The sequence below is a fragment of the Medicago sativa genome, chromosome 1, assembly GCF_051527215.1.
Source record: "Medicago sativa cultivar Bolivia chromosome 1, Bolivia_mono, whole genome shotgun sequence".
NCBI lineage: Eukaryota > Viridiplantae > Streptophyta > Magnoliopsida > Fabales > Fabaceae > Medicago > Medicago sativa.
Genome location: NC_140749.1, coordinates 47,930,420 through 48,002,508, shown reverse-complemented (window position 1 = coordinate 48,002,508; position 72,089 = coordinate 47,930,420).

Here is a 72,089-nt window from a genome sequence, read left to right as displayed (position 1 = left end):
TTTAAGTCACTAAAAAGGTCATAAAGTGGCCTAGCCTTATCGAATCGAAGCATGTAATAGTTCCTATGAAATCTAACAAGCATATCTACGACATCCATGGTTTATTTTAGAATTTTTAAAAACGGACAAAATGGAGGTTAAGTGAATTTCCTTGTTAATTTACGGATTTTACTCGTTTTTGACCCTTTTTCTTTCACTAAAAAGGTCATAAAGTGGCCTAGCCTTATCGAATCGAAGCATGTAATAGTTCCTATGAAATCTAATAAGCATATCTATGACATCCATGGTTTATTTTAGAATTTTTTAAAAAGGCCAAAATGGGGGTTAAGTGAATTTCCTTGTAAAGTTACGGATTTTACTCGTTTTTGACCTTTTTTCTTTCACTAAAAAGGGCTTAAAGTGGTCGAGGCTTGTCGAATCGAAGCATGTAATAGTTCCTATGAAATCTAACAAGCATATATTCGACTTCCAAGGTTGATTTTATCATTTTCAAACACGGACAAAATGAGGGTTAAGTGAATTTCCTTGTTAATTTACGGATTTTACTCGTTTTTGACCCTTTTTAAGTCACTAAAAAGGTCATAAAGTGGCCTAGCCTTATCGAATCGAAGCATGTAATAGTTCCTATAAAATATAACAAGCATATATTCGAATTCCATGGTTGATTTTATCATTTTCAAAAATGGACAAAATGAGGGTTAAGTGAATTTCCTTGTTAATTTACGGATTTTACTCGTTTTTGACCCTTTTTAATTCACTAAAAAGGTCATAAAGTGGCCTAGCCTTATAGAATCGAAGCATGTAATAGTTCCTATGAAATCTAACAAGCATATCTACGACATCCATGGTTTATTTTAGAATTTTTAAAAAGGTCAAAATGGGGGTTAAGTAAATTTCCTTGTTAATTTACGGATTTTACTCGTTTTTGACCCTTTTTCTTTCACTAAAAAGGTCATAAAGTGCCCATAGTTCCTAGGAAATCTAACAAGCATATCTACGACATCCACATGGTTTATTTTAGAATTTTTTAAAATGGCCAAAATGGGGGTTAAGTGAATTGCCTTGTTAATTTACGGATTTTACTCGTTTTTGACCTTTTTTCTTTCACTAAAAAGGGCTTAAAGTGGTCGTGGCTTGTCGAATCGAAGCATGTAATAGTTCCTATGAAATCTAACAAGCATATATTCGACTTCGAAGGTTGATTTTATCATTTTCAAACATGGACAAAATGAGGGTTAAGTGAATTTCCTTGTTAATTTACGGATTTTACTCGTTTTTGACCCTTTTTAATTCACTAAAAAGGTCATAAAGTGGCCTAGCCTTATCGAATCGAAGCATGTAATAGTTCCTATGAAATCTAACAAGCATGTCTACGACATCCATGGTTTATTTTAGAATTTTTAAAAAGGTCAAAATGGGGGTTAAGTAAATTTCCTTGTTAATTTACGGATTTTACTCGTTTTTGACCCTTTTTCTTTCACTAAAAAGGGCTTAAAGTGGTCGAGGCTTGTCGAATCAAAGCATGTAATAGTTCCTATGAAATCTAACAAGCATATATTCGACTTCCAAGGTTGATTTTATCATTTTCAAACACGGACAAAATGAGGGTTAAGTGAATTTCCTTGTTTATTTACGGATTTTACTCGTTTTTGACCCTTTTTAAGTCACTAAAAAGGTCATAAAGTGGCCTAGCCTTATCGAATCGAAGCATGTAATAGTTCCTATGAAATCTAACAAGCATATATTCGAATTCCAAGGTTGATTTTATCATTTTCAAAAATGGACAAAATGAGGGTTAAGTGTATTTCCTTGTTAATTTACGGACTTTACTCGTTTTTGACCCTTTTTCTTTCACTAAAAAGGTCATAAAGTGGCCTAGCCTTATCGAATCGAATCATGTAATAGTTCCTAAGAAATCTAACAAGCATATCTACGACATCCACGGTTTAGTTTAGAATTTTTTAAAAAGGCCAAAATAGGGGTTAAGTGAATTTCCTTGTTAATTTACGGATTTTACTCGTTTTTAACCTTTTTTCTTTCACTAAAAAGGGCTTAAAGTGGTCGAGGCTTGTCGAATCGAAGCATGTAATAGTTCCTATGAAATCTATCAAGCATATATTCGACTTCCAAGGTTGATTTTATCATTTTCAAACACGGACAAAATGAGGGTTAAGTGAATTTCCTTGTTAATTTACGGATTTTACTCATTTTTGACCCTTTTAAATTCACTAAAAAGGTCATAAAGTGGCCTACCCTTATCGAATCGAAGCATATTATAGTTCCTATGAAATCCAACAAGCATATCTACGACATCCATGGTTTATTTTAAAATTTTTAAAAACGGACAAAATGGAGGTTAAGTGAATTTCCTTGTTAATTTACGGATTCTACACGTTTTTGACCCTTTTTCTTTCACTAAAAAGGTCATAAAGTGCCCTAGCCTTATCGAATCGAAGCATGTAATAGTTCCTAGGAAATCTAACAAGCATATCTACGACATCCACGGTTTAGTTTAGAATTTTTTAAAAAGGTCAAAATGGGGGTTAAGTAAATTTCCTTGTTAATTTACATATTTTACTCGTTTTTGACCCTTTTTCTTTCACTAAAAAGGGCTTAAAGTGGTCGTGGCTTGTCGAATCGAAGCATGTAATAGTTCCTATGAAATCTAACAAGCATATATTCGACTTCGAAGGTTGATTTTATCATTTTCAAACATGGACAAAATGAGGGTTAAGTGAATTTCCTTGTTAATTTACGGATTTTACTCGTTTTTGACCCTTTTTAATTCACTAAAAAGGTCATAAAGTGGCCTAGCCTTATCGAATCGAAGCATGTAATAGTTCCTATGAAATCTAACAAGCATGTCTACGACATCCATGGTTTATTTTAGAATTTTTAAAAAGGTCAAAATGGGGGTTAAGTAAATTTCCTTGTTAATTTACGGATTTTACTCGTTTTTGACCCTTTTTCTTTCACTAAAAAGGGCTTAAAGTGGTCGAGGCTTGTCGAATCAAAGCATGTAATAGTTCCTATGAAATCTAACAAGCATATATTCGACTTCCAAGGTTGATTTTATCATTTTCAAACACGGACAAAATGAGGGTTAAGTGAATTTCCTTGTTAATTTACGGATTTTACTCGTTTTTGACCCTTTTTAAGTCACTAAAAAGGTCATAAAGTGGCCTAGCCTTATCGAATCGAAGCATGTAATAGTTCCTATGAAATCTAACAAGCATATATTCGAATTCCAAGGTTGATTTTATCATTTTCAAAAATGGACAAAATGAGGGTTAAGTGTATTTCCTTGTTAATTTACGGACTTTACTCGTTTTTGACCCTTTTTCTTTCACTAAAAAGGTCATAAAGTGGCCTAGCCTTATCGAATCGAATCATGTAATAGTTCCTAAGAAATCTAACAAGCATATCTACGACATCCACGGTTTAGTTTAGAATTTTTTAAAAAGGCCAAAATAGGGGTTAAGTGAATTTCCTTGTTAATTTACGGATTTTACTCGTTTTTAACCTTTTTTCTTTCACTAAAAAGGGCTTAAAGTGGTCGAGGCTTGTCGAATCGAAGCATGTAATAGTTCCTATGAAATCTATCAAGCATATATTCGACTTCCAAGGTTGATTTTATCATTTTCAAACACGGACAAAACGAGGGTTAAGTGAATTTCCTTGTTAATTTACGGATTTTACTCATTTTTGACCCTTTTAAATTCACTAAAAAGGTCATAAAGTGGCCTACCCTTATCGAATCGAAGCATATTATAGTTCCTATGAAATCCAACAAGCATATCTACGACATCCATGGTTTATTTTAAAATTTTTAAAAACGGACAAAATGGAGGTTAAGTGAATTTCCTTGTTAATTTACGGATTCTACACGTTTTTGACCCTTTTTCTTTCACTAAAAAGGTCATAAAGTGCCCTAGCCTTATCGAATCGAAGCATGTAATAGTTCCTAGGAAATCTAACAAGCATATCTACGACATCCACGGTTTAGTTTAGAATTTTTTAAAAAGGTCAAAATGGGGGTTAAGTAAATTTCCTTGTTAATTTACATATTTTACTCGTTTTTGACCCTTTTTCTTTCACTAAAAAGGGCTTAAAGTGGTCGAGGCTTGTCGAATCAAAGCATGTAATAGTTCCTATGAAATCTAACAAGCATATATTCGACTTCCAAGGTTGATTTTATCATTTTCAAACACGGACAAAATGAGGGTTAAGTGAATTTCCTTGTTAATTTACGGATTTTACTCGTTTTTGACCCTTTTTAAGTCACTAAAAAGGTCATAAAGTGGCCTAGCCTTATCGAATCGAAGCATGTAATAGTTCCTATGAAATCTAACAAGCATATATTCGAATTCCAAGGTTGATTTTATCATTTTCAAAAATGGACAAAATGAGGGTTAAGTGTATTTCCTTGTTAATTTACGGACTTTACTCGTTTTTGACCCTTTTTCTTTCACTAAAAAGGTCATAAAGTGGCCTAGCCTTATCGAATCGAATCATGTAATAGTTCCTAAGAAATCTAACAAGCATATCTACGACATCCACGGTTTAGTTTAGAATTTTTTAAAAAGGCCAAAATAGGGGTTAAGTGAATTTCCTTGTTAATTTACGGATTTTACTCGTTTTTAACCTTTTTTCTTTCACTAAAAAGGGCTTAAAGTGGTCGAGGCTTGTCGAATCGAAGCATGTAATAGTTCCTATGAAATCTATCAAGCATATATTCGACTTCCAAGGTTGATTTTATCATTTTCAAACACGGACAAAATGAGGGTTAAGTGAATTTCCTTGTTAATTTACGGATTTTACTCATTTTTGACCCTTTTAAATTCACTAAAAAGGTCATAAAGTGGCCTACCCTTATCGAATCGAAGCATATTATAGTTCCTATGAAATCCAACAAGCATATCTACGACATCCATGGTTTATTTTAAAATTTTTAAAAACGGACAAAATGGAGGTTAAGTGAATTTCCTTGTTAATTTACGGATTCTACACGTTTTTGACCCTTTTTCTTTCACTAAAAAGGTCATAAAGTGCCCTAGCCTTATCGAATCGAAGCATGTAATAGTTCCTAGGAAATCTAACAAGCATATCTACGACATCCACGGTTTAGTTTAGAATTTTTTAAAAAGGTCAAAATGGGGGTTAAGTAAATTTCCTTGTTAATTTACATATTTTACTCGTTTTTTACCCTTTTTCTTTCACTAAAAAGGGCTTAAAGTGGTCGTGGCTTGTCGAATCGAAGCATGTAATAGTTCCTATGAAATCTAACAAGCATATATTCGACTTCGAAGGTTGATTTTATCATTTTCAAACATGGACAAAATGAGGGTTAAGTGAATTTCCTTGTTAATTTACGGATTTTACTCGTTTTTGACCCTTTTTAATTCACTAAAAAGGTCATAAAGTGGCCTAGCCTTATCGAATCGAAGCATGTAATAGTTCCTATGAAATCTAACAAGCATGTCTACGACATCCATGGTTTATTTTAGAATTTTTAAAAAGGTCAAAATGGGGGTTAAGTAAATTTCCTTGTTAATTTACGGATTTTACTCGTTTTTGACCCTTTTTCTTTCACTAAAAAGGGCTTAAAGTGGTCGAGGCTTGTCGAATCAAAGCATGTAATAGTTCCTATGAAATCTAACAAGCATATATTCGACTTCCAAGGTTGATTTTATCATTTTCAAACACGGACAAAATGAGGGTTAAGTGAATTTCCTTGTTAATTTACGGATTTTACTCGTTTTTGACCCTTTTTAAGTCACTAAAAAGGTCATAAAGTGGCCTAGCCTTATCGAATCGAAGCATGTAATAGTTCCTATGAAATCTAACAAGCATATATTCGAATTCCAAGGTTGATTTTATCATTTTCAAAAATGGACAAAATGAGGGTTAAGTGTATTTCCTTGTTAATTTACGGACTTTACTCGTTTTTGACCCTTTTTCTTTCACTAAAAAGGTCATAAAGTGGCCTAGCCTTATCGAATCGAATCATGTAATAGTTCCTAAGAAATCTAACAAGCATATCTACGACATCCACGGTTTAGTTTAGAATTTTTTAAAAAGGCCAAAATAGGGGTTAAGTGAATTTCCTTGTTAATTTACGGATTTTACTCGTTTTTAACCTTTTTTCTTTCACTAAAAAGGGCTTAAAGTGGTCGAGGCTTGTCGAATCGAAGCATGTAATAGTTCCTATGAAATCTATCAAGCATATATTCGACTTCCAAGGTTGATTTTATCATTTTCAAACACGGACAAAACGAGGGTTAAGTGAATTTCCTTGTTAATTTACGGATTTTACTCATTTTTGACCCTTTTAAATTCACTAAAAAGGTCATAAAGTGGCCTACCCTTATCGAATCGAAGCATATTATAGTTCCTATGAAATCCAACAAGCATATCTACGACATCCATGGTTTATTTTAAAATTTTTAAAAACGGACAAAATGGAGGTTAAGTGAATTTCCTTGTTAATTTACGGATTCTACACGTTTTTGACCCTTTTTCTTTCACTAAAAAGGTCATAAAGTGCCCTAGCCTTATCGAATCGAAGCATGTAATAGTTCCTAGGAAATCTAACAAGCATATCTACGACATCCACGGTTTAGTTTAGAATTTTTTAAAAAGGTCAAAATGGGGGTTAAGTAAATTTCCTTGTTAATTTACATATTTTACTCGTTTTTGACCCTTTTTCTTTCACTAAAAAGGGCTTAAAGTGGTCGAGGCTTGTCGAATCAAAGCATGTAATAGTTCCTATGAAATCTAACAAGCATATATTCGACTTCCAAGGTTGATTTTATCATTTTCAAACACGGACAAAATGAGGGTTAAGTGAATTTCCTTGTTAATTTACGGATTTTACTCGTTTTTGACCCTTTTTAAGTCACTAAAAAGGTCATAAAGTGGCCTAGCCTTATCGAATCGAAGCATGTAATAGTTCCTATGAAATCTAACAAGCATATATTCGAATTCCAAGGTTGATTTTATCATTTTCAAAAATGGACAAAATGAGGGTTAAGTGTATTTCCTTGTTAATTTACGGACTTTACTCGTTTTTGACCCTTTTTCTTTCACTAAAAAGGTCATAAAGTGGCCTAGCCTTATCGAATCGAATCATGTAATAGTTCCTAAGAAATCTAACAAGCATATCTACGACATCCACGGTTTAGTTTAGAATTTTTTAAAAAGGCCAAAATAGGGGTTAAGTGAATTTCCTTGTTAATTTACGGATTTTACTCGTTTTTAACCTTTTTTCTTTCACTAAAAAGGGGTTAAAGTGGTCGAGGCTTGTCGAATCGAAGCATGTAATAGTTCCTATGAAATCTATCAAGCATATATTCGACTTCCAAGGTTGATTTTATCATTTTCAAACACGGACAAAATGAGGGTTAAGTGAATTTCCTTGTTAATTTACGGATTTTACTCATTTTTGACCCTTTTTAATTCACTAAAAAGGTCATAAAGTGGCCTACCCTTATCGAATCGAAGCATATTATAGTTCCTATGAAATCCAACAAGCATATCTACGACATCCATGGTTTATTTTAAAATTTTTAAAAACGGACAAAATGGAGGTTAAGTGAATTTCCTTGTTAATTTACGGATTTTACTCGTTTTTGACCCTTTTTCTTTCACTAAAAAGGTCATAAAGTGCCCTAGCCTTATCGAATCGAAGCATGTAATAGTTCCTAGGAAATCTAACAAGCATATCTACGACATCCATATGGTTTATTTTAGAATTTTTTTTAAAATGGCCAAAATGGGGGTTAAGTGAATTGCGTTGTTAATTTACGGATTTTACTCGTTTTTGACCTTTTTTCTTTCACTAAAAAGGGCTTAAAGTGGTCGAGGCTTGTCGAATCGAAGCATGTAATAGTTCCTATGAAATCTAACAAGCATATATTCGACTTCCAAGGTTGATTTTATCATTTTCAAACACGGACAAAATGAGGGTTAAGTGAATTTCCTTGTTAATTTACGGATTTTACTCGTTTTTGACCCTTTTTAATTCACTAAAAAGGTCATAAAGTGGCCTAGCCTTATCGAATCGAAGCATGTAATAGTTCCTAAGAAATCTAACAAGCATATCTACGACATCCATGGTTTATTTTAGAATTTTTAAAAAGGTCAAAATGGGGGTTAAGTAAATTTCCGTGTTAATTTACGGATTTTACTCGTTTTTGACCCCTTTTCTTTCACTAAAAAGGGCTTAAAGTGGTCGAGACTTGTCGAATCGAAGCATGTAATAGTTACTATGAAATCTAACAAGCATATATTCGACTTCCAAGGTTGATTTTATCATTTTCAAACACGGACAAAATGAGGGTTAAGTGAATTTCCTTGTTAATTTATGGATTTTACTCGTTTTTGACCCTTTTTAAGTCACTAAAAAGGTCATAAAGTGGCCTAGCCTTATCGAATCGAAGCATGTAATAGTTCCTATGAAATCTAACAAGCATATATTCGAATTCCATGGTTGATTTTATCATTTTTAAAAATGGACAAAATGAGGGTTAAGTGAATTTCCTTGTTAATTTACGGACTTTACTCGTTTTTGACCATTTTTCTTTCACTAAAAAGGTCATAAAGTGGCCTAGCCTTATCGAATCGAATCATGTAATAGTTCCTAAGAAATCTAACAAGCATATCTACGACATCCACGGTTTAGTTTAGAATTTTTTAAAAAGCCCAAAATGGGGGTTAAGTGAATTTCCTTGTTAATTTACGGATTTTACTCGTTTTTAACCTTTTTTCTTTCACTAAAAAGGGCTTAAAGTGGTCGAGGCTTGTCGAATCGAAGCATGTAATAGTTCCTATGAAATCTAACAAGCATATATTCGACTTCCAAGGTTGATTTTATCATTTTCAAACACGGACAAAATGAGGGTTAAGTGAATTTCCTTGTCAATTTACGGATTTTACTCGTTTTTGACCCTTTTTAAGTCACTAAAAAGGTCATAAAGTGGCCTAGCCTTATCGAATTGAAGCATGTAATAGTTCCTATGAAATCTAACAAGCATATATTCGAATTCCAAGGTTGATTTTATCATTTTCAAAAATGGACAAAATGAGGGTTAAGTGTATTTCCTTGTTAATTTACGGACTTTACTCGTTTTTGACCCTTTTTCTTTCACTAAAAAGGTCATAAAGTGGCCTAGCCTTATCGAATCGAATCATGTAATAGTTCCTAAGAAATCTAACAAGCATATCTACGACATCCACGGTTTAGTTTAGAATTTTTTAAAAAGGCCAAAATAGGGGTTAAGTGAATTTCCTTGTTAATTTACGGATTTTACTCGTTTTTGACCCTTTTTCTTTCACTAAAAAGGTCATAAAGTGCCCTAGCCTTATCGAATCGAAGCATGTAATAGTTCCTAGGAAATCTAACAAGCATATCTACGACATCCATATGGTTTATTTTAGAATTTTTTTTAAAATGGCCAAAATGGGGGTTAAGTGAATTGCGTTGTTAATTTACGGATTTTACTCGTTTTTGACCTTTTTTCTTTCACTAAAAAGGGCTTAAAGTGGTCGAGGCTTGTCGAATCGAAGCATGTAATAGTTCCTATGAAATCTAACAAGCATATATTCGACTTCCAAGGTTGATTTTATCATTTTCAAACACGGACAAAATGAGGGTTAAGTGAATTTCCTTGTTAATTTACGGATTTTACTCGTTTTTGACCCTTTTTAATTCACTAAAAAGGTCATAAAGTGGCCTAGCCTTATCGAATCGAAGCATGTAATAGTTCCTAAGAAATCTAACAAGCATATCTACGACATCCATGGTTTATTTTAGAATTTTTAAAAAGGTCAAAATGGGGGTTAAGTAAATTTCCGTGTTAATTTACGGATTTTACTCGTTTTTGACCCCTTTTCTTTCACTAAAAAGGGCTTAAAGTGGTCGAGACTTGTCGAATCGAAGCATGTAATAGTTACTATGAAATCTAACAAGCATATATTCGACTTCCAAGGTTGATTTTATCATTTTCAAACACGGACAAAATGAGGGTTAAGTGAATTTCCTTGTTAATTTATGGATTTTACTCGTTTTTGACCCTTTTTAAGTCACTAAAAAGGTCATAAAGTGGCCTAGCCTTATCGAATCGAAGCATGTAATAGTTCCTATGAAATCTAACAAGCATATATTCGAATTCCATGGTTGATTTTATCATTTTTAAAAATGGACAAAATGAGGGTTAAGTGAATTTCCTTGTTAATTTACGGACTTTACTCGTTTTTGACCATTTTTCTTTCACTAAAAAGGTCATAAAGTGGCCTAGCCTTATCGAATCGAATCATGTAATAGTTCCTAAGAAATCTAACAAGCATATCTACGACATCCACGGTTTAGTTTAGAATTTTTTAAAAAGCCCAAAATGGGGGTTAAGTGAATTTCCTTGTTAATTTACGGATTTTACTCGTTTTTAACCTTTTTTCTTTCACTAAAAAGGGCTTAAAGTGGTCGAGGCTTGTCGAATCGAAGCATGTAATAGTTCCTATGAAATCTAACAAGCATATATTCGACTTCCAAGGTTGATTTTATCATTTTCAAACATGGACAAAATGAGGGTTAAGTGAATTTCCTTGTCAATTTACGGATTTTACTCGTTTTTGACCCTTTTTAAGTCACTAAAAAGGTCATAAAGTGGCCTAGCCTTATCGAATTGAAGCATGTAATAGTTCCTATGAAATCTAACAAGCATATATTCGAATTCCAAGGTTGATTTTATCATTTTCAAAAATGGACAAAATGAGGGTTAAGTGTATTTCCTTGTTAATTTACGGACTTTACTCGTTTTTGACCCTTTTTCTTTCACTAAAAAGGTCATAAAGTGGCCTAGCCTTATCGAATCGAATCATGTAATAGTTCCTAAGAAATCTAACAAGCATATCTACGACATCCACGGTTTAGTTTAGAATTTTTTAAAAAGCCCAAAATGGGGGTTAAGTGAATTTCCTTGTTAATTTACGGATTTTACTCGTTTTTAACCTTTTTTCTTTCACTAAAAAGGGCTTAAAGTGGTCGAGGCTTGTCGAATCAAAGCATGTAATAGTTCCTATGAAATCTAACAAGCATATATTCGACTTCCAAGGTTGATTTTATCATTTTCAAACACGGACAAAATGAGGGTTAAGTGAATTTCCTTGTTAATTTACGGATTTTACTCGTTTTTGACCCTTTTTAAGTCACTAAAAAGGTCATAAAGTGGCCTAGCCTTATCGAATCGAAGCATGTAATAGTTCCTATGAAATCTAACAAGCATATATTCGAATTCCAAGGTTGATTTTATCATTTTCAAAAATGGACAAAATGAGGGTTAAGTGTATTTCCTTGTTAATTTACGGACTTTACTCGTTTTTGACCCTTTTTCTTTCACTAAAAAGGTCATAAAGTGGCCTAGCCTTATCGAATCGAATCATGTAATAGTTCCTAAGAAATCTAACAAGCATATCTACGACATCCACGGTTTAGTTTAGAATTTTTTAAAAAGGCCAAAATAGGGGTTAAGTGAATTTCCTTGTTAATTTACGGATTTTACTCGTTTTTAACCTTTTTTCTTTCACTAAAAAGGGGTTAAAGTGGTCGAGGCTTGTCGAATCGAAGCATGTAATAGTTCCTATGAAATCTATCAAGCATATATTCGACTTCCAAGGTTGATTTTATCATTTTCAAACACGGACAAAATGAGGGTTAAGTGAATTTCCTTGTTAATTTACGGATTTTACTCATTTTTGACCCTTTTTAATTCACTAAAAAGGTCATAAAGTGGCCTACCCTTATCGAATCGAAGCATATTATAGTTCCTATGAAATCCAACAAGCATATCTACGACATCCATGGTTTATTTTAAAATTTTTAAAAACGGACAAAATGGAGGTTAAGTGAATTTCCTTGTTAATTTACGGATTTTACTCGTTTTTGACCCTTTTTCTTTCACTAAAAAGGTCATAAAGTGCCCTAGCCTTATCGAATCGAAGCATGTAATAGTTCCTAGGAAATCTAACAAGCATATCTACGACATCCATATGGTTTATTTTAGAATTTTTTTTAAAATGGCCAAAATGGGGGTTAAGTGAATTGCGTTGTTAATTTACGGATTTTACTCGTTTTTGACCTTTTTTCTTTCACTAAAAAGGGCTTAAAGTGGTCGAGGCTTGTCGAATCGAAGCATGTAATAGTTCCTATGAAATCTAACAAGCATATATTCGACTTCCAAGGTTGATTTTATCATTTTCAAACACGGACAAAATGAGGGTTAAGTGAATTTCCTTGTTAATTTACGGATTTTACTCGTTTTTGACCCTTTTTAATTCACTAAAAAGGTCATAAAGTGGCCTAGCCTTATCGAATCGAAGCATGTAATAGTTCCTAAGAAATCTAACAAGCATATCTACGACATCCATGGTTTATTTTAGAATTTTTAAAAAGGTCAAAATGGGGGTTAAGTAAATTTCCGTGTTAATTTACGGATTTTACTCGTTTTTGACCCCTTTTCTTTCACTAAAAAGGGCTTAAAGTGGTCGAGACTTGTCGAATCGAAGCATGTAATAGTTACTATGAAATCTAACAAGCATATATTCGACTTCCAAGGTTGATTTTATCATTTTCAAACACGGACAAAATGAGGGTTAAGTGAATTTCCTTGTTAATTTATGGATTTTACTCGTTTTTGACCCTTTTTAAGTCACTAAAAAGGTCATAAAGTGGCCTAGCCTTATCGAATCGAAGCATGTAATAGTTCCTATGAAATCTAACAAGCATATATTCGAATTCCATGGTTGATTTTATCATTTTTAAAAATGGACAAAATGAGGGTTAAGTGAATTTCCTTGTTAATTTACGGACTTTACTCGTTTTTGACCATTTTTCTTTCACTAAAAAGGTCATAAAGTGGCCTAGCCTTATCGAATCGAATCATGTAATAGTTCCTAAGAAATCTAACAAGCATATCTACGACATCCACGGTTTAGTTTAGAATTTTTTAAAAAGCCCAAAATGGGGGTTAAGTGAATTTCCTTGTTAATTTACGGATTTTACTCGTTTTTAACCTTTTTTCTTTCACTAAAAAGGGCTTAAAGTGGTCGAGGCTTGTCGAATCGAAGCATGTAATAGTTCCTATGAAATCTAACAAGCATATATTCGACTTCCAAGGTTGATTTTATCATTTTCAAACATGGACAAAATGAGGGTTAAGTGAATTTCCTTGTCAATTTACGGATTTTACTCGTTTTTGACCCTTTTTAAGTCACTAAAAAGGTCATAAAGTGGCCTAGCCTTAACGAATTGAAGCATGTAATAGTTCCTATGAAATCTAACAAGCATATATTCGAATTCCAAGGTTGATTTTATCATTTTCAAAAATGGACAAAATGAGGGTTAAGTGTATTTCCTTGTTAATTTACGGACTTTACTCGTTTTTGACCCTTTTTCTTTCACTAAAAAGGTCATAAAGTGGCCTAGCCTTATCGAATCGAATCATGTAATAGTTCCTAAGAAATCTAACAAGCATATCTACGACATCCACGGTTTAGTTTAGAATTTTTTAAAAAGCCCAAAATGGGGGTTAAGTGAATTTCCTTGTTAATTTACGGATTTTACTCGTTTTTAACCTTTTTTCTTTCACTAAAAAGGGCTTAAAGTGGTCGAGGCTTGTCGAATCGAAGCATGTAATAGTTCCTATGAAATCTAACAAGCATATATTCGACTTCCAAGGTTGATTTTATCATTTTCAAACATGGACAAAATGAGGGTTAAGTGAATTTCCTTGTTAATTTACGGATTTTACTCGTTTTTGACCCTTTTTAAGTCACTAAAAAGGTCATAAAGTGGCCTAGCCTTATCGAATTGAAGCATGTAATAGTTCCTATGAAATCTAACAAGCATATATTCGAATTCTAAGGTTGATTTTATCATTTTCAAAAATGGACAAAATGAGGGTTAAGTGTATTTCCTTGTTAATATACGGACTTTACTCGTTTTTGACCCTTTTTCTTTCACTAAAAAGGTCATAAAGTGGCCTAGCCTTATCGAATCGAATCATGTAATAGTTCCTAAGAAATCTAACAAGCATATCTATGACATCCACGGTTTAGTTTAGAATTTTTTAAAAAGGCCAAAATGGGTGTTAAGTGAATTTCCTTGTTAATTTACGGATTTTACTCGTTTTTAACCTTTTTTCTTTCACTAAAAAGGGCTTAAAGTGGTCGAGACTTGTCGAATCGAAGCATGTAATAGTTACTATGAAATCTAACAAGCATATATTCGACTTCCAAGGTTGATTTTATCATTTTCAAACACGGACAAAATGAGGGTTAAGTGAATTTCCTTGTTAATTTATGGATTTTACTCGTTTTTGACCCTTTTTAAGTCACTAAAAAGGTCATAAAGTGGCCTAGCCTTATCGAATCGAAGCATGTAATAGTTCCTATGAAATCTAACAAGCATATATTCGAATTCCATGGTTGATTTTATCATTTTTAAAAATGGACAAAATGAGGGTTAAGTGATTTTCCTTGTTAATTTACGGACTTTACTCGTTTTTGACCATTTTTCTTTCACTAAAAAGGTCATAAAGTGGCCTAGCCTTATCGAATCGAATCATGTAATAGTTCCTAAGAAATCTAACAAGCATATCTACGACATCCACGGTTTAGTTTAGAATTTTTTAAAAAGCCCAAAATGGGGGTTAAGTGAATTTCCTTGTTAATTTACGGATTTTACTCGTTTTTAACCTTTTTTCTTTCACTAAAAAGGGCTTAAAGTGGTCGAGGCTTGTCGAATCGAAGCATGTAATAGTTCCTATGAAATCTAACAAGCATATATTCGACTTCCAAGGTTGATTTTATCATTTTCAAACATGGACAAAATGAGGGTTAAGTGAATTTCCTTGTTAATTTACGGATTTTACTCGTTTTTGACCCTTTTTAAGTCACTAAAAAGGTCATAAAGTGGCCTAGCCTTATCGAATTGAAGCATGTAATAGTTCCTATGAAATCTAACAAGCATATATTCGAATTCCAAGGTTGATTTTATCATTTTCAAAAATGGACAAAATGAGGGTTAAGTGTATTTCCTTGTTAATTTACGGACTTTACTCGTTTTTGACCCTTTTTCTTTCACTAAAAAGGTCATAAAGTGGCCTAGCCTTATCGAATCGAATCATGTAATAGTTCCTAAGAAATCTAACAAGCATATCTACGACATCCACGGTTTAGTTTAGAATTTTTTAAAAAGGCCAAAATGGGTGTTAAGTGAATTTCCTTGTTAATTTACGGATTTTACTCGTTTTTAACCTTTTTTCTTTCACTAAAAAGGGCTTAAAGTGGTCGAGGCTTGTCGAATCGAAGCATGTAATAGTTCCTATGAAATCTATCAAGCATATATTCGACTTCCAAGGTTGATTTTATCATTTTCAAACACGGACAAAATGAGGGTTAAGTGAATTTCCTTGTTAATTTACGGATTTTACTCATTTTTGACCCTTTTTAATTCACTAAAAAGGTCATAAAGTGGCCTAGCCTTATCGAATCGAAGCATATTATAGTTCCTATGAAATCCAACAAGCATATCTACGACATCCATGGTTTATTTTAAAATTTTTAAAAACGGACAAAATGGAGGTTAAGTGAATTTCCTTGTTAATTTACGGATTTTACTCGTTTTTGACCCTTTTTCTTTCACTAAAAAGGTCATAAAGTGGCCTAGCCTTATCGAATCGAAGCATGTAATAGTTCCTATGAAATCTAACAAGCATATCTACGACATCCATGGTTTATTTTAGAATTTTTTAAAAAGGCCAAAATGGGGGTTAAGTGAATTTCCTTGTTAAGTTACGGATTTTACTCGTTTTTGACCTTTTTTCTTTCACTAAAAAGGGCTTAAAGTGGTCGAGGCTTGTCGAATCGAAGCATGTAATAGTTACTATGAAATCTAACAAGCATATATTCGACTTCCAAGGTTGATTTTATCATTTTCAAACACGGACAAAATGAGGGTTAAGTGAATTTCCTGGTTAATTTACGGATTTTACTCGTTTTTGACCCTTTTTAAGTCACTAAAAAGGTCATAAAGTGGTCTAGCCTTATCGAATCGAAGCATGTAATAGTTCCTATGAAATCTAACAAGCATATATTCGAATTCCATGGTTGATTTTATCATTTTTAAAAATGGACAAAATGAGGGTTAAGTGAATTTCCTTGTTAATTTACGGACTTTACTCGTTTTTGACCCTTTTTCTTTCACTAAAAAGGTCATAAAGTGGCCTAGCCTTATCGAATCGAATCATGTAATAGTTCCTAAGAAATCTAACAAGCATATCTACGACATCCACGGTTTAGTTTAGAATTTTTTAAAAAGGCCAAAATGGGGGTTAAGTGAATTTCCTTGTTAATTTACGGATTTTACAACCTTTTTTCTTTCACTAAAAAGGGCTTAAAGTGGTCGAGGCTTGTCGAATCGAAGCATGTAATAGTTCCTATGAAATCTATCAAGCATATATTCGACTTCCAAGGTTGATTTTATCATTTTCAAACACGGACAAAATGAGGGTTAAGTGAATTTTCTTGTTAATTTACGGATTTTACTCATTTTTGACCCTTTTTAATTCACTAAAAAGGTCATAAAGTGGCCTAGCCTTATCGAATCGAAGCATATTATAGTTCCTATGAAATCCAACAAGCATATCTACGACATCCATGGTTTATTTTAAAATTTTTAAAAACGGACAAAATGGAGGTTAAGTGAATTTCCTTGTTAATTTACGGATTTTACTCGTTTTTGACCCTTTTTCTTTCACTAAAAAGGTCATAAAGTGGCCTAGCCTTATCGAATCGAAGCATGTAATAGTTCCTATGAAATCTAACAAGCATATCTACGACATCCATGGTTTATTTTAGAATTTTTTAAAAAGGCCAAAATGGGGGTTAAGTGAATTTCCTTGTTAAGTTACGGATTTTACTCGTTTTTGACCTTTTTTCTTTCACTAAAAAGGGCTTAAAGTGGTCGAGGCTTGTCGAATCGAAGCATGTAATAGTTACTATGAAATCTAGCAAGCATATATTCGACTTCCAAGGTTGATTTTATCATTTTCAAACACGGACAAAATGAGGGTTAAGTGAATTTCCTGGTTAATTTACGGATTTTACTCGTTTTTGACCCTTTTTAAGTCACTAAAAAGGTCATAAAGTGGTCTAGCCTTATCGAATCGAAGCATGTAATAGTTCCTATGAAATCTAACAAGCATATATTCGAATTCCATGGTTGATTTTATCATTTTTAAAAATGGACAAAATGAGGGTTAAGTGAATTTCCTTGTTAATTTACGGACTTTACTCGTTTTTGACCCTTTTTCTTTCACTAAAAAGGTCATAAAGTGGCCTAGCCTTATCGAATCGAAGCATGTAATAGTTCCTATGAAATCTAACAAGCATATCTACGACATCCATGGTTTATTTTAGAATTTTTTAAAAAGGCCAAAATGGGGGTTAAGTGAATTTCCTTGTTAAGTTACGGATTTTACTCGTTTTTGACCTTTTTTCTTTCACTAAAAAGGGCTTAAAGTGGTCGAGGCTTGTCGAATCGAAGCATGTAATAGTTACTATGAAATCTAACAAGCATATATTCGACTTCCAAGGTTGATTTTATCATTTTCAAACACGGACAAAATGAGGGTTAAGTGAATTTCCTGGTTAATTTACGGATTTTACTCGTTTTTGACCCTTTTTAAGTCACTAAAAAGGTCATAAAGTGGTCTAGCCTTATCGAATCGAAGCATGTAATAGTTCCTATGAAATCTAACAAGCATATATTCGAATTCCATGGTTGATTTTATCATTTTTAAAAATGGACAAAATGAGGGTTAAGTGAATTTCCTTGTTAATTTACGGACTTTACTCGTTTTTGACCCTTTTTCTTTCACTAAAAAGGTCATAAAGTGGCCTAGCCTTATCGAATCGAATCATGTAATAGTTCCTAAGAAATCTAACAAGCATATCTACGACATCCACGGTTTAGTTTAGAATTTTTTAAAAAGGCCAAAATGGGGGTTAAGTGAATTTCCTTGTTAAGTTACGGATTTTACTCGTTTTTGACCTTTTTTCTTTCACTAAAAAGGGCTTAAAGTGGTCGAGGCTTGTCGAATCGAAGCATGTAATAGTTACTATGAAATCTAACAAGCATATATTCGACTTCCAAGGTTGATTTTATCATTTTCAAACACGGACAAAATGAGGGTTAAGTGAATTTCCTGGTTAATTTACGGATTTTACTCGTTTTTGACCCTTTTTAAGTCACTAAAAAGGTCATAAAGTGGTCTAGCCTTATCGAATCGAAGCATGTAATAGTTCCTATGAAATCTAACAAGCATATATTCGAATTCCATGGTTGATTTTATCATTTTTAAAAATGGACAAAATGAGGGTTAAGTGAATTTCCTTGTTAATTTACGGACTTTACTCGTTTTTGACCCTTTTTCTTTCACTAAAAAGGTCATAAAGTGGCCTAGCCTTATCGAATCGAATCATGTAATAGTTCCTAAGAAATCTAACAAGCATATCTACGACATCCACGGTTTAGTTTAGAATTTTTTAAAAAGGCCAAAATGGGGGTTAAGTGAATTTCCTTGTTAATTTACGGATTTTACAACCTTTTTTCTTTCACTAAAAAGGGCTTAAAGTGGTCGAGGCTTGTCGAATCGAAGCATGTAATAGTTCCTATGAAATCTATCAAGCATATATTCGACTTCCAAGGTTGATTTTATCATTTTCAAACACGGACAAAATGAGGGTTAAGTGAATTTTCTTGTTAATTTACGGATTTTACTCATTTTTGACCCTTTTTAATTCACTAAAAAGGTCATAAAGTGGCCTAGCCTTATCGAATCGAAGCATATTATAGTTCCTATGAAATCCAACAAGCATATCTACGACATCCATGGTTTATTTTAAAATTTTTAAAAACGGACAAAATGGAGGTTAAGTGAATTTCCTTGTTAATTTACGGATTTTACTCGTTTTTGACCCTTTTTCTTTCACTAAAAAGGTCATAAAGTGGCCTAGCCTTATCGAATCGAAGCATGTAATAGTTCCTATGAAATCTAACAAGCATATCTACGACATCCATGGTTTATTTTAGAATTTTTTAAAAAGGCCAAAATGGGGGTTAAGTGAATTTCCTTGTTAAGTTACGGATTTTACTCGTTTTTGACCTTTTTTCTTTCACTAAAAAGGGCTTAAAGTGGTCTAGGCTTGTCGAATCGAAGCATGTAATAGTTACTATGAAATCTAGCAAGCATATATTCGACTTCCAAGGTTGATTTTATCATTTTCAAACACGGACAAAATGAGGGTTAAGTGAATTTCCTGGTTAATTTACGGATTTTACTCGTTTTTGACCCTTTTTAAGTCACTAAAAAGGTCATAAAGTGGTCTAGCCTTATCGAATCGAAGCATGTAATAGTTCCTATGAAATCTAACAAGCATATATTCGAATTCCATGGTTGATTTTATCATTTTTAAAAATGGACAAAATGAGGGTTAAGTGAATTTCCTTGTTAATTTACGGACTTTACTCGTTTTTGACCCTTTTTCTTTCACTAAAAAGGTCATAAAGTGGCCTAGCCTTATCGAATCGAAGCATGTAATAGTTCCTATGAAATCTAACAAGCATATCTACGACATCCATGGTTTATTTTAGAATTTTTTAAAAAGGCCAAAATGGGGGTTAAGTGAATTTCCTTGTTAAGTTACGGATTTTACTCGTTTTTGACCTTTTTTCTTTCACTAAAAAGGGCTTAAAGTGGTCGAGGCTTGTCGAATCGAAGCATGTAATAGTTACTATGAAATCTAACAAGCATATATTCGACTTCCAAGGTTGATTTTATCATTTTCAAACACGGACAAAATGAGGGTTAAGTGAATTTCCTGGTTAATTTACGGATTTTACTCGTTTTTGACCCTTTTTAAGTCACTAAAAAGGTCATAAAGTGGTCTAGCCTTATCGAATCGAAGCATGTAATAGTTCCTATGAAATCTAACAAGCATATATTCGAATTCCATGGTTGATTTTATCATTTTTAAAAATGGACAAAATGAGGGTTAAGTGAATTTCCTTGTTAATTTACGGACTTTACTCGTTTTTGACCCTTTTTCTTTCACTAAAAAGGTCATAAAGTGGCCTAGCCTTATCGAATCGAATCATGTAATAGTTCCTAAGAAATCTAACAAGCATATCTACGACATCCACGGTTTAGTTTAGAATTTTTTAAAAAGGCCAAAATGGGGGTTAAGTGAATTTCCTTGTTAATTTACGGATTTTACAACCTTTTTTCTTTCACTAAAAAGGGCTTAAAGTGGTCGAGGCTTGTCGAATCGAAGCATGTAATAGTTCCTATGAAATCTATCAAGCATATATTCGACTTCCAAGGTTGATTTTATCATTTTCAAACACGGACAAAATGAGGGTTAAGTGAATTTTCTTGTTAATTTACGGATTTTACTCATTTTTGACCCTTTTTAATTCACTAAAAAGGTCATAAAGTGGCCTAGCCTTATCGAATCGAAGCATATTATAGTTCCTATGAAATCCAACAAGCATATCTACGACATCCATGGTTTATTTTAAAATTTTTAAAAACGGACAAAATGGAGGTTAAGTGAATTTCCTTGTTAATTTACGGATTTTACTCGTTTTTGACCCTTTTTCTTTCACTAAAAAGGTCATAAAGTGGCCTAGCCTTATCGAATCGAAGCATGTAATAGTTCCTATGAAATCTAACAAGCATATCTACGACATCCATGGTTTATTTTAGAATTTTTTAAAAAGGCCAAAATGGGGGTTAAGTGAATTTCCTTGTTAAGTTACGGATTTTACTCGTTTTTGACCTTTTTTCTTTCACTAAAAAGGGCTTAAAGTGGTCGAGGCTTGTCGAATCGAAGCATGTAATAGTTACTATGAAATCTAGCAAGCATATATTCGACTTCCAAGGTTGATTTTATCATTTTCAAACACGGACAAAATGAGGGTTAAGTGAATTTCCTGGTTAATTTACGGATTTTACTCGTTTTTGACCCTTTTTAAGTCACTAAAAAGGTCATAAAGTGGTCTAGCCTTATCGAATCGAAGCATGTAATAGTTCCTATGAAATCTAACAAGCATATATTCGAATTCCATGGTTGATTTTATCATTTTTAAAAATGGACAAAATGAGGGTTAAGTGAATTTCCTTGTTAATTTACGGACTTTACTCGTTTTTGACCCTTTTTCTTTCACTAAAAAGGTCATAAAGTGGCCTAGCCTTATCGAATCGAAGCATGTAATAGTTCCTATGAAATCTAACAAGCATATCTACGACATCCATGGTTTATTTTAGAATTTTTTAAAAAGGCCAAAATGGGGGTTAAGTGAATTTCCTTGTTAAGTTACGGATTTTACTCGTTTTTGACCTTTTTTCTTTCACTAAAAAGGGCTTAAAGTGGTCGAGGCTTGTCGAATCGAAGCATGTAATAGTTACTATGAAATCTAACAAGCATATATTCGACTTCCAAGGTTGATTTTATCATTTTCAAACACGGACAAAATGAGGGTTAAGTGAATTTCCTGGTTAATTTACGGATTTTACTCGTTTTTGACCCTTCTTAAGTCACTAAAAAGGTCATAAAGTGGTCTAGCCTTATCGAATCGAAGCATGTAATAGTTCCTATGAAATCTAACAAGCATATATTCGAATTCCATGGTTGATTTTATCATTTTTAAAAATGGACAAAATGAGGGTTAAGTGAATTTCCTTGTTAATTTACGGACTTTACTCGTTTTTGACCCTTTTTCTTTCACTAAAAAGGTCATAAAGTGGCCTAGCCTTATCGAATCGAATCATGTAATAGTTCCTAAGAAATCTAACAAGCATATCTACGACATCCACGGTTTAGTTTAGAATTTTTTAAAAAGGCCAAAATGGGGGTTAAGTGAATTTCCTTGTTAATTTACGGATTTTACAACCTTTTTTCTTTCACTAAAAAGGGCTTAAAGTGGTCGAGGCTTGTCGAATCGAAGCATGTAATAGTTCCTATGAAATCTATCAAGCATATATTCGACTTCCAAGGTTGATTTTATCATTTTCAAACACGGACAAAATGAGGGTTAAGTGAATTTTCTTGTTAATTTACGGATTTTACTCATTTTTGACCCTTTTTAATTCACTAAAAAGGTCATAAAGTGGCCTAGCCTTATCGAATCGAAGCATATTATAGTTCCTATGAAATCCAACAAGCATATCTACGACATCCATGGTTTATTTTAAAATTTTTAAAAACGGACAAAATGGAGGTTAAGTGAATTTCCTTGTTAATTTACGGATTTTACTCGTTTTTGACCCTTTTTCTTTCACTAAAAAGGTCATAAAGTGGCCTAGCCTTATCGAATCGAAGCATGTAATAGTTCCTATGAAATCTAACAAGCATATCTACGACATCCATGGTTTATTTTAGAATTTTTTAAAAAGGCCAAAATGGGGGTTAAGTGAATTTCCTTGTTAAGTTACGGATTTTACTCGTTTTTGACCTTTTTTCTTTCACTAAAAAGGGCTTAAAGTGGTCGAGGCTTGTCGAATCGAAGCATGTAATAGTTACTATGAAATCTAGCAAGCATATATTCGACTTCCAAGGTTGATTTTATCATTTTCAAACACGGACAAAATGAGGGTTAAGTGAATTTCCTGGTTAATTTACGGATTTTACTCGTTTTTGACCCTTTTTAAGTCACTAAAAAGGTCATAAAGTGGTCTAGCCTTATCGAATCGAAGCATGTAATAGTTCCTATGAAATCTAACAAGCATATATTCGAATTCCATGGTTGATTTTATCATTTTTAAAAATGGACAAAATGAGGGTTAAGTGAATTTCCTTGTTAATTTACGGACTTTACTCGTTTTTGACCCTTTTTCTTTCACTAAAAAGGTCATAAAGTGGCCTAGCCTTATCGAATCGAATCATGTAATAGTTCCTAAGAAATCTAACAAGCATATCTACGACATCCACGGTTTAGTTTAGAATTTTTTAAAAAGGCCAAAATGGGGGTTAAGTGAATTTCCTTGTTAATTTACGGATTTTACAACCTTTTTTCTTTCACTAAAAAGGGCTTAAAGTGGTCGAGGCTTGTCGAATCGAAGCATGTAATAGTTCCTATGAAATCTATCAAGCATATATTCGACTTCCAAGGTTGATTTTATCATTTTCAAACACGGACAAAATGAGGGTTAAGTGAATTTTCTTGTTAATTTACGGATTTTACTCATTTTTGACCCTTTTTAATTCACTAAAAAGGTCATAAAGTGGCCTAGCCTTATCGAATCGAAGCATATTATAGTTCCTATGAAATCCAACAAGCATATCTACGACATCCATGGTTTATTTTAAAATTTTTAAAAACGGACAAAATGGAGGTTAAGTGAATTTCCTTGTTAATTTACGGATTTTACTCGTTTTTGACCCTTTTTCTTTCACTAAAAAGGTCATAAAGTGGCCTAGCCTTATCGAATCGAAGCATGTAATAGTTCCTATGAAATCTAACAAGCATATCTACGACATCCATGGTTTATTTTAGAATTTTTTAAAAAGGCCAAAATGGGGGTTAAGTGAATTTCCTTGTTAAGTTACGGATTTTACTCGTTTTTGACCTTTTTTCTTTCACTAAAAAGGGCTTAAAGTGGTCGAGGCTTGTCGAATCGAAGCATGTAATAGTTACTATGAAATCTAGCAAGCATATATTCGACTTCCAAGGTTGATTTTATCATTTTCAAACACGGACAAAATGAGGGTTAAGTGAATTTCCTGGTTAATTTACGGATTTTACTCGTTTTTGACCCTTTTTAAGTCACTAAAAAGGTCATAAAGTGGTCTAGCCTTATCGAATCGAAGCATGTAATAGTTCCTATGAAATCTAACAAGCATATATTCGAATTCCATGGTTGATTTTATCATTTTTAAAAATGGACAAAATGAGGGTTAAGTGAATTTCCTTGTTAATTTACGGACTTTACTCGTTTTTGACCCTTTTTCTTTCACTAAAAAGGTCATAAAGTGGCCTAGCCTTATCGAATCGAATCATGTAATAGTTCCTAAGAAATCTAACAAGCATATCTACGACATCCACGGTTTAGTTTAGAATTTTTTAAAAAGGCCAAAATGGGGGTTAAGTGAATTTCCTTGTTAATTTACGGATTTTACAACCTTTTTTCTTTCACTAAAAAGGGCTTAAAGTGGTCGAGGCTTGTCGAATCGAAGCATGTAATAGTTCCTATGAAATCTATCAAGCATATATTCGACTTCCAAGGTTGATTTTATCATTTTCAAACACGGACAAAATGAGGGTTAAGTGAATTTTCTTGTTAATTTACGGATTTTACTCATTTTTGACCCTTTTTAATTCACTAAAAAGGTCATAAAGTGGCCTAGCCTTATCGAATCGAAGCATATTATAGTTCCTATGAAATCCAACAAGCATATCTACGACATCCATGGTTTATTTTAAAATTTTTAAAAACGGACAAAATGGAGGTTAAGTGAATTTCCTTGTTAATTTACGGATTTTACTCGTTTTTGACCCTTTTTCTTTCACTAAAAAGGTCATAAAGTGGCCTAGCCTTATCAAATCGAAGCATGTAATAGTTCCTATGAAATCTAACAAGCATATCTACGACATCCATGGTTTATTTTAGAATTTTTTAAAAAGGCCAAAATGGGGGTTAAGTGAATTTCCTTGTTAAGTTACGGATTTTACTCGTTTTTGACCTTTTTTCTTTCACTACAAAGGGCTTAAAGTGGTCGAGGCTTGTCGAATCGAAGCATGTAATAGTTCCTATGAAATCTAACAAGCATATATTCGACTTCCAAGGTTGATTTTATCATTTTCAAACACGGACAAAATGAGGGTTAAGTGAATTTCCTTGTTAATTTACGGATTTTACTCGTTTTTGACCCTTTTTAAGTCACTAAAAAGGTCATAAAGTGGCCTAGCCTTATCGAATCGAAGCATGTAATAGTTCCTATGAAATCTAACAAGCATATCTACGACATCCATGGTTTATTTTAGAATTTTTAAAAAGGTCAAAATAGGGGGTTAAGTAAATTTCCTTGTTAATTTACTGATTTTACTCGTTTTTGACCCTTTTTCTTTCACTAAAAAGGTCATAAAGTGCCCTAGCCTTATCGAATCGAAGCATGTAATAGTTCCTAGGAAATCTAACAAGCATATCTACGACATCCATATGGTTTATTTTAGAATTTTTTTAAAATGGCCAAAATGGGGGTTAAGTGAATTGCGTTGTTAATTTACGGATTTTACTCGTTTTTGACCTTTTTTCTTTCACTAAAAAGGGCTTAAAGTGGTCGAGGCTTGTCGAATCGAAGCATGTAATAGTTACTATGAAATCTAACAAGCATATATTCGACTTCCAAGGTTGATTTTATCATTTTCAAACACGGACAAAATGAGGGTTAAGTGAATTTCCTTGTTAATTTACGGATTTTACTCGTTTTTGACCCTTTTTAAGTCACTAAAAAGGTCATAAAGTGGCCTAGCCTTATCGAATTGAAGCATGTAATAGTTCCTATGAAATCTAACAAGCATATATTCGAATTCCAAGGTTGATTTTATCATTTTCAAAAATGGACAAAATGAGGGTTAAGTGTATTTCCTTGTTAATTTACGGACTTTACTCGTTTTTGACCCTTTTTCTTTCACTAAAAAGGTCATAAAGTGGCCTAGCCTTATCGAATCGAATCATGTAATAGTTCCTAAGAAATCTAACAAGCATATCTACGACATCCACGGTTTAGTTTAGAATTTTTTAAAAAGGCCAAAATGGGTGTTAAGTGAATTTCCTTGTTAATTTACGGATTTTACTCGTTTTTAACCTTTTTTCTTTCACTAAAAAGGGCTTAAAGTGGTCGAGGCTTGTCGAATCGAAGCATGTAATAGTTCCTATGAAATCTATCAAGCATATATTCGACTTCCAAGGTTGAATTTATCATTTTCAAACACGGACAAAATGAGGGTTAAGTGAATTTCCTTGTTAATTACGGATTTTACTCATTTTTGACCCTTTTTAATTCACTAAAAAGGTCATAAAGTGGCCTAGCCTTATCGAATCGAATCATGTAATAGTTCCTAAGAAATCTAACAAGCATATCTACGACATCCACGGTTTAGTTTAGAATTTTTTAAAAAGCCCAAAATGGGGGTTAAGTGAATTTCCTTGTTAATTTACGGATTTTACTCGTTTTTAACCTTTTTTCTTTCACTAAAAAGGGCTTAAAGTGGTCGAGGCTTGTCGAATCGAAGCATGTAATAGTTCCTATGAAATCTAACAAGCATATATTCGACTTCCAAGGTTGATTTTATCATTTTCAAACATGGACAAAATGAGGGTTAAGTGAATTTCCTTGTTAATTTACGGATTTTACTCGTTTTTGACCCTTTTTAAGTCACTAAAAAGGTCATAAAGTGGCCTAGCCTTATCGAATTGAAGCATGTAATAGTTCCTATGAAATCTAACAAGCATATATTCGAATTCCAAGGTTGATTTTATCATTTTCAAAAATGGACAAAATGAGGGTTAAGTGTATTTCCTTGTTAATTTACGGACTTTACTCGTTTTTGACCCTTTTTCTTTCACTAAAAAGGTCATAAAGTGGCCTAGCCTTATCGAATCGAATCATGTAATAGTTCCTAAGAAATCTAACAAGCATATCTACGACATCCACGGTTTAGTTTAGAATTTTTTAAAAAGGCCAAAATGGGTGTTAAGTGAATTTCCTTGTTAATTTACGGATTTTACTCGTTTTTAACCTTTTTTCTTTCACTAAAAAGGGCTTAAAGTGGTCGAGGCTTGTCGAATCGAAGCATGTAATAGTTCCTATGAAATCTATCAAGCATATATTCGACTTCCAAGGTTGATTTTATCATTTTCAAACACGGACAAAATGAGGGTTAAGTGAATTTCCTTGTTAATTTACGGATTTTACTCATTTTTGACCCTTTTTAATTCACTAAAAAGGTCATAAAGTGGCCTAGCCTTATCGAATCGAAGCATATTATAGTTCCTATGAAATCCAACAAGCATATCTACGACATCCATGGTTTATTTTAAAATTTTTAAAAACGGACAAAATGGAGGTTAAGTGAATTTCCTTGTTAATTTACGGATTTTACTCGTTTTTGACCCTTTTTCTTTCACTAAAAAGGTCATAAAGTGGCCTAGCCTTATCGAATCGAAGCATGTAATAGTTCCTATGAAATCTAACAAGCATATCTACGACATCCATGGTTTATTTTAGAATTTTTTAAAAAGGCCAAAATGGGGGTTAAGTGAATTTCCTTGTTAAGTTACGGATTTTACTCGTTTTTGACCTTTTTTCTTTCACTAAAAAGGGCTTAAAGTGGTCGAGGCTTGTCGAATCGAAGCATGTAATAGTTACTATGAAATCTAACAAGCATATATTCGACTTCCAAGGTTGATTTTATCATTTTCAAACACGGACAAAATGAGGGTTAAGTGAATTTCCTGGTTAATTTACGGATTTTACTCGTTTTTGACCCTTTTTAAGTCACTAAAAAGGTCATAAAGTGGTCTAGCCTTATCGAATCGAAGCATGTAATAGTTCCTATGAAATCTAACAAGCATATATTCGAATTCCATGGTTGATTTTATCATTTTTAAAAATGGACAAAATGAGGGTTAAGTGAATTTCCTTGTTAATTTACGGACTTTACTCGTTTTTGACCCTTTTTCTTTCACTAAAAAGGTCATAAAGTGGCCTAGCCTTATCGAATCGAATCATGTAATAGTTCCTAAGAAATCTAACAAGCATATCTACGACATCCACGGTTTAGTTTAGAATTTTTTAAAAAGGCCAAAATGGGGGTTAAGTGAATTTCCTTGTTAATTTACGGATTTTACAACCTTTTTTCTTTCACTAAAAAGGGCTTAAAGTGGTCGAGGCTTGTCGAATCGAAGCATGTAATAGTTCCTATGAAATCTATCAAGCATATATTCGACTTCCAAGGTTGATTTTATCATTTTCAAACACGGACAAAATGAGGGTTAAGTGAATTTTCTTGTTAATTTACGGATTTTACTCATTTTTGACCCTTTTTAATTCACTAAAAAGGTCATAAAGTGGCCTAGCCTTATCGAATCGAAGCATATTATAGTTCCTATGAAATCCAACAAGCATATCTACGACATCCATGGTTTATTTTAAAATTTTTAAAAACGGACAAAATGGAGGTTAAGTGAATTTCCTTGTTAATTTACGGATTTTACTCGTTTTTGACCCTTTTTCTTTCACTAAAAAGGTCATAAAGTGGCCTAGCCTTATCGAATCGAAGCATGTAATAGTTCCTATGAAATCTAACAAGCATATCTACGACATCCATGGTTTATTTTAGAATTTTTTAAAAAGGCCAAAATGGGGGTTAAGTGAATTTCCTTGTTAAGTTACGGATTTTACTCGTTTTTGACCTTTTTTCTTTCACTAAAAAGGGCTTAAAGTGGTCGAGGCTTGTCGAATCGAAGCATGTAATAGTTACTATGAAATCTAGCAAGCATATATTCGACTTCCAAGGTTGATTTTATCATTTTCAAACACGGACAAAATGAGGGTTAAGTGAATTTCCTGGTTAATTTACGGATTTTACTCGTTTTTGACCCTTTTTAAGTCACTAAAAAGGTCATAAAGTGGTCTAGCCTTATCGAATCGAAGCATGTAATAGTTCCTATGAAATCTAACAAGCATATATTCGAATTCCATGGTTGATTTTATCATTTTTAAAAATGGACAAAATGAGGGTTAAGTGAATTTCCTTGTTAATTTACGGACTTTACTCGTTTTTGACCCTTTTTCTTTCACTAAAAAGGTCATAAAGTGGCCTAGCCTTATCGAATCGAAGCATGTAATAGTTCCTATGAAATCTAACAAGCATATCTACGACATCCATGGTTTATTTTAGAATTTTTTAAAAAGGCCAAAATGGGGGTTAAGTGAATTTCCTTGTTAAGTTACGGATTTTACTCGTTTTTGACCTTTTTTCTTTCACTAAAAAGGGCTTAAAGTGGTCGAGGCTTGTCGAATCGAAGCATGTAATAGTTACTATGAAATCTAACAAGCATATATTCGACTTCCAAGGTTGATTTTATCATTTTCAAACACGGACAAAATGAGGGTTAAGTGAATTTCCTGGTTAATTTACGGATTTTACTCGTTTTTGACCCTTTTTAAGTCACTAAAAAGGTCATAAAGTGGTCTAGCCTTATCGAATCGAAGCATGTAATAGTTCCTATGAAATCTAACAAGCATATATTCGAATTCCATGGTTGATTTTATCATTTTTAAAAATGGACAAAATGAGGGTTAAGTGAATTTCCTTGTTAATTTACGGACTTTACTCGTTTTTGACCCTTTTTCTTTCACTAAAAAGGTCATAAAGTGGCCTAGCCTTATCGAATCGAATCATGTAATAGTTCCTAAGAAATCTAACAAGCATATCTACGACATCCACGGTTTAGTTTAGAATTTTTTAAAAAGGCCAAAATGGGGGTTAAGTGAATTTCCTTGTTAATTTACGGATTTTACAACCTTTTTTCTTTCACTAAAAAGGGCTTAAAGTGGTCGAGGCTTGTCGAATCGAAGCATGTAATAGTTCCTATGAAATCTATCAAGCATATATTCGACTTCCAAGGTTGATTTTATCATTTTCAAACACGGACAAAATGAGGGTTAAGTGAATTTTCTTGTTAATTTACGGATTTTACTCATTTTTGACCCTTTTTAATTCACTAAAAAGGTCATAAAGTGGCCTAGCCTTATCGAATCGAAGCATATTATAGTTCCTATGAAATCCAACAAGCATATCTACGACATCCATGGTTTATTTTAAAATTTTTAAAAACGGACAAAATGGAGGTTAAGTGAATTTCCTTGTTAATTTACGGATTTTACTCGTTTTTGACCCTTTTTCTTTCACTAAAAAGGTCATAAAGTGGCCTAGCCTTATCGAATCGAAGCATGTAATAGTTCCTATGAAATCTAACAAGCATATCTACGACATCCATGGTTTATTTTAGAATTTTTTAAAAAGGCCAAAATGGGGGTTAAGTGAATTTCCTTGTTAAGTTACGGATTTTACTCGTTTTTGACCTTTTTTCTTTCACTAAAAAGGGCTTAAAGTGGTCGAGGCTTGTCGAATCGAAGCATGTAATAGTTACTATGAAATCTAGCAAGCATATATTCGACTTCCAAGGTTGATTTTATCATTTTCAAACACGGACAAAATGAGGGTTAAGTGAATTTCCTGGTTAATTTACGGATTTTACTCGTTTTTGACCCTTTTTAAGTCACTAAAAAGGTCATAAAGTGGTCTAGCCTTATCGAATCGAAGCATGTAATAGTTCCTATGAAATCTAACAAGCATATATTCGAATTCCATGGTTGATTTTATCATTTTTAAAAATGGACAAAATGAGGGTTAAGTGAATTTCCTTGTTAATTTACGGACTTTACTCGTTTTTGACCCTTTTTCTTTCACTAAAAAGGTCATAAAGTGGCCTAGCCTTATCGAATCGAATCATGTAATAGTTCCTAAGAAATCTAACAAGCATATCTACGACATCCACGGTTTAGTTTAGAATTTTTTAAAAAGGCCAAAATGGGGGTTAAGTGAATTTCCTTGTTAATTTACGGATTTTACAACCTTTTTTCTTTCACTAAAAAGGGCTTAAAGTGGTCGAGGCTTGTCGAATCGAAGCATGTAATAGTTCCTATGAAATCTATCAAGCATATATTCGACTTCCAAGGTTGATTTTATCATTTTCAAACACGGACAAAATGAGGGTTAAGTGAATTTTCTTGTTAATTTACGGATTTTACTCATTTTTGACCCTTTTTAATTCACTAAAAAGGTCATAAAGTGGCCTAGCCTTATCGAATCGAAGCATATTATAGTTCCTATGAAATCCAACAAGCATATCTACGACATCCATGGTTTATTTTAAAATTTTTAAAAACGGACAAAATGGAGGTTAAGTGAATTTCCTTGTTAATTTACGGATTTTACTCGTTTTTGACCCTTTTTCTTTCACTAAAAAGGTCATAAAGTGGCCTAGCCTTATCGAATCGAAGCATGTAATAGTTCCTATGAAATCTAACAAGCATATCTACGACATCCATGGTTTATTTTAGAATTTTTTAAAAAGGCCAAAATGGGGGTTAAGTGAATTTCCTTGTTAAGTTACGGATTTTACTCGTTTTTGACCTTTTTTCTTTCACTAAAAAGGGCTTAAAGTGGTCGAGGCTTGTCGAATCGAAGCATGTAATAGTTACTATGAAATCTAGCAAGCATATATTCGACTTCCAAGGTTGATTTTATCATTTTCAAACACGGACAAAATGAGGGTTAAGTGAATTTCCTGGTTAATTTACGGATTTTACTCGTTTTTGACCCTTTTTAAGTCACTAAAAAGGTCATAAAGTGGTCTAGCCTTATCGAATCGAAGCATGTAATAGTTCCTATGAAATCTAACAAGCATATATTCGAATTCCATGGTTGATTTTATCATTTTTAAAAATGGACAAAATGAGGGTTAAGTGAATTTCCTTGTTAATTTACGGACTTTACTCGTTTTTGACCCTTTTTCTTTCACTAAAAAGGTCATAAAGTGGCCTAGCCTTATCGAATCGAATCATGTAATAGTTCCTAAGAAATCTAACAAGCATATCTACGACATCCACGGTTTAGTTTAGAATTTTTTAAAAAGGCCAAAATGGGGGTTAAGTGAATTTCCTTGTTAATTTACGGATTTTACAACCTTTTTTCTTTCACTAAAAAGGGCTTAAAGTGGTCGAGGCTTGTCGAATCGAAGCATGTAATAGTTCCTATGAAATCTATCAAGCATATATTCGACTTCCAAGGTTGATTTTATCATTTTCAAACACGGACAAAATGAGGGTTAAGTGAATTTTCTTGTTAATTTACGGATTTTACTCATTTTTGACCCTTTTTAATTCACTAAAAAGGTCATAAAGTGGCCTAGCCTTATCGAATCGAAGCATATTATAGTTCCTATGAAATCCAACAAGCATATCTACGACATCCATGGTTTATTTTAAAATTTTTAAAAACGGACAAAATGGAGGTTAAGTGAATTTCCTTGTTAATTTACGGATTTTACTCGTTTTTGACCCTTTTTCTTTCACTAAAAAGGTCATAAAGTGGCCTAGCCTTATCAAATCGAAGCATGTAATAGTTCCTATGAAATCTAACAAGCATATCTACGACATCCATGGTTTATTTTAGAATTTTTTAAAAAGGCCAAAATGGGGGTTAAGTGAATTTCCTTGTTAAGTTACGGATTTTACTCGTTTTTGACCTTTTTTCTTTCACTACAAAGGGCTTAAAGTGGTCGAGGCTTGTCGAATCGAAGCATGTAATAGTTCCTATGAAATCTAACAAGCATATATTCGACTTCCAAGGTTGATTTTATCATTTTCAAACACGGACAAAATGAGGGTTAAGTGAATTTCCTTGTTAATTTACGGATTTTACTCGTTTTTGACCCTTTTTAAGTCACTAAAAAGGTCATAAAGTGGCCTAGCCTTATCGAATCGAAGCATGTAATAGTTCCTATGAAATCTAACAAGCATATCTACGACATCCATGGTTTATTTTAGAATTTTTAAAAAGGTCAAAATAGGGGGTTAAGTAAATTTCCTTGTTAATTTACTGATTTTACTCGTTTTTGACCCTTTTTCTTTCACTAAAAAGGTCATAAAGTGCCCTAGCCTTATCGAATCGAAGCATGTAATAGTTCCTAGGAAATCTAACAAGCATATCTACGACATCCATATGGTTTATTTTAGAATTTTTTTAAAATGGCCAAAATGGGGGTTAAGTGAATTGCGTTGTTAATTTACGGATTTTACTCGTTTTTGACCTTTTTTCTTTCACTAAAAAGGGCTTAAAGTGGTCGAGGCTTGTCGAATCGAAGCATGTAATAGTTACTATGAAATCTAACAAGCATATATTCGACTTCCAAGGTTGATTTTATCATTTTCAAACACGGACAAAATGAGGGTTAAGTGAATTTCCTTGTTAATTTACGGATTTTACTCGTTTTTGACCCTTTTTAAGTCACTAAAAAGGTCATAAAGTGGCCTAGCCTTATCGAATTGAAGCATGTAATAGTTCCTATGAAATCTAACAAGCATATATTCGAATTCCAAGGTTGATTTTATCATTTTCAAAAATGGACAAAATGAGGGTTAAGTGTATTTCCTTGTTAATTTACGGACTTTACTCGTTTTTGACCCTTTTTCTTTCACTAAAAAGGTCATAAAGTGGCCTAGCCTTATCGAATCGAATCATGTAATAGTTCCTAAGAAATCTAACAAGCATATCTACGACATCCACGGTTTAGTTTAGAATTTTTTAAAAAGGCCAAAATGGGTGTTAAGTGAATTTCCTTGTTAATTTATGGATTTTACTCGTTTTTAACCTTTTTTCTTTCACTAAAAAGGGCTTAAAGTGGTCGAGGCTTGTCGAATCGAAGCATGTAATAGTTCCTATGAAATCTATCAAGCATATATTCGACTTCCAAGGTTGAATTTATCATTTTCAAACACGGACAAAATGAGGGTTAAGTGAATTTCCTTGTTAATTACGGATTTTACTCATTTTTGACCCTTTTTAATTCACTAAAAAGGTCATAAAGTGGCATAGCCTTATCGAATCGAAGCATATTATAGTTCCTATGAAATCCAACAAGCATATCTACGACATCCATGGTTTATTTTAAAATTTTTAAAAACGGACAAAATGGAGGTTAAGTGAATTTCCTTGTTAATTTACGGATTTTACTCGTTTTTGACCCTTTTTCTTTCACTAAAAAGGTCATAAAGTGGCCTAGCCTTATCGAATCGAAGCATGTAATAGTTCCTATGAAATCTAACAAGCATATCTACGACATCCATGGTTTATTTTAGAATTTTTTAAAAAGGCCAAAATGGGGGTTAAGTGAATTTCCTTTTTAAGTTACGGATTTTACTCGTTTTTGACCTTTTTTCTTTCACTAAAAAGGGCTTAAAGTGGTCGAGGCTTGTCGAATCGAAGCATGTAATAGTTCCTATGAAATCTAACAAGCATATATTCGACTTCCAAGGTTGATTTTATCATTTTCAAACACGGACAAAATGAGGGTTAAGTGAATTTCCTTGTTAATTTACGGATTTTACTCGTTTTTGACCCTTTTTAAGTCACTAAAAAGGTCATAAAGTGGCCTAGCCTTATCGAATTGAAGCATGTAATAGTTCCTATGAAATCTAACAAGCATATATTCGAATTCCAAGGTTGATTTTATCATTTTCAAAAATGGACAAAATGAGGGTTAAGTGTATTTCCTTGTTAATTTACGGACTTTACTCGTTTTTGACCCTTTTTCTTTCACTAAAAAGGTCATAAAGTGGCCTAGCCTTATCGAATCGAATCATGTAATAGTTCCTAAGAAATCTAACAAGCATATCTACGACATCCACGGTTTAGTTTAGAATTTTTTAAAAAGGCCAAAATAAGTGAATTTCCTTGTTAATTTACGGATTTTACTCGTTTTTAACCTTTTTTCTTTCACTAAAAAGGGCTTAAAGTGGTCGAGGCTTGTCGAATCGAAGCATGTAATAGTTCCTATGAAATCTATCAAGCATATATTCGACTTCCAAGGTTGATTTTATCATTTTCAAACACGGACAAAATGAGGGTTAAGTGAATTTACTTGTTAATTTACGGATTTTACTCATTTTTGACCCTTTTTAATTCACTAAAAAGGTCATAAAGTGGCCTAGCCTTATCGAATCGAAGCATATTATAGTTCCTATGAAATCCAACAAGCATATCTACGACATCCATGGTTTATTTTAAAATTTTTAAAAACGGACAAAATGGAGGTTAAGTGAATTTCCTTGTTAATTTACGGATTTTACTCGTTTTTGACCCTTTTTCTTTCACTAAAAAGGTCATAAAGTGGCCTAGCCTTATCGAATCGAAGCATGTAATAGTTCCTATGAAATCTAACAAGCATATCTACGACATCCATGGTTTATTTTAGAATTTTTTAAAAAGGCCAAAATGGGGGTTAAGTGAATTTCCTTTTTAAGTTACGGATTTTACTCGTTTTTGACCTTTTTTCTTTCACTAAAAAGGGCTTAAAGTGGTCGAGGCTTGTCAAATCGAAGCATGTAATAGTTACTATGAAATCTAACAAGCATATATTCGACTTCCAAGGTTGATTTTATCATTTTCAAACACGGACAAAATGAGGGTTAAGTGAATTTCCTTGTTAATTTACGGATTTTACTCGTTTTTGACCCTTTTTTAGTCACTAAAAAGGTTATAAAGTGGCCTAGCCTTATCGAATCGAAGCATGTAATAGTTCCTATGAAATCTAACAAGCATATATTCGAATTCCATGGTTGATTTTATCATTTTTAAAAATGGACAAAATGAGGGTTAAGTGAATTTCCTTGTTAATTTACGGACTTTACTCGTTTTTGACCTTTTTTCTTTCACTAAAAAGGTCATAAAGTGGCCTAGCCTTATCGAATCGAATCATGTAATGGTTCCTAAGAAATCTAACAAGCATATCTACGACATCCGCGGTTTAGTTTAGAATTTTTTAAAAAGGCCAAAATGGGGGTTAAGTGAATTTCCTTGTTAATTTACGGATTTTACAACCTTTTTTCTTTCACTAAAAAGGGCTTAAAGTGGTCGAGGCTTGTCGAATCGAAGCATGTAATAGTTCCTATGAAATCTAACAAGCATATATTCGACTTCCAAGGTTGATTTTATCATTTTCAAACATGGACAAAATGAGGGTTAAGTGAATTTCCTTGTTAATTTACGGATTTTACTCGTTTTTGACCCTTTTTAAGTCACTAAAAAGGTCATAAAGTGGCCTAGCCTTATCGAATTGAAGCATGTAATAGTTCCTATGAAATCTAACAAGCATATATTCGAATTCCAAGGTTGATTTTATCATTTTCAAAAATGGACAAAATGAGGGTTAAGTGTATTTCCTTGTTAATTTACGGACTTTACTCGTTTTTGACCCTTTTTCTTTTACTAAAAAGGTCATAAAGTGGCCTAGCCTTATCGAATCGAATCATGTAATAGTTCCTAAGAAATCTAACAAGCATATCTACGACATCCACGGTTTAGTTTAGAATTTTTTAAAAAGGCCAAAATGGGTGTTAAGTGAATTTCCTTGTTAATTTACGGATTTTACTCGTTTTTAACCTTTTTTCTTTCACTAAAAAGGGCTTAAAGTGGTCGAGGCTTGTCGAATCGAAGCATGCAATAGTTCCTATGAAATCTATCAAGCATATATTCGACTTCCAAGGTTGATTTTATCATTTTCAAACACGGACAAAATGAGGGTTAAGTGAATTTCCTTGTTAATTTACGGATTTTACTCATTTTTGACCCTTTTTAATTCACTAAAAAGGTCATAAAGTGGCCTAGCCTTATCGAATCGAAGCATATTATAGTTCCTATGAAATCCAACAAGCATATCTACGACATCCATGGTTTATTTTAAAATTTTTAAAAACGGACAAAATGGAGGTTAAGTGAATTTCCTTGTTAATTTACGGATTTTACTCGTTTTTGACCCTTTTTCTTTCACTAAAAAGGTCATAAAGTGGCCTAGCCTTATCGAATCGAAGCATGTAATAGTTCCTATGAAATCTAACAAGCATATCTACGACATCCATGGTTTATTTTAGAATTTTTTAAAAAGGCCAAAATGGGGGTTAAGTGAATTTCCTTGTTAAGTTACGGATTTTACTCGTTTTTGACCTTTTTTCTTTCACTAAAAAGGGCTTAAAGTGGTCGAGGCTTGTCGAATCGAAGCATGTAATAGTTACTATGAAATCTAACAAGCATATATTCGACTTCCAAGGTTGATTTTATCATTTTCAAACACGGACAAAATGAGGGTTAAGTGAATTTCCTGGTTAATTTACGGATTTTACTCGTTTTTGACCCTTTTTAAGTCACTAAAAAGGTCATAAAGTGGTCTAGCCTTATCGAATCGAAGCATGTAATAGTTCCTATGAAATCTAACAAGCATATATTCGAATTCCATGGTTGATTTTATCATTTTTAAAAATGGACAAAATGAGGGTTAAGTGAATTTCCTTGTTAATTTACGGACTTTACTCGTTTTTGACCCTTTTTCTTTCACTAAAAAGGTCATAAAGTGGCCTAGCCTTATCGAATCGAATCATGTAATAGTTCCTAAGAAATCTAACAAGCATATCTACGACATCCACGGTTTAGTTTAGAATTTTTTAAAAAGGCCAAAATGGGGGTTAAGTGAATTTCCTTGTTAATTTACGGATTTTACAACCTTTTTTCTTTCACTAAAAAGGGCTTAAAGTGGTCGAGGCTTGTCGAATCGAAGCATGTAATAGTTCCTATGAAATCTATCAAGCATATATTCGACTTCCAAGGTTGATTTTATCATTTTCAAACACGGACAAAATGAGGGTTAAGTGAATTTTCTTGTTAATTTACGGATTTTACTCATTTTTGACCCTTTTTAATTCACTAAAAAGGTCATAAAGTGGCCTAGCCTTATCGAATCGAAGCATGTTATAGTTCCTATGAAATCCAACAAGCATATCTACGACATCCATGGTTTATTTTAAAATTTTTAAAAACGGACAAAATGGAGGTTAAGTGAATTTCCTTGTTAATTTACGGATTTTACTCGTTTTTGACCCTTTTTCTTTCACTAAAAAGGTCATAAAGTGGCCTAGCCTTATCGAATCGAAGCATGTAATAGTTCCTATGAAATCTAACAAGCATATCTACGACATCCATGGTTTATTTTAGAATTTTTTAAAAAGGCCAAAATGGGGGTTAAGTGAATTTCCTTGTTAAGTTACGGATTTTACTCGTTTTTGACCTTTTTTCTTTCACTAAAAAGGGCTTAAAGTGGTCGAGGCTTGTCGAATCGAAGCATGTAATAGTTACTATGAAATCTAGCAAGCATATATTCGACTTCCAAGGTTGATTTTATCATTTTCAAACACGGACAAAATGAGGGTTAAGTGAATTTCCTGGTTAATTTACGGATTTTACTCGTTTTTGACCCTTTTTAAGTCACTAAAAAGGTCATAAAGTGGTCTAGCCTTATCGAATCGAAGCATGTAATAGTTCCTATGAAATCTAACAAGCATATATTCGAATTCCATGGTTGATTTTATCATTTTTAAAAATGGACAAAATGAGGGTTAAGTGAATTTCCTTGTTAATTTACGGACTTTACTCGTTTTTGACCCTTTTTCTTTCACTAAAAAGGTCATAAAGTGGCCTAGCCTTATCGAATCGAATCATGTAATAGTTCCTAAGAAATCTAACAAGCATATCTACGACATCCACGGCTTAGTTTAGAATTTTTTAAAAAGGCCAAAATGGGGGTTAAGTGAATTTCCTTGTTAATTTACGGATTTTACAACCTTTTTTCTTTCACTAAAAAAGGCTTAAAGTGGTCGAGGCTTGTCGAATCGAAGCATGTAATAGTTCCTATGAAATCTATCAAGCATATATTCGACTTCCAAGGTTGATTTTATCATTTTCAAACACGGACAAAATGAGGGTTAAGTGAATTTTCTTGTTAATTTACGGATTTTACTCATTTTTGACCCTTTTTAATTCACTAAAAAGGTCATAAAGTGGCCTAGCCTTATCGAATCGAAGCATATTATAGTTCCTATGAAATCCAACAAGCATATCTACGACATCCATGGTTTATTTTAAAATTTTTAAAAACAGACAAAATGGAGGTTAAGTGAATTTCCTTGTTAATTTACGGATTTTACTCGTTTTTGACCCTTTTTCTTTCACTAAAAAGGTCATAAAGTGGCCTAGCCTTATCAAATCGAAGCATGTAATAGTTCCTATGAAATCTAACAAGCATATCTACGACATCCATGGTTTATTTTAGAATTTTTTAAAAAGGCCAAAATGGGGGTTAAGTGAATTTCCTTGTTAAGTTACGGATTTTACTCGTTTTTGACCTTTTTTCTTTCACTACAAAGGGCTTAAAGTGGTCGAGGCTTGTCGAATCGAAGCATGTAATAGTTCCTATGAAATCTAACAAGCATATATTCGACTTCCAAGGTTGATTTTATCATTTTCAAACACGGACAAAATGAGGGTTAAGTGAATTTCCTTGTTAATTTACGGATTTTACTCGTTTTTGACCCTTTTTAAGTCACTAAAAAGGTCATAAAGTGGCCTAGCCTTATCGAATCGAAGCATGTAATAGTTCCTATGAAATCTAACAAGCATATCTACGACATCCATGGTTTATTTTAGAATTTTTAAAAAGGTCAAAATAGGGGGTTAAGTAAATTTCCTTGTTAATTTACTGATTTTACTCGTTTTTGACCCTTTTTCTTTCACTAAAAAGGTCATAAAGTGCCCTAGCCTTATCGAATCGAAGCATGTAATAGTTCCTAGGAAATCTAACAAGCATATCTACGACATCCATATGGTTTATTTTAGAATTTTTTTAAAATGGCCAAAATGGGGGTTAAGTGAATTGCGTTGTTAATTTACGGATTTTACTCGTTTTTGACCTTTTTTCTTTCACTAAAAAGGGCTTAAAGTGGTCGAGGCTTGTCGAATCGAAGCATGTAATAGTTCCTATGAAATCTAACAAGCATATATTCGAATTCCATGGTTGATTTTATCATTTTTAAAAATGGACAAAATGAGGGTTAAGTGAATTTCCTTGTTAATTTACGGACTTTACTCGTTTTTGACCCTTTTTCTTTCACTAAAAAGGTCATAAAGTGGCCTAGCCTTATCGAATCGAATCATGTAATAGTTCCTAAGAAATCTAACAAGCATATCTACGACATCCACGGCTTAGTTTAGAATTTTTTAAAAAGGCCAAAATGGGGGTTAAGTGAATTTCCTTGTTAATTTACGGATTTTACAACCTTTTTTCTTTCACTAAAAAAGGCTTAAAGTGGTCGAGGCTTGTCGAATCGAAGCATGTAATAGTTCCTATGAAATCTATCAAGCATATATTCGACTTCCAAGGTTGATTTTATCATTTTCAAACACGGACAAAATGAGGGTTAAGTGAATTTTCTTGTTAATTTACGGATTTTACTCATTTTTGACCCTTTTTAATTCACTAAAAAGGTCATAAAGTGGCCTAGCCTTATCGAATCGAAGCATATTATAGTTCCTATGAAATCCAACAAGCATATCTACGACATCCATGGTTTATTTTAAAATTTTTAAAAACAGACAAAATGGAGGTTAAGTGAATTTCCTTGTTAATTTACGGATTTTACTCGTTTTTGACCCTTTTTCTTTCACTAAAAAGGTCATAAAGTGGCCTAGCCTTATCAAATCGAAGCATGTAATAGTTCCTATGAAATCTAACAAGCATATCTACGACATCCATGGTTTATTTTAGAATTTTTTAAAAAGGCCAAAATGGGGGTTAAGTGAATTTCCTTGTTAAGTTACGGATTTTACTCGTTTTTGACCTTTTTTCTTTCACTACAAAGGGCTTAAAGTGGTCGAGGCTTGTCGAATCGAAGCATGTAATAGTTCCTATGAAATCTAACAAGCATATATTCGACTTCCAAGGTTGATTTTATCATTTTCAAACACGGACAAAATGAGGGTTAAGTGAATTTCCTTGTTAATTTACGGATTTTACTCGTTTTTGACCCTTTTTAAGTCACTAAAAAGGTCATAAAGTGGCCTAGCCTTATCGAATCGAAGCATGTAATAGTTCCTATGAAATCTAACAAGCATATCTACGACATCCATGGTTTATTTTAGAATTTTTAAAAAGGTCAAAATAGGGGGTTAAGTAAATTTCCTTGTTAATTTACTGATTTTACTCGTTTTTGACCCTTTTTCTTTCACTAAAAAGGTCATAAAGTGCCCTAGCCTTATCGAATCGAAGCATGTAATAGTTCCTAGGAAATCTAACAAGCATATCTACGACATCCATATGGTTTATTTTAGAATTTTTTTAAAATGGCCAAAATGGGGGTTAAGTGAATTGCGTTGTTAATTTACGGATTTTACTCGTTTTTGACCTTTTTTCTTTCACTAAAAAGGGCTTAAAGTGGTCGAGGCTTGTCGAATCGAAGCATGTAATAGTTCCTATGAAATCTAACAAGCATATATTCGACTTCCAAGGTTGATTTTATCATTTTCAAACACGGACAAAATGAGGGTTAAGTGAATTTCCTTGTTAATTTACGGATTTTACTCGTTTTTGACCCTTTTTAATTCACTAAAAAGGTCATAAAGTGGCCTAGCCTTATCGAATCGAAGCATGTAATAGTTCCTATGAAATCTAACAAGCATATCTACGACATCCATGGTTTATTTTAGAATTTTTAAAAAGGTCAAAATGGGGGTTAAGTAAATTTCCGTGTTAATTTACGGATTTTACTCGTTTTTGACCCTTTTTCTTTCACTAAAAAGGGCTTAAAGTGGTCGAGGCTTGTCGAATCGAAGCATGTAATAGTTACTATGAAATCTAACAAGCATATATTCGACTTCCAAGGTTGATTTTATCATTTTCAAACACGGACAAAATGAGGGTTAAGTGAATTTCCTTGTTAATTTACGGATTTTACTCGTTTTTGACCCTTTTTAAGTCACTAAAAAGGTCATAAAGTGGCCTAGCCTTATCGAATCGAAGCATGTAATAGTTCCTAAGAAATCTAACAAGCATATCTACGACATCCACGGCTTAGTTTAGAATTTTTTAAAAAGGCCAAAATGGGGGTTAAGTGAATTTCCTTGTTAATTTACGGATTTTACAACCTTTTTTCTTTCACTAAAAAGGGCTTAAAGTGGTCGAGGCTTGTCGAATCGAAGCATGTAATAGTTCCTATGAAATCTATCATGCATATATTCGACTTCAAAGGTTGATTTTATCATTTTCAAACACGGACAAAATGAGGGTTAAGTGAATTTTCTTGTTAATTTACGGATTTTACTCATTTTTGACCCTTTTTAATTCACTAAAAAGGTCATAAAGTGGCCTAGCCTTATCGAATCGAAGCATATTATAGTTCCTATGAAATCCAACAAGCATATCTACGACATCCATGGTTTATTTTAAAATTTTTAAAAACGGACAAAATGGAGGTTAAGTGAATTTCCTTGTTAATTTACGGATTTTACTCGTTTTTGACCCTTTTTCTTTCACTAAAAAGGTCATAAAGTGGCCTAGCCTTATCAAATCGAAGCATGTAATAGTTCCTATGAAATCTAACAAGCATATCTACGACATCCATGGTTTATTTTAGAATTTTTTAAAAAGGCCAAAATGGGGGTTAAGTGAATTTCCTTGTTAAGTTACGGATTTTACTCGTTTTTGACCTTTTTTCTTTCACTACAAAGGGCTTAAAGTGGTCGAGGCTTGTCGAATCGAAGCATGTAATAGTTCCTATGAAATCTAACAAGCATATATTCGACTTCCAAGGTTGATTTTATCATTTTCAAACACGGACAAAATGAGGGTTAAGTGAATTTCCTTGTTAATTTACGGATTTTACTCGTTTTTGACCCTTTTTAAGTCACTAAAAAGGTCATAAAGTGGCCTAGCCTTATCAAATCGAAGCATGTAATAGTTCCTATGAAATCTAACAAGCATATCTACGACATCCATGGTTTATTTTAGAATTTTTAAAAAGGTCAAAATAGGGGGTTAAGTAAATTTCCTTGTTAATTTACTGATTTTACTCGTTTTTTACCCTTTTTCTTTCACTAAAAAGGTCATAAAGTGCCCTAGCCTTATCGAATCGAAGCATGTAATAGTTCCTAGGAAATCTAACAAGCATATCTACGACATCCATATGGTTTATTTTAGAATTTTTTTAAAATGGCCAAAATGGGGGTTAAGTGAATTGCGTTGTTGATTTACGGATTTTACTCGTTTTTGACCTTTTTTCTTTCACTAAAAAGGGCTTAAAGTGGTCGAGGCTTGTCGAATCGAAGCATGTAATAGTTCCTATGAAATCTAACAAGCATATATTCGACTTCCAAGGTTGATTTTATCATTTTCAAACACGGACAAAATGAGGGTTAAGTGAATTTCCTTGTTAATTTACGGATTTTACTCGTTTTTGACCCTTTTTAATTCACTAAAAAGGTCATAAAGTGGCCTAGCCTTATCGAATCGAAGCATGTAATAGTTCCTATGAAATCTAACAAGCATAGCTACGACATCCATGGTTTATTTTAGAATTTTTAAAAAGGTCAAAATGGGGGTTAAGTAAATTTCCGTGTTAATTTACGGATTTTACTCGTTTTTGACCCTTTTTCTTTCACTAAAAAGGGCTTAAAGTGGTCGAGGCTTGTCGAATCGAAGCATGTAATAGTTACTATGAAATCTAACAAGCATATATTCGACTTCCAAGGTTGATTTTATCATTTTCAAACACGGACAAAATGAGGGTTAAGTGAATTTCCTTGTTAATTTACGGATTTTACTCGTTTTTGACCCTTTTTAAGTCACTAAAAAGGTCATAAAGTGGCCTAGCCTTATCGAATCGAAGCATGTAATAGTTCCTATGAAATCTAACAAGCATATATTCGAATTCCATGGTTGATTTTATCATTTTTAAAAATGGACAAAATGAGGGTTAAGTGAATTTCCTTGTTAATTTACGGACTTTACTCGTTTTTGACCCTTTTTCTTTCACTAAAAAGGTCATAAAGTGGCCTAGCCTTATCGAATCGAATCATGTAATAGTTTTTAAGAAATCTAACAAGCATATCTACGACATCCACGGTTTAGTTTAGAATTTTTTAAAAAGGCCAAAATGGGGGTTAAGTGAATTTCCTTGTTAATTTACGGATTTTACTCGTTTTTAACCTTTTTTCTTTCACTAAAAAGGGCTTAAAGTGGTCGAGGCTTGTCGAATCGAAGCATGTAATAGTTCCTATGAAATCTAACAAGCATATATTCGACTTCCAAGGTTGATTTTATCATTTTCAAACACGGACAAAATGAGGGTTAAGTGAATTTCCTTGTTAATTTACGGATTTTACTCGTTTTTGACCCTTTTTAAGTCACTAAAAAGGTCATAAAGTGGCCTAGCCTTATCGAATCGAAGCATGTAATAGTTCCTATGAAATCTAACAAGCATATCTACGACATCCATGGTTTATTTTAGAATTTTTAAAAAGGTCAAAATAGGGGGTTAAGTAAATTTCCTTGTTAATTTACTGATTTTACTCGTTTTTGACCCTTTTTCTTTCACTAAAAAGGTCATAAAGTGCCCTAGCCTTATCGAATCGAAGCATGTAATAGTTCCTAGGAAATCTAACAAGCATATCTACGACATCCATATGGTTTATTTTAGAATTTTTTTAAAATGGCCAAAATGGGGGTTAAGTGAATTGCGTTGTTAATTTACGGATTTTACTCGTTTTTGACCTTTTTTCTTTCACTAAAAAGGGCTTAAAGTGGTCGAGGCTTGTCGAATCGAAGCATGTAATAGTTCCTATGAAATCTAACAAGCATATATTCGACTTCCAAGGTTGATTTTATCATTTTCAAACACGGACAAAATGAGGGTTAAGTGAATTTCCTTGTTAATTTACGGATTTTACTCGTTTTTGACCCTTTTTAATTCACTAAAAAGGTCATAAAGTGGCCTAGCCTTATCGAATTGAAGCATGTAATAGTTCCTATGAAATCTAACAAGCATATCTACGACATCCATGGTTTATTTTAGAATTTTTAAAAAGGTCAAAATGGGGGTTAAGTAAATTTCCGTGTTAATTTACGGATTTTACTCGTTTTTGACCCTTTTTCTTTCACTAAAAAGGGCTTAAAGTGGTCGAGGCTTGTCGAATCGAAGCATGTAATAGTTACTATGAAATCTAACAAGCATATATTCGACTTCCAAGGTTGATTTTATCATTTTCAAACACGGACAAAATGAGGGTTAAGTGAATTTCCTTGTTAATTTACGGATTTTACTCGTTTTTGACCCTTTTTAAGTCACTAAAAAGGTCATAAAGTGGCCTAGCCTTATCGAATCGAAGCATGTAATAGTTCCTATGAAATCTAACAAGCATATATTCGAATTCCATGGTTGATTTTATCATTTTTAAAAATGGACAAAATGAGGGTTAAGTGAATTTCCTTGTTAATTTACGGACTTTACTCGTTTTTGACCCTTTTTCTTTCACTAAAAAGGTCATAAAGTGGCCTAGCCTTATCGAATCGAATCATGTAATAGTTTTTAAGAAATCTAACAAGCATATCTACGACATCCACGGTTTAGTTTAGAATTTTTTAAAAAGGCCAAAATGGGGGTTAAGTGAATTTCCTTGTTAATTTACGGATTTTACTCGTTTTTAACCTTTTTTCTTTCACTAAAAAGGGCTTAAAGTGGTCGAGGCTTGTCGAATCGAAGCATGTAATAGTTCCTATGAAATCTAACAAGCATATATTCGACTTCCAAGGTTGATTTTATCATTTTCAAACACGGACAAAATGAGGGTTAAGTGAATTTCTTTGTTAATTTACGGATTTTACTCGTTTTTGACCCTTTTTAAGTCACTAAAAAGGTCATAAAGTGGCCTAGCCTTATCGAATCGAAGCATGTAATAGTTCCTATGAAATCTAACAAGCATATCTACGACATCCATGGTTTATTTTAGAATTTTTAAAAAGGTCAAAATAGGGGGTTAAGTAAATTTCCTTGTTAATTTACTGATTTTACTCGTTTTTGACCCTTTTTCTTTCACTAAAAAGGTCATAAAGTGCCCTAGCCTTATCGAATCGAAGCATGTAATAGTTCCTAGGAAATCTAACAAGCATATCTACGACATCCATATGGTTTATTTTAGAATTTTTTTAAAATGGCCAAAATGGGGGTTAAGTGAATTGCGTTGTTAATTTACGGATTTTACTCGTTTTTGACCTTTTTTCTTTCACTAAAAAGGGCTTAAAGTGGTCGAGGCTTGTCGAATCGAAGCATGTAATAGTTCCTATGAAATCTAACAAGCATATATTCGACTTCCAAGGTTGATTTTATCATTTTCAAACACGGACAAAATGAGGGTTAAGTGAATTTCCTTGTTAATTTACGGATTTTACTCGTTTTTGACCCTTTTTAAGTCACTAAAAAGGTCATAAAGTGGCCTAGCCTTATCGAATCGAAGCATGTAATAGTTCCTATGAAATCTAACAAGCATATCTACGACATCCATGGTTTATTTTAGAATTTTTAAAAAGGTCAAAATAGGGGGTTAAGTAAATTTCCTTGTTAATTTACTGATTTTACTCGTTTTTGACCCTTTTTCTTTCACTAAAAAGGTCATAAAGTGCCCTAGCCTTATCGAATCGAAGCATGTAATAGTTCCTAGGAAATCTAACAAGCATATCTACGACATCCATATGGTTTATTTTAGAATTTTTTTAAAATGGCCAAAATGGGGGTTAAGTGAATTGCGTTGTTAATTTACGGATTTTACTCGTTTTTGACCTTTTTTCTTTCACTAAAAAGGGCTTAAAGTGGTCGAGGCTTGTCGAATCGAAGCATGTAATAGTTCCTATGAAATCTAACAAGCATATATTCGACTTCCAAGGTTGATTTTATCATTTTCAAACACGGACAAAATGAGGGTTAAGTGAATTTCCTTGTTAATTTACGGATTTTACTCGTTTTTGACCCTTTTTAATTCACTAAAAAGGTCATAAAGTGGCCTAGCCTTATCGAATTGAAGCATGTAATAGTTCCTATGAAATCTAACAAGCATATCTACGACATCCATGGTTTATTTTAGAATTTTTAAAAAGGTCAAAATGGGGGTTAAGTAAATTTCCGTGTTAATTTACGGATTTTACTCGTTTTTGACCCTTTTTCTTTCACTAAAAAGGGCTTAAAGTGGTCGAGGCTTGTCGAATCGAAGCATGTAATAGTTACTATGAAATCTAACAAGCATATATTCGACTTCCAAGGTTGATTTTATCATTTTCAAACACGGACAAAATGAGGGTTAAGTGAATTTCCTTGTTAATTTACGGATTTTACTCGTTTTTGACCCTTTTTAAGTCACTAAAAAGGTCATAAAGTGGCCTAGCCTTATCGAATCGAAGCATGTAATAGTTCCTATGAAATCTAACAAGCATATATTCGAATTCCATGGTTGATTTTATCATTTTTAAAAATGGACAAAATGAGGGTTAAGTGAATTTCCTTGTTAATTTACGGACTTTACTCGTTTTTGACCCTTTTTCTTTCACTAAAAAGGTCATAAAGTGGCCTAGCCTTATCGAATCGAATCATGTAATAGTTTTTAAGAAATCTAACAAGCATATCTACGACATCCACGGTTTAGTTTAGAATTTTTTAAAAAGGCCAAAATGGGGGTTAAGTGAATTTCCTTGTTAATTTACGGATTTTACTCGTTTTTAACCTTTTTTCTTTCACTAAAAAGGGCTTAAAGTGGTCGAGGCTTGTCGAATCGAAGCATGTAATAGTTCCTATGAAATCTAACAAGCATATATTCGACTTCCAAGGTTGATTTTATCATTTTCAAACACGGACAAAATGAGGGTTAAGTGAATTTCTTTGTTAATTTACGGATTTTACTCGTTTTTGACCCTTTTTAAGTCACTAAAAAGGTCATAAAGTGGCCTAGCCTTATCGAATCGAAGCATGTAATAGTTCCTATGAAATCTAACAAGCATATCTACGACATCCATGGTTTATTTTAGAATTTTTAAAAAGGTCAAAATAGGGGGTTAAGTAAATTTCCTTGTTAATTTACTGATTTTACTCGTTTTTGACCCTTTTTCTTTCACTAAAAAGGTCATAAAGTGCCCTAGCCTTATCGAATCGAAGCATGTAATAGTTCCTAGGAAATCTAACAAGCATATCTACGACATCCATATGGTTTATTTTAGAATTTTTTTAAAATGGCCAAAATGGGGGTTAAGTGAATTGCGTTGTTAATTTACGGATTTTACTCGTTTTTGACCTTTTTTCTTTCACTAAAAAGGGCTTAAAGTGGTCGAGGCTTGTCGAATCGAAGCATGTAATAGTTCCTATGAAATCTAACAAGCATATATTCGACTTCCAAGGTTGATTTTATCATTTTCAAACACGGACAAAATGAGGGTTAAGTGAATTTCCTTGTTAATTTACGGATTTTACTCGTTTTTGACCCTTTTTAATTCACTAAAAAGGTCATAAAGTGGCCTAGCCTTATCGAATCGAAGCATGTAATAGTTCCTATGAAATCTAACAAGCATATCTACGACATCCATGGTTTATTTTAGAATTTTTAAAAAGGTCAAAATGGGGGTTAAGTAAATTTCCGTGTTAATTTACGGATTTTACTCGTTTTTGACCCTTTTTCTTTCACTAAAAAGGGCTTAAAGTGGTCGAGGCTTGTCGAATCGAAGCATGTAATAGTTACTATGAAATCTAACAAGCATATATTCGACTTCCAAGGTTGATTTTATCATTTTCAAACACGGACAAAATGAGGGTTAAGTGAATTTCCTTGTTAATTTACGGATTTTACTCGTTTTTGACCCTTTTTAAGTCACTAAAAAGGTCATAAAGTGGCCTAGCCTTATCGAATCGAAGCATGTAATAGTTCCTATGAAATCTAACAAGCATATATTCGAATTCCATGGTTGATTTTATCATTTTTAAAAATGGACAAAATGAGGGTTAAGTGAATTTCCTTGTTAATTTACGGACTTTACTCGTTTTTGACCCTTTTTCTTTCACTAAAAAGGTCATAAAGTGGCCTAGCCTTATCGAATCGAATCATGTAATAGTTTTTAAGAAATCTAACAAGCATATCTACGACATCCACGGTTTAGTTTAGAATTTTTTAAAAAGGCCAAAATGGGGGTTAAGTGAATTTCCTTGTTAATTTACGGATTTTACTCGTTTTTAACCTTTTTTCTTTCACTAAAAAGGGCTTAAAGTGGTCGAGGCTTGTCGAATCGAAGCATGTAATAGTTCCTATGAAATCTAACAAGCATATATTCGACTTCCAAGGTTGATTTTATCATTTTCAAACACGGACAAAATGAGGGTTAAGTGAATTTCTTTGTTAATTTACGGATTTTACTCGTTTTTGACCCTTTTTAAGTCACTAAAAAGGTCATAAAGTGGCCTAGCCTTATCGAATCGAAGCATGTAATAGTTCCTATGAAATCTAACAAGCATATCTACGACATCCATGGTTTATTTTAGAATTTTTAAAAAGGTCAAAATAGGGGGTTAAGTAAATTTCCTTGTTAATTTACTGATTTTACTCGTTTTTGACCCTTTTTCTTTCACTAAAAAGGTCATAAAGTGCCCTAGCCTTATCGAATCGAAGCATGTAATAGTTCCTAGGAAATCTAACAAGCATATCTACGACATCCATATGGTTTATTTTAGAATTTTTTTAAAATGGCCAAAATGGGGGTTAAGTGAATTGCGTTGTTAATTTACGGATTTTACTCGTTTTTGACCTTTTTTCTTTCACTAAAAAGGGCTTAAAGTGGTCGAGGCTTGTCGAATCGAAGCATGTAATAGTTCCTATGAAATCTAACAAGCATATATTCGACTTCCAAGGTTGATTTTATCATTTTCAAACACGGACAAAATGAGGGTTAAGTGAATTTCCTTGTTAATTTACGGATTTTACTCGTTTTTGACCCTTTTTAATTCACTAAAAAGGTCATAAAGTGGCCTAGCCTTATCGAATCGAAGCATGTAATAGTTCCTATGAAATCTAACAAGCATATCTACGACATCCATGGTTTATTTTAGAATTTTTAAAAAGGTCAAAATGGGGGTTAAGTAAATTTCCGTGTTAATTTACGGATTTTACTCGTTTTTGACCCTTTTTCTTTCACTAAAAAGGGCTTAAAGTGGTCGAGGCTTGTCGAATCGAAGCATGTAATAGTTACTATGAAATCTAACAAGCATATATTCGACTTCCAAGGTTGATTTTATCATTTTCAAACACGGACAAAATGAGGGTTAAGTGAATTTCCTTGTTAATTTACGGATTTTACTCGTTTTTGACCCTTTTTAAGTCACTAAAAAGGTCATAAAGTGGCCTAGCCTTATCGAATCGAAGCATGTAATAGTTCCTATGAAATCTAACAAGCATATATTCGAATTCCATGGTTGATTTTATCATTTTTAAAAATGGACAAAATGAGGGTTAAGTGAATTTCCTTGTTAATTTACGGACTTTACTCGTTTTTGACCCTTTTTCTTTCACTAAAAAGGTCATAAAGTGGCCTAGCCTTATCGAATCGAATCATGTAATAGTTTTTAAGAAATCTAACAAGCATATCTACGACATCCACGGTTTAGTTTAGAATTTTTTAAAAAGGCCAAAATGGGGGTTAAGTGAATTTCCTTGTTAATTTACGGATTTTACTCGTTTTTAACCTTTTTTCTTTCACTAAAAAGGGCTTAAAGTGGTCGAGGCTTGTCGAATCGAAGCATGTAATAGTTCCTATGAAATCTAACAAGCATATATTCGACTTCCAAGGTTGATTTTATCATTTTCAAACACGGACAAAATGAGGGTTAAGTGAATTTCTTTGTTAATTTACGGATTTTACTCGTTTTTGACCCTTTTTAAGTCACTAAAAAGGTCATAAAGTGGCCTAGCCTTATCGAATCGAAGCATGTAATAGTTCCTATGAAATCTAACAAGCATATCTACGACATCCATGGTTTATTTTAGAATTTTTAAAAAGGTCAAAATAGGGGGTTAAGTAAATTTCCTTGTTAATTTACTGATTTTACTCGTTTTTGACCCTTTTTCTTTCACTAAAAAGGTCATAAAGTGCCCTAGCCTTATCGAATCGAAGCATGTAATAGTTCCTAGGAAATCTAACAAGCATATCTACGACATCCATATGGTTTATTTTAGAATTTTTTTAAAATGGCCAAAATGGGGGTTAAGTGAATTGCGTTGTTAATTTACGGATTTTACTCGTTTTTGACCTTTTTTCTTTCACTAAAAAGGGCTTAAAGTGGTCGAGGCTTGTCGAATCGAAGCATGTAATAGTTCCTATGAAATCTAACAAGCATATATTCGACTTCCAAGGTTGATTTTATCATTTTCAAACACGGACAAAATGAGGGTTAAGTGAATTTCCTTGTTAATTTACGGATTTTACTCGTTTTTGACCCTTTTTAATTCACTAAAAAGGTCATAAAGTGGCCTAGCCTTATCGAATCGAAGCATGTAATAGTTCCTATGAAATCTAACAAGCATATCTACGACATCCATGGTTTATTTTAGAATTTTTAAAAAGGTCAAAATGGGGGTTAAGTAAATTTCCGTGTTAATTTACGGATTTTACTCGTTTTTGACCCTTTTTCTTTCACTAAAAAGGGCTTAAAGTGGTCGAGGCTTGTCGAATCGAAGCATGTAATAGTTACTATGAAATCTAACAAGCATATATTCGACTTCCAAGGTTGATTTTATCATTTTCAAACACGGACAAAATGAGGGTTAAGTGAATTTCCTTGTTAATTTACGGATTTTACTCGTTTTTGACCCTTTTTAAGTCACTAAAAAGGTCATAAAGTGGCCTAGCCTTATCGAATCGAAGCATGTAATAGTTCCTATGAAATCTAACAAGCATATATTCGAATTCCATGGTTGATTTTATCATTTTTAAAAATGGACAAAATGAGGGTTAAGTGAATTTCCTTGTTAATTTACGGACTTTACTCGTTTTTGACCCTTTTTCTTTCACTAAAAAGGTCATAAAGTGGCCTAGCCTTATCGAATCGAATCATGTAATAGTTTTTAAGAAATCTAACAAGCATATCTACGACATCCACGGTTTAGTTTAGAATTTTTTAAAAAGGCCAAAATGGGGGTTAAGTGAATTTCCTTGTTAATTTACGGATTTTACTCGTTTTTAACCTTTTTTCTTTCACTAAAAAGGGCTTAAAGTGGTCGAGGCTTGTCGAATCGAAGCATGTAATAGTTCCTATGAAATCTAACAAGCATATATTCGACTTCCAAGGTTGATTTTATCATTTTCAAACACGGACAAAATGAGGGTTAAGTGAATTTCCTTGTTAATTTACGGATTTTACTCGTTTTTGACCCTTTTTAAGTCACTAAAAAGGTCATAAAGTGGCCTAGCCTTATCGAATTGAAGCATGTAATAGTTCCTATGAAATCTAACAAGCATATATTCGAATTCCAAGGTTGATTTTATCATTTTCAAAAATGGACAAAATGAGGGTTAAGTGTATTTCCTTGTTAATTTACGGACTTTACTCGTTTTTGACCCTTTTTCTTTCACTAAAAAGGTCATAAAGTGGCCTAGCCTTATCGAATCGAATCATGTAATAGTTCCTAAGAAATCTAACAAGCATATCTACGACATCCACGGTTTAGTTTAGAATTTTTTAAAAAGGCCAAAATGGGTGTTAAGTGAATTTCCTTGTTAATTTACGGATTTTACTCGTTTTTAACCTTTTTTCTTTCACTAAAAAGGGCTTAAAGTGGTCGAGGCTTGTCGAATCGAAGCATGTAATAGTTCCTATGAAATCTATCAAGCATATATTCGACTTCCAAGGTTGATTTTATCATTTTCAAACACGGACAAAATGAGGGTTAAGTGAATTTCCTTGTTAATTTACGGATTTTACTCATTTTTGACCCTTTTTAATTCACTAAAAAGGTCATAAAGTGGCCTAGCCTTATCGAATCGAAGCATATTATAGTTCCTATGAAATCCAACAAGCATATCTACGACATCCATGGTTTATTTTAAAATTTTTAAAAACGGACAAAATGGAGGTTAAGTGAATTTCCTTGTTAATTTACGGATTTTACTCGTTTTTGACCCTTTTTCTTTCACTAAAAAGGTCATAAAGTGGCCTAGCCTTATCGAATCGAAGCATGTAATAGTTCCTATGAAATCTAACAAGCATATCTACGACATCCATGGTTTATTTTAGAATTTTTTAAAAAGGCCAAAATGGGGGTTAAGTGAATTTCCTTTTTAAGTTACGGATTTTACTCGTTTTTGACCTTTTTTCTTTCACTAAAAAGGGCTTAAAGTGGTCGAGGCTTGTCGAATCGAAGCATGTAATAGTTACTATGATATCTAACAAGCATATATTCGACTTCCAAGGTTGATTTTATCATTTTCAAACACGGACAAAATGAGGGTTAAGTGAATTTCCTTGTTAATTTACGGATTTTACTCGTTTTTGACCCTTTTTTAGTCACTAAAAAGGTTATAAAGTGGCCTAGCCTTATCGAATCGAAGCATGTAATAGTTCCTATGAAATCTAACAAGCATATATTCGAATTCCATGGTTGATTTTATCATTTTTAAAAATGGACAAAATGAGGGTTAAGTGAGTTTCCTTGTTAATTTACGGACTTTACTCGTTTTTGACCTTTTTTCTTTCACTAAAAAGGTCATAAAGTGGCCTAGCCTTATCGAATCGAATCATGTAATGGTTCCTAAGAAATCTAACAAGCATATCTACGACATCCGCGGTTTAGTTTAGAATTTTTTAAAAAGGCCAAAATGGGGGTTAAGTGAATTTCCTTGTTAATTTACGGATTTTACAACCTTTTTTCTTTCACTAAAAAGGGCTTAAAGTGGTCGAGGCTTGTCGAATCGAAGCATGTAATAGTTCCTATGAAATCTATCAAGCATATATTCGACTTCCAAGGTTGATTTTATCATTTTCAAACACGGACAAAATGAGGGTTAAGTGAATTTCCTTGTTAATTTACGGATTTTACTCATTTTTGACCCTTTTTAATTCACTAAAAAGGTCATAAAGTGGCCTAGCCTTATCGAATCGAAGCATATTATAGTTCCTATGAAATCCAACAAGCATATCTACGACATCCATGGTTTATTTTAAAATTTTTAAAAACGGACAAAATGGAGGTTAAGTGAATTTCCTTGTTAATTTACGGATTTTACTCGTTTTTGACCCTTTTTCTTTCACTAAAAAGGTCATAAGGTGGCCTAGCCTTATCGAATCGAAGCATGTAATAGTTCCTATGAAATCTAACAAGCATATATTCGAATTCCAAGGTTGATTTTATCATTTTCAAAAATGGACAAAATGAGGGTTAAGTGTATTTCCTTGTTAATTTACGGACTTTACTCGTTTTTGACCCTTTTTCTTTCACTAAAAAGGTCATAAAGTGGCCTAGCCTTATCGAATCGAATCATGTAATAGTTCCTAAGAAATCTAACAAGCATATCTACGACATCCACGGTTTAGTTTAGAATTTTTTAAAAAGGCCAAAATGGGTGTTAAGTGAATTTCCTTGTTAATTTATGGATTTTACTCGTTTTTAACCTTTTTTCTTTCACTAAAAAGGGCTTAAAGTGGTCGAGGCTTGTCGAATCGAAGCATGTAATAGTTCCTATGAAATCTATCAAGCATATATTCGACTTCCAAGGTTGATTTTATCATTTTCAAACACTGACAAAATGAGGGTTAAGTGAATTTCCTTGTTAATTTACGGATTTTACTCATTTTTGACCCTTTTTAATTCACTAAAAAGGTCATAAAGTGGCCTAGCCTTATCGAATCGAAGCATATTATAGTTCCTATGAAATCCAACAAGCATATCTACGACATCCATGGTTTATTTTAAAATTTTTAAAAACGGACAAAATGGAGGTTAAGTGAATTTCCTTGTTAATTTACGGATTTTACTCGTTTTTGACCCTTTTTAAGTCACTAAAAAGGTCATAAAGTGGCCTAGCCTTATCGAATCGAAGCATGTAATAGTTCCTATGAAATCTAACAAGCATATATTCGAATTCCATGGTTGATTTTATCATTTTTAAAAATGGACAAAATGAGGGTTAAGTGAATTTCCTTGTTAATTTACGGACTTTACTCGTTTTTGACCCTTTTTCTTTCACTAAAAAGGTCATAAAGTGGCCTAGCCTTATCGAATCGAATCATGTAATAGTTTTTAAGAAATCTAACAAGCATATCTACGACATCCACGGTTTAGTTTAGAATTTTTTAAAAAGGCCAAAATGGGGGTTAAGTGAATTTCCTTGTTAATTTACGGATTTTACTCGTTTTTAACCTTTTTTCTTTCACTAAAAAGGGCTTAAAGTGGTCGAGGCTTGTCGAATCGAAGCATGTAATAGTTCCTATGAAATCTAACAAGCATATATTCGACTTCCAAGGTTGATTTTATCATTTTCAAACACGGACAAAATGAGGGTTAAGTGAATTTCCTTGTTAATTTACGGATTTTACTCGTTTTTGACCCTTTTTAAGTCACTAAAAAGGTCATAAAGTGGCCTAGCCTTATCGAATTGAAGCATGTAATAGTTCCTATGAAATCTAACAAGCATATATTCGAATTCCAAGGTTGATTTTATCATTTTCAAAAATGGACAAAATGAGGGTTAAGTGTATTTCCTTGTTAATTTACGGACTTTACTCGTTTTTGACCCTTTTTCTTTCACTAAAAAGGTCATAAAGTGGCCTAGCCTTATCGAATCGAATCATGTAATAGTTCCTAAGAAATCTAACAAGCATATCTACGACATCCACGGTTTAGTTTAGAATTTTTTAAAAAGGCCAAAATGGGTGTTAAGTGAATTTCCTTGTTAATTTACGGATTTTACTCGTTTTTAACCTTTTTTCTTTCACTAAAAAGGGCTTAAAGTGGTCGAGGCTTGTCGAATCGAAGCATGTAATAGTTCCTATGAAATCTATCAAGCATATATTCGACTTCCAAGGTTGATTTTATCATTTTCAAACACGGACAAAATGAGGGTTAAGTGAATTTCCTTGTTAATTTACGGATTTTACTCGTTTTTGACCCTTTTTAATTCACTAAAAAGGTCATAAAGTGGCCTAGCCTTATCGAATCGAAGCATATTATAGTTCCTATGAAATCCAACAAGCATATCTACGACATCCATGGTTTATTTTAAAATTTTTAAAAACGGACAAAATGGAGGTTAAGTGAATTTCCTTGTTAATTTACGGATTTTACTCGTTTTTGACAATTTTTCTTTCACTAAAAAGGTCATAAAGTGGCCTAGCCTTATCGAATCGAAGCATGTAATAGTTCCTATGAAATCTAACAAGCATATATTCGAATTCCAAGGTTGATTTTATCATTTTCAAAAATGGACAAAATGAGGGTTAAGTGTATTTCCTTGTTAATTTACGGACTTTACTCGTTTTTGACCCTTTTTCTTTCACTAAAAAGGTCATAAAGTGGCCTAGCCTTATCGAATCGAATCATGTAATAGTTCCTAAGAAATCTAACAAGCATATCTACGACATCCACGGTTTAGTTTAGAATTTTTTAAAAAGGCCAAAATGGGTGTTAAGTGAATTTCCTTGTTAATTTACGGATTTTACTCGTTTTTAACCTTTTTTCTTTCACTAAAAAGGGCTTAAAGTGGTCGAGGCTTGTCGAATCGAAGCATGTAATAGTTCCTATGAAATCTATCAAGCATATATTCGACTTCCAAGGTTGATTTTATCATTTTCAAACACGGACAAAATGAGGGTTAAGTGAATTTCCTTGTTAATTTACGGATTTTACTCATTTTTGACCCTTTTTAATTCACTAAAAAGGTCATAAAGTGGCCTAGCCTTATCGAATCGAAGCATATTATAGTTCCTATGAAATCCAACAAGCATATCTACGACATCCATGGTTTATTTTAAAATTTTTAAAAACGGACAAAATGGAGGTTAAGTGAATTTCCTTGTTAATTTACGGATTTTACTCGTTTTTGACCCTTTTTCTTTCACTAAAAAGGTCATAAAGTGGCCTAGCCTTATCGAATCGAAGCATGTAATAGTTCCTATGAAATCTAACAAGCATATCTACGACATCCATGGTTTATTTTAGAATTTTTTAAAAAGGCCAAAATGGGGGTTAAGTGAATTTCCTTTTTAAGTTACGGATTTTACTCGTTTTTGACCTTTTTTCTTTCACTAAAAAGGGCTTAAAGTGGACGAGGCTTGTCGAATCGAAGCATGTAATAGTTACTATGAAATCTAACAAGCATATATTCGACTTCCAAGGTTGATTTTATCATTTTCAAACACGGACAAAATGAGGGTTAAGTGAATTTCCTTGTTAATTTACGGATTTTACTCGTTTTTGACCCTTTTTTAGTCACTAAAAAGGTTATAAAGTGGCCTAGCCTTATCGAATCGAAGCATGTAATAGTTCCTATGAAATCTAACAAGCATATATTCGAATTCCATGGTTGATTTTATCATTTTTAAAAATGGACAAAATGAGGGTTAAGTGAATTTCCTTGTTAATTTACGGACTTTACTCGTTTTTGACCTTTTTTCTTTCACTAAAAAGGTCATAAAGTGGCCTAGCCTTATCGAATCGAATCATGTAATGGTTCCTAAGAAATCTAACAAGCATATCTACGACATCCGCGGTTTAGTTTAGAATTTTTTAAAAAGGCCAAAATGGGGGTTAAGTGAATTTCCTTGTTAATTTACGGATTTTACAACCTTTTTTCTTTCACTAAAAAGGGCTTAAAGTGGTCGAGGCTTGTCGAATCGAAGCATGTAATAGTTCCTATGAAATCTATCAAGCATATATTCGACTTCCAAGGTTGATTTTATCATTTTCAAACACGGACAAAATGAGGGTTAAGTGAATTTCCTTGTTAATTTACGGATTTTACTCATTTTTGACCCTTTTTAATTCACTAAAAAGGTCATAAAGTGGCCTAGCCTTATCGAATCGAAGCATATTATAGTTCCTATGAAATCCAACAAGCATATCTACGACATCCATGGTTTATTTTAAAATTTTTAAAAACGGACAAAATGGAGGTTAAGTGAATTTCCTTGTTAATTTACGGATTTTACTCGTTTTTGACAATTTTTCTTTCACTAAAAAGGTCATAAAGTGGCCTAGCCTTATCGAATCGAAGCATGTAATAGTTCCTATGAAATCTAACAAGCATATATTCGAATTCCAAGGTTGATTTTATCATTTTCAAAAATGGACAAAATGAGGGTTAAGTGTATTTCCTTGTTAATTTACGGACTTTACTCGTTTTTGACCCTTTTTCTTTCACTAAAAAGGTCATAAAGTGGCCTAGCCTTATCGAATCGAATCATGTAATAGTTCCTAAGAAATCTAACAAGCATATCTACGACATCCACGGTTTAGTTTAGAATTTTTTAAAAAGGCCAAAATGGGTGTTAAGTGAATTTCCCATTTAATTTATGGATTTTACTCGTTTTTAACCTTTTTTCTTTCACTAAAAAGGGCTTAAAGTGGTCGAGGCTTGTCGAATCGAAGCATGTAATAGTTCCTATGAAATCTATCAAGCATATATTCGACTTCCAAGGTTGATTTTATCATTTTCAAACACGGACAAAATGAGGGTTAAGTGAATTTCCTTGTTAATTTACGGATTTTACTCATTTTTGACCCTTTTTAATTCACTAAAAAGGTCATAAAGTGGCCTAGCCTTATCGAATCGAAGCATATTATAGTTCCTATGAAATCCAACAAGCATATCTACGACATCCATGGTTTATTTTAAAATTTTTAAAAACGGACAAAATGGAGGTTAAGTGAATTTCCTTGTTAATTTACGGATTTTACTCGTTTTTGACCCTTTTTCTTTCACTAAAAAGGTCATAAAGTGGCCTAGCCTTATCGAATCGAAGCATGTAATAGTTCCTATGAAATCTAACAAGCATATATACGACATCCATGGTTTATTTTAGAATTTTTTAAAAAGGCCAAAATGGGGGTTAAGTGAATTTCCTTTTTAAGTTACGGATTTTACTTGTTTTTGACCTTTTTTCTTTCACTAAAAAGGGCTTAAAGTGGTCGAGGCTTGTCGAATCGAAGCATGTAATAGTTACTATGAAATCTAACAAGCATATATTCGACTTCCAAGGTTGATTTTATCATTTTCAAACACGGACAAAATGAGGGTTAAGTGAATTTCCTTGTTAATTTACGGATTTTACTCGTTTTTGACCCTTTTTTAGTCACTAAAAAGGTTATAAAGTGGCCTAGCCTTATCGAATCGAAGCATGTAATAGTTCCTATGAAATCTAACAAGCATATATTCGAATTCCATGGTTGATTTTATCATTTTTAAAAATGGACAAAATGAGGGTTAAGTGAATTTCCTTGTTAATTTACGGACTTTACTCGTTTTTGACCTTTTTTCTTTCACTAAAAAGGTCATAAAGTGGCCTAGCCTTATCGAATCGAATCATGTAATGGTTCCTAAGAAATCTAACAAGCATATCTACGACATCCGCGGTTTAGTTTAGAATTTTTTAAAAAGGCCAAAATGGGGGTTAAGTGAATTTCCTTGTTAATTTACGGATTTTACAACCTTTTTTCTTTCACTAAAAAGGGCTTAAAGTGGTCGAGGCTTGTCGAATCGAAGCATGTAATAGTTCCTATGAAATCTATCAAGCATATATTCGACTTCCAAGGTTGATTTTATCATTTTCAAACACGGACAAAATGAGGGTTAAGTGAATTTCCTTGTTAATTTACGGATTTTACTCATTTTTGACCCTTTTTAATTCACTAAAAAGGTCATAAAGTGGCCTAGCCTTATCGAATCGAAGCATATTATAGTTCCTATGAAATCCAACAAGCATATCTACGACATCCATGGTTTATTTTAAAATTTTTAAAAACGGACAAAATGGAGGTTAAGTGAATTTCCTTGTTAATTTACGGATTTTACTCGTTTTTGACCCTTTTTCTTTCACTAAAAAGGTCATAAAGTGGCCTAGCCTTATCGAATCGAATCATGTAATAGTTCCTAAGAAATCTAACAAGCATATCTACGACATCCGCGGTTTAGTTTAGAATTTTTTAAAAAGGCCAAAATGGGTGTTAAGTGAATTTCCTTGTTAATTTATGGATTTTACTCGTTTTTAACCTTTTTTCTTTCACTAAAAAGGGCTTAAAGTGGTCGAGGCTTGTCGAATCGAAGCATGTAATAGTTCCTATGAAATCTATCAAGCATATATTCGACTTCCAAGGTTGATTTTATCATTTTCAAACACGGACAAAATGAGGGTTAAGTGAATTTCCTTGTTAATTTACGGATTTTACTCATTTTTGACCCTTTTTAATTCACTAAAAAGGTCATAAAGTGGCCTAGCCTTATCGAATCGAAGCATATTATAGTTCCTTGAAATCCAACAAGCATATCTACGACATCCATGGTTTATTTTAAAATTTTTAAAAACGGACAAAATGGAGGTTAAGTGAATTTCCTTGTTAATTTACGGATTTTACTCGTTTTTGACCCTTTTTCTTTCACTAAAAAGGTCATAAAGTGGCCTAGCCTTATCGAATCGAAGCATGTAATAGTTCCTATGAAATCTAACAAGCATATCTACGACATCCATGGTTTATTTTAGAATTTTTTAAAAAGTCCAAAATGGGGGTTAAGTGAATTTCCTTTTTAAGTTACGGATTTTACTCGTTTTTGACCTTTTTTCTTTCACTTAAAAGGGCTTAAAGTGGTCGAGGCTTGTCGAATCGAAGCATGTAATAGTTACTATGAAATCTAACAAGCATATATTCGACTTCCAAGGTTGATTTTATCATTTTCAAACACGGACAAAATGAGGGTTAAGTGAATTTCCTTGTTAATTTACGGATTTTACTCGTTTTTGACCCTTTTTTAGTCACTAAAAAGGTTATAAAGTGGCCTAGCCTTATCGAATCGAAGCATGTAATAGTTCCTATGAAATCTAACAAGCATATATTCGAATTCCATGGTTGATTTTATCATTTTTAAAAATGGACAAAATGAGGGTTAAGTGAATTTCCTTGTTAATTTACGGACTTTACTCGTTTTTGACCTTTTTTCTTTCACTAAAAAGGTCATAAAGTGGCCTAGCCTTATCGAATCGAATCATGTAATGGTTCCTAAGAAATCTAACAAGCATATCTACGACATCCGCGGTTTAGTTTAGAATTTTTTAAAAAGGCCAAAATGGGGGTTAAGTGAATTTCCTTGTTAATTTACGGATTTTACAACCTTTTTTCTTTCACTAAAAAGGGCTTAAAGTGGTCGAGGCTTGTCGAATCGAAGCATGTAATAGTTCCTATGAAATCTATCAAGCATATATTCGACTTCCAAGGTTGATTTTATCATTTTCAAACACGGACAAAATGAGGGTTAAGTGAATTTCCTTGTTAATTTACGGATTTTACTCATTTTTGACCCTTTTTAAGTCACTAAAAAGGTCATAAAGTGGCCTAGCCTTATCGAATCGAAGCATATTATAGTTCCTATGAAATCCAACAAGCATATCTACGACATCCATGGTTTATTTTAAAATTTTTAAAAACGGACAAAATGGAGGTTAAGTGAATTTCCTTGTTAATTTACGGATTTTACTCGTTTTTGACAATTTTTCTTTCACTAAAAAGGTCATAAAGTGGCCTAGCCTTATCGAATCGAAGCATGTAATAGTTCCTATGAAATCTAACAAGCATATATTCGAATTCCAAGGTTGATTTTATCATTTTCAAAAATGGACAAAATGAGGGTTAAGTGTATTTCCTTGTTAATTTACGGACTTTACTCGTTTTTGACCCTTTTTCTTTCACTAAAAAGGTCATAAAGTGGCCTAGCCTTATCGAATCGAATCATGTAATAGTTCCTAAGAAATCTAACAAGCATATCTACGACATCCACGGTTTAGTTTAGAATTTTTTAAAAAGGCCAAAATGGGTGTTAAGTGAATTTCCTTGTTAATTTATGGATTTTACTCGTTTTTAACCTTTTTTCTTTCACTAAAAAGGGCTTAAAGTGGTCGAGGCTTGTCGAATCGAAGCATGTAATAGTTCCTATGAAATCTATCAAGCATATATTCGACTTCCAAGGTTGATTTTATCATTTTCAAACACGGACAAAATGAGGGTTAAGTGAATTTCCTTGTTAATTTACGGATTTTACTCATTTTTGACCCTTTTTAATTCACTAAAAAGGTCATAAAGTGGCCTAGCCTTATCGAATCGAAGCATATTATAGTTCCTATGAAATCCAACAAGCATATCTACGACATCTATGGTTTATTTTAAAATTTTTAAAAACGGACAAAATGGAGGTTAAGTGAATTTCCTTGTTAATTTACGGATTTTACTCGTTTTTGACCCTTTTTCTTTCACTAAAAAGGTCATAAAGTGGCCTAGCCTTATCGAATCGAAGCATGTAATAGTTCCTATGAAATCTAACAAGCATATCTACGACATCCATGGTTTATTTTAGAATTTTTTAAAAAGGCCAAAATGGGGGTTAAGTGAATTTCCTTTTTAAGTTACGGATTTTACTCGTTTTTGACCTTTTTTCTTTCACTTAAAAGGGCTTAAAGTGGTCGAGGCTTGTCGAATCGAAGCATGTAATAGTTACTATGAAATCTAACAAGCATATATTCGACTTCCAAGGTTGATTTTATCATTTTCAAACACGGACAAAATGAGGGTTAAGTGAATTTCCTTGTTAATTTACGGATTTTACTCGTTTTTGACCCTTTTTTAGTCACTAAAAAGGTTATAAAGTGGCCTAGCCTTATCGAATCGAAGCATGTAATAGTTCCTATGAAATCTAACAAGCATATATTCGAATTCCATGGTTGATTTTATCATTTTTAAAAATGGACAAAATGAGGGTTAAGTGAATTTCCTTGTTAATTTACGGACTTTACTCGTTTTTGACCTTTTTTCTTTCACTAAAAAGGTCATAAAGTGGCCTAGCCTTATCGAATCGAATCATGTAATGGTTCCTAAGAAATCTAACAAGCATATCTACGACATCCGCGGTTTAGTTTAGAATTTTTTAAAAAGGCCAAAATGGGGGTTAAGTGAATTTCCTTGTTAATTTACGGATTTTACAACCTTTTTTCTTTCACTAAAAAGGGCTTAAAGTGGTCGAGGCTTGTCGAATCGAAGCATGTAATAGTTCCTATGAAATCTATCAAGCATATATTCGACTTCCAAGGTTGATTTTATCATTTTCAAACACGGACAAAATGAGGGTTAAGTGAATTTCCTTGTTAATTTACGGATTTTACTCATTTTTGACCCTTTTTAAGTCACTAAAAAGGTCATAAAGTGGCCTAGCCTTATCGAATCGAAGCATATTATAGTTCCTATGAAATCCAACAAGCATATCTACGACATCCATGGTTTATTTTAAAATTTTTAAAAACGGACAAAATGGAGGTTAAGTGAATTTCCTTGTTAATTTACGGATTTTACTCGTTTTTGACAATTTTTCTTTCACTAAAAAGGTCATAAAGTGGCCTAGCCTTATCGAATCGAAGCATGTAATAGTTCCTATGAAATCTAACAAGCATATATTCGAATTCCAAGGTTGATTTTATCATTTTCAAAAATGGACAAAATGAGGGTTAAGTGTATTTCCTTGTTAATTTACGGACTTTACTCGTTTTTGACCCTTTTTCTTTCACTAAAAAGGTCATAAAGTGGCCTAGCCTTATCGAATCGAAGCATATTATAGTTCCTATGAAATCCAACAAGCATATCTACGACATCTATGGTTTATTTTAAAATTTTTAAAAACGGACAAAATGGAGGTTAAGTGAATTTCCTTGTTAATTTACGGATTTTACTCGTTTTTGACCCTTTTTCTTTCACTAAAAAGGTCATAAAGTGGCCTAGCCTTATCGAATCGAAGCATGTAATAGTTCCTATGAAATCTAACAAGCATATCTACGACATCCATGGTTTATTTTAGAATTTTTTAAAAAGGCCAAAATGGGGGTTAAGTGAATTTCCTTTTTAAGTTACGGATTTTACTCGTTTTTGACCTTTTTTCTTTCACTTAAAAGGGCTTAAAGTGGTCGAGGCTTGTCGAATCGAAGCATGTAATAGTTACTATGAAATCTAACAAGCATATATTCGACTTCCAAGGTTGATTTTATCATTTTCAAACACGGACAAAATGAGGGTTAAGTGAATTTCCTTGTTAATTTACGGATTTTACTCGTTTTTGACCCTTTTTTAGTCACTAAAAAGGTTATAAAGTGGCCTAGCCTTATCGAATCGAAGCATGTAATAGTTCCTATGAAATCTAACAAGCATATATTCGAATTCCATGGTTGATTTTATCATTTTTAAAAATGGACAAAATGAGGGTTAAGTGAATTTCCTTGTTAATTTACGGACTTTACTCGTTTTTGACCTTTTTTCTTTCACTAAAAAGGTCATAAAGTGGCCTAGCCTTATCGAATCGAATCATGTAATGGTTCCTAAGAAATCTAACAAGCATATCTACGACATCCGCGGTTTAGTTTAGAATTTTTTAAAAAGGCCAAAATGGGGGTTAAGTGAATTTCCTTGTTAATTTACGGATTTTACAACCTTTTTTCTTTCACTAAAAAGGGCTTAAAGTGGTCGAGGCTTGTCGAATCGAAGCATGTAATAGTTCCTATGAAATCTATCAAGCATATATTCGACTTCCAAGGTTGATTTTATCATTTTCAAACACGGACAAAATGAGGGTTAAGTGAATTTCCTTGTTAATTTACGGATTTTACTCATTTTTGACCCTTTTTAAGTCACTAAAAAGGTCATAAAGTGGCCTAGCCTTATCGAATCGAAGCATATTATAGTTCCTATGAAATCCAACAAGCATATCTACGACATCCATGGTTTATTTTAAAATTTTTAAAAACGGACAAAATGGAGGTTAAGTGAATTTCCTTGTTAATTTACGGATTTTACTCGTTTTTGACAATTTTTCTTTCACTAAAAAGGTCATAAAGTGGCCTAGCCTTATCGAATCGAAGCATGTAATAGTTCCTATGAAATCTAACAAGCATATATTCGAATTCCAAGGTTGATTTTATCATTTTCAAAAATGGACAAAATGAGGGTTAAGTGTATTTCCTTGTTAATTTACGGACTTTACTCGTTTTTGACCCTTTTTCTTTCACTAAAAAGGTCATAAAGTGGCCTAGCCTTATCGAATCGAATCATGTAATAGTTCCTAAGAAATCTAACAAGCATATCTACGACATCCACGGTTTAGTTTAGAATTTTTTAAAAAGGCCAAAATGGGTGTTAAGTGAATTTCCTTGTTAATTTATGGATTTTACTCGTTTTTAACCTTTTTTCTTTCACTAAAAAGGGCTTAAAGTGGTCGAGGCTTGTCGAATCGAAGCATGTAATAGTTCCTATGAAATCTATCAAGCATATATTCGACTTCCAAGGTTGATTTTATCATTTTCAAACACGGACAAAATGAGGGTTAAGTGAATTTCCTTGTTAATTTACGGATTTTACTCATTTTTGACCCTTTTTAATTCACTAAAAAGGTCATAAAGTGGCCTAGCCTTATCGAATCGAAGCATATTATAGTTCCTATGAAATCCAACAAGCATATCTACGACATCTATGGTTTATTTTAAAATTTTTAAAAACGGACAAAATGGAGGTTAAGTGAATTTCCTTGTTAATTTACGGATTTTACTCGTTTTTGACCCTTTTTCTTTCACTAAAAAGGTCATAAAGTGGCCTAGCCTTATCGAATCGAAGCATGTAATAGTTCCTATGAAATCTAACAAGCATATCTACGACATCCATGGTTTATTTTAGAATTTTTTAAAAAGGCCAAAATGGGGGTTAAGTGAATTTCCTTTTTAAGTTACGGATTTTACTCGTTTTTGACCTTTTTTCTTTCACTTAAAAGGGCTTAAAGTGGTCGAGGCTTGTCGAATCGAAGCATGTAATAGTTACTATGAAATCTAACAAGCATATATTCGACTTCCAAGGTTGATTTTATCATTTTCAAACACGGACAAAATGAGGGTTAAGTGAATTTCCTTGTTAATTTACGGATTTTACTCGTTTTTGACCCTTTTTTAGTCACTAAAAAGGTTATAAAGTGGCCTAGCCTTATCGAATCGAAGCATGTAATAGTTCCTATGAAATCTAACAAGCATATATTCGAATTCCATGGTTGATTTTATCATTTTTAAAAATGGACAAAATGAGGGTTAAGTGAATTTCCTTGTTAATTTACGGACTTCACTCGTTTTTGACCTTTTTTCTTTCACTAAAAAGGTCATAAAGTGGCCTAGCCTTATCGAATCGAATCATGTAATGGTTCCTAAGAAATCTAACAAGCATATCTACGACATCCGCGGTTTAGTTTAGAATTTTTTAAAAAGGCCAAAATGGGGGTTAAGTGAATTTCCTTGTTAATTTACGGATTTTACAACCTTTTTTCTTTCACTAAAAAGGGCTTAAAGTGGTCGAGGCTTGTCGAATCGAAGCATGTAATAGTTCCTATGAAATCTATCAAGCATATATTCGACTTCCAAGGTTGATTTTATCATTTTCAAACACGGACAAAATGAGGGTTAAGTGAATTTCCTTGTTAATTTACGGATTTTACTCATTTTTGACCCTTTTTAAGTCACTAAAAAGGTCATAAAGTGGCCTAGCCTTATCGAATCGAAGCATATTATAGTTCCTATGAAATCCAACAAGCATATCTACGACATCCATGGTTTATTTTAAAATTTTTAAAAACGGACAAAATGGAGGTTAAGTGAATTTCCTTGTTAATTTACGGATTTTACTCGTTTTTGACAATTTTTCTTTCACTAAAAAGGTCATAAAGTGGCCTAGCCTTATCGAATCGAAGCATGTAATAGTTCCTATGAAATCTAACAAGCATATATTCGAATTCCAAGGTTGATTTTATCATTTTCAAAAATGGACAAAATGAGGGTTAAGTGTATTTCCTTGTTAATTTACGGACTTTACTCGTTTTTGACCCTTTTTCTTTCACTAAAAAGGTCATAAAGTGGCCTAGCCTTATCGAATCGAATCATGTAATAGTTCCTAAGAAATCTAACAAGCATATCTACGACATCCACGGTTTAGTTTAGAATTTTTTAAAAAGGCCAAAATGGGTGTTAAGTGAATTTCCTTGTTAATTTATGGATTTTACTCGTTTTTAACCTTTTTTCTTTCACTAAAAAGGGCTTAAAGTGGTCGAGGCTTGTCGAATCGAAGCATGTAATAGTTCCTATGAAATCTATCAAGCATATATTCGACTTCCAAGGTTGATTTTATCATTTTCAAACACGGACAAAATGAGGGTTAAGTGAATTTCCTTGTTAATTTACGGATTTTACTCATTTTTGACCCTTTTTAATTCACTAAAAAGGTCATAAAGTGGCCTAGCCTTATCGAATCGAAGCATATTATAGTTCCTATGAAATCCAACAAGCATATCTACGACATCCATGGTTTATTTTAAAATTTTTAAAAACGGACAAAATGGAGGTTAAGTGAATTTCCTTGTTAATTTACGGATTTTACTCGTTTTTGACCCTTTTTCTTTCACTAAAAAGGTCATAAAGTGGCCTAGCCTTATCGAATCGAAGCATGTAATAGTTCCTATGAAATCTAACAAGCATATCTACGACATCCATGGTTTATTTTAGAATTTTTTAAAAAGGCCAAAATGGGGGTTAAGTGAATTTCCTTTTTAAGTTACGGATTTTACTCGTTTTTGACCTTTTTTCTTTCACTAAAAAGGGCTTAAAGTGGTCGAGGCTTGTCGAATCGAAGCATGTAATAGTTACTATGAAATCTAACAAGCATATATTCGATTTCCAAGGTTGATTTTATCATTTTCAAACACGGACAAAATGAGGGTTAAGTGAATTTCCTTGTTAATTTACGGATTTTACTCGTTTTTGACCCTTTTTAAGTCACTAAAAAGGTCATAAAGTGGCCTAGCCTTATCGAATCGAAGCATGTAATAGTTCCTATGAAATCTAACAAGCATATATTCGAATTCCATGGTTGATTTTATCATTTTTAAAAATGGACAAAATGAGGGTTAAGTGAATTTCCTTGTTAATTTACGGACTTTACTCGTTTTTGACCTTTTTTCTTTCACTAAAAAGGTCATAAAGTGGCCTAGCCTTATCGAATCGAATCATGTAATAGTTCCTAAGAAATCTAACAAGCATATCTACGACATCCACGGTTTAGTTTAGAATTTTTTAAAAAGGCCAAAATGGGGGTTAAGTGAATTTCCTTGTTAATTTACGGATTTTACAACCTTTTTTCTTTCACTAAAAAGGGCTTAAAGTGGTCGAGGCTTGTCGAATCGAAGCATGTAATAGTTCCTATGAAATCTATCAAGCATATATTCGACTTCCAAGGTTGATTTTATCATTTTCAAACACGGACAAAATGAGGGTTAAGTGAATTTCCTTGTTAATTTACGGATTTTACTCATTTTTGACCCTTTTTAATTCACTAAAAAGGTCATAAAGTGGCCTAGCCTTATCGAATCGAAGCATATTATAGTTCCTATGAAATCCAACAAGCATATCTACGACATCCATGGTTTATTTTAAAATTTTTAAAAACGGACAAAATGGAGGTTAAGTGAATTTCCTTGTTAATTTACGGATTTTACTCGTTTTTGACCCTTTTTCTTTCACTAAAAAGGTCATAAAGTGGCCTAGCCTTATCGAATCGAAGCATGTAATAGTTCCTATGAAATCTAACAAGCATATCTACGACATCCATGGTTTATTTTAGAATTTTTTAAAAAGGCCAAAATGGGGGTTAAGTGAATTTCCTTGTTAAGTTACGGATTTAACTCGTTTTTGACCCTTTTTCTTTCACTAAAAAGGTCATAAAGTGCCCTAGCCTTATCGAATCGAAGCATGTAATAGTTCCTAGGAAATCTAACAAGCATATCTACGACATCCATATGGTTTATTTTAGAATTTTTTTAAAATGGCCAAAATGGGGGTTAAGTGAATTGCGTTGTTAATTTACGGATTTTACTCGTTTTTGACCTTTTTTCTTTCACTAAAAAGGGCTTAAAGTGGTCGAGGCTTGTCGAATCGAAGCATGTAATAGTTCCTATGAAATCTAACAAGCATATATTCGACTTCCAAGGTTGATTTTATCATTTTCAAACACGGACAAAATGAGGGTTAAGTGAATTTCCTTGTTAATTTACGGATTTTACTCGTTTTTGACCCTTTTTAATTCACTAAAAAGGTCATAAAGTGGCCTAGCCTTATCGAATCGAAGCATGTAATAGTTCCTATGAAATCTAACAAGCATATATTCGAATTCCAAGGTTGATTTTATCATTTTCAAAAATGGACAAAATGAGGGTTAAGTGTATTTCCTTGTTAATTTACGGACTTTACTCGTTTTTGACCCTTTTTCTTTCACTAAAAAGGTCATAAAGTGGCCTAGCCTTATCGAATCGAATCATGTAATAGTTCCTAAGAAATCTAACAAGCATATCTACGACATCCACGGTTTAGTTTAGAATTTTTTAAAAAGGCCAAAATGGGTGTTAAGTGAATTTCCTTGTTAATTTATGGATTTTACTCGTTTTTAACCTTTTTTCTTTCACTAAAAAGGGCTTAAAGTGGTCGAGGCTTGTCGAATCGAAGCATGTAATAGTTCCTATGAAATCTATCAAGCATATATTCGACTTCCAAGGTTGATTTTATCATTTTCAAACACGGACAAAATGAGGGTTAAGTGAATTTCCTTGTTAATTTACGGATTTTACTCATTTTTGACCCTTTTTAATTCACTAAAAAGGTCATAAAGTGGCCTAGCCTTATCGAATCGAAGCATATTATAGTTCCTATGAAATCCAACAAGCATATCTACGACATCCATGGTTTATTTTAAAATTTTTAAAAACGGACAAAATGGAGGTTAAGTGAATTTCCTTGTTAATTTACGGATTTTACTCGTTTTTGACCCTTTTTCTTTCACTAAAAAGGTCATAAAGTGGCCTAGCCTTATCGAATCGAAGCATGTAATAGTTCCTATGAAATCTAACAAGCATATCTACGACATCCATGGTTTATCTTAGAATTTTTTAAAAAGGCCAAAATGGGGGTTAAGTGAATTTCCTTTTTAAGTTACGGATTTTACTCGTTTTTGACCTTTTTTCTTTCACTAAAAAGGGCTTAAAGTGGTCGAGGCTTGTCGAATCGAAGCATGTAATAGTTACTATGAAATCTAACAAGCATATATTCGATTTCCAAGGTTGATTTTATCATTTTCAAACACGGACAAAATGAGGGTTAAGTGAATTTCCTTGTTAATTTACGGATTTTACTCGTTTTTGACCCTTTTTAAGTCACTAAAAAGGTCATAAAGTGGCCTAGCCTTATCGAATCGAAGCATGTAATAGTTCCTATGAAATCTAACAAGCATATATTCGAATTCCATGGTTGATTTTATCATTTTTAAAAATGGACAAAATGAGGGTTAAGTGAATTTCCTTGTTAATTTACGGACTTTACTCGTTTTTGACCTTTTTTCTTTCACTAAAAAGGTCATAAAGTGGCCTAGCCTTATCGAATCGAATCATGTAATAGTTCCTAAGAAATCTAACAAGCATATCTACGACATCCACGGTTTAGTTTAGAATTTTTTAAAAAGGCCAAAATGGGGGTTAAGTGAATTTCCTTGTTAATTTACGGATTTTACAACCTTTTTTCTTTCACTAAAAAGGGCTTAAAGTGGTCGAGGCTTGTCGAATCGAAGCATGTAATAGTTCCTATGAAATCTATCAAGCATATATTCGACTTCCAAGGTTGATTTTATCATTTTCAAACACGGACAAAATGAGGGTTAAGTGAATTTCCTTGTTAATTTACGGATTTTACTCATTTTTGACCCTTTTTAATTCACTAAAAAGGTCATAAAGTGGCCTAGCCTTATCGAATCGAAGCATATTATAGTTCCTATGAAATCCAACAAGCATATCTACGACATCCATGGTTTATTTTAAAATTTTTAAAAACGGACAAAATGGAGGTTAAGTGAATTTCCTTGTTAATTTACGGATTTTACTCGTTTTTGACCCTTTTTCTTTCACTAAAAAGGTCATAAAGTGGCCTAGCCTTATCGAATCGAAGCATGTAATAGTTCCTATGAAATCTAACAAGCATATCTACGACATCCATGGTTTATCTTAGAATTTTTTAAAAAGGCCAAAATGGGGGTTAAGTGAATTTCCTTTTTAAGTTACGGATTTTACTCGTTTTTGACCTTTTTTCTTTCACTAAAAAGGGCTTAAAGTGGTCGAGGCTTGTCGAATCGAAGCATGTAATAGTTACTATGAAATCTAACAAGCATATATTCGATTTCCAAGGTTGATTTTATCATTTTCAAACACGGACAAAATGAGGGTTAAGTGAATTTCCTTGTTAATTTACGGATTTTACTCGTTTTTGACCCTTTTTAAGTCACTAAAAAGGTCATAAAGTGGCCTAGCCTTATCGAATCGAAGCATGTAATAGTTCCTATGAAATCTAACAAGCATATATTCGAATTCCATGGTTGATTTTATCATTTTTAAAAATGGACAAAATGAGGGTTAAGTGAATTTCCTTGTTAATTTACGGACTTTACTCGTTTTTGACCTTTTTTCTTTCACTAAAAAGGTCATAAAGTGGCCTAGCCTTATCGAATCGAATCATGTAATAGTTCCTAAGAAATCTAACAAGCATATCTACGACATCCACGGTTTAGTTTAGAATTTTTTAAAAAGGCCAAAATGGGGGTTAAGTGAATTTCCTTGTTAATTTACGGATTTTACAACCTTTTTTCTTTCACTAAAAAGGGCTTAAAGTGGTCGAGGCTTGTCGAATCGAAGCATGTAATAGTTCCTATGAAATCTATCAAGCATATATTCGACTTCCAAGGTTGATTTTATCATTTTCAAACACGGACAAAATGAGGGTTAAGTGAATTTCCTTGTTAATTTACGGATTTTACTCATTTTTGACCCTTTTTAATTCACTAAAAAGGTCATAAAGTGGCCTAGCCTTATCGAATCGAAGCATATTATAGTTCCTATGAAATCCAACAAGCATATCTACGACATCCATGGTTTATT